The 71,267-nt window shown below is 39.0% G+C and overlaps 5 protein-coding genes across 8 annotated transcripts; 2 read left to right on the plus strand and 3 right to left on the minus strand.

Annotated features, from left to right (window-relative positions):
• Positions 1–27,754: 27,754 nt before the first annotated feature.
• On the minus strand, positions 27,755–32,015 carry LOC145583594 (uncharacterized). 3 transcript variants are annotated; one of them, XM_081640721.1, is made up of 3 exons: positions 31,822–32,015; positions 28,099–28,968; positions 27,755–27,995 (listed from the first exon to the last, which is right to left on the minus strand). In XM_081640721.1, the coding sequence occupies exons 2-3, from the start codon at positions 28,948–28,950 to the stop codon at positions 27,933–27,935; spliced, it is 915 nt and encodes a 304-aa protein (XP_081496847.1). In that variant the 5' UTR covers positions 28,951–28,968; positions 31,822–32,015; the 3' UTR covers positions 27,755–27,932. The 3 variants fall into 3 exon arrangements, with proteins under 3 accessions (XP_081496847.1, XP_081496846.1, XP_081496845.1); XM_081640720.1 differs by lacking the exon at positions 31,822–32,015 and adding an exon at positions 29,135–29,238 and having other exon boundaries at positions 28,099–29,020; XM_081640719.1 differs by lacking the exon at positions 31,822–32,015 and adding an exon at positions 29,256–29,816 and having other exon boundaries at positions 27,756–27,995.
• A 486-nt stretch (positions 32,016–32,501) lies between these two features.
• LOC145583630 (protein trichome birefringence-like 35) lies at positions 32,502–36,677 on the plus strand. 2 transcript variants are annotated; one of them, XM_081640723.1, is made up of 7 exons: positions 32,502–32,605; positions 32,706–32,876; positions 33,099–33,375; positions 33,493–33,664; positions 33,927–34,123; positions 34,214–34,366; positions 36,183–36,677. In XM_081640723.1, exons 2-7 carry the CDS (start codon positions 32,708–32,710, stop codon positions 36,511–36,513), a joined length of 1,299 nt encoding a protein of 432 aa, XP_081496849.1. In that variant the 5' UTR covers positions 32,502–32,605; positions 32,706–32,707; the 3' UTR covers positions 36,514–36,677. The 2 variants fall into 2 exon arrangements, with proteins under 2 accessions (XP_081496849.1, XP_081496848.1); XM_081640722.1 differs by having other exon boundaries at positions 32,559–32,605; positions 32,703–32,876.
• Positions 36,678–39,741: 3,064 nt separating this feature from the next.
• On the minus strand, positions 39,742–49,362 carry LOC145583657 (protein BREAST CANCER SUSCEPTIBILITY 2 homolog B-like). The gene is made up of 18 exons (XM_081640724.1): positions 49,031–49,362; positions 48,787–48,948; positions 47,232–48,281; positions 47,029–47,153; positions 46,792–46,940; positions 46,109–46,231; positions 45,769–46,018; positions 45,632–45,682; positions 45,438–45,513; positions 45,218–45,329; positions 45,034–45,105; positions 43,181–43,376; positions 42,926–43,108; positions 42,635–42,777; positions 42,501–42,563; positions 42,196–42,400; positions 40,930–41,097; positions 39,742–40,846 (listed from the first exon to the last, which is right to left on the minus strand). Exons 1-18 carry the CDS (start codon positions 49,176–49,178, stop codon positions 40,790–40,792), a joined length of 3,333 nt encoding a protein of 1,110 aa, XP_081496850.1. The 5' UTR covers positions 49,179–49,362; the 3' UTR covers positions 39,742–40,789.
• Positions 49,363–53,928: 4,566 nt separating this feature from the next.
• LOC145569181 (PKS-NRPS hybrid synthetase cheA-like) lies at positions 53,929–61,132 on the minus strand. The gene is made up of 6 exons (XM_081628539.1): positions 60,914–61,132; positions 60,528–60,806; positions 56,567–56,596; positions 54,650–56,324; positions 54,424–54,555; positions 53,929–54,347 (listed from the first exon to the last, which is right to left on the minus strand). Exons 1-6 carry the CDS (start codon positions 61,130–61,132, stop codon positions 53,929–53,931), a joined length of 2,754 nt encoding a protein of 917 aa, XP_081484665.1.
• Positions 61,133–68,203: 7,071 nt separating this feature from the next.
• On the plus strand, positions 68,204–68,989 carry LOC145569190 (uncharacterized). The gene has a single exon (XM_081628549.1). It carries the CDS (start codon positions 68,204–68,206, stop codon positions 68,987–68,989), a length of 786 nt encoding a protein of 261 aa, XP_081484675.1.
• Positions 68,990–71,267: the final 2,278 nt, after the last annotated feature.

A 71,267-nucleotide genomic window follows, 5' to 3' on the forward strand; every position in this document is an offset into this window, starting at 1 on the left:
GCTACTTCCCACATGCCTCAGCAGTTTTCTGTGCTCAATAAAATCATCCAGTTTCGCGTGGTGTTATTTCAGTCCTAATTGTGAAAGACATTTCTCAAATTTCCTACGTATAAAAATCCTATGTTTTTGACTCATTACGGATGGTATTTCCAATGAGAACCTTTTTATGCATATGCCACAATGTTAATCAAAATTACGCACATGAAATACTTAGAACTTTTCGAGTCTCATCCACTCATTCTAAATCATTGCCGAAACAAGTTCAGGAATTAAAATAGAAATCCTCCCCAGCAGAGTCGCCAAAAACTGTAGGGAATAATTTCAAGCCTTTAAAATCCCACTAGCTTGAACCCCACTGTGATCATACACTAAAGTACGGTGGCGTCCAAAAGGGAAGAAGATAGAGCAAAAGAGTCGCCAACAAGTTTTTAAGGAACTTGTAAACCATCACGAGGTGAAGGTTACACCCCTTAACGATCCAAGAGATCGTCAACTCCATAAGGTCATGAACCAAATAAGGGTTCGGGGATGATGATACAAATCCAACCTAAAAGAGATTGAACCTTCCCTAATAATAGGCCTCTACTTTATTCTGCTCGTATTCATGTGCGCTTTCTGATTAACATACAATCAATAGGTTCAACCCTAAACCTGTTTATCTATGTTGGTTGAATTTAATGCACAAATAAACTATTATTGGCGATCACTTGAATTATAATCACAATTAACCCTAACAAGATTATTAATTATCTTATTAAGCGTGATTGCAAGTACAAATTCCCTTTAAACATGCAATAAAGGTGATCAAGCAATAACAATATAAAATAATATGTATCAAGCAACATAGTAAATAATCAACATCATTAATAATAATAATATCAATCATAATCATAATCATATTAAAGCATAGCAAGATCCTAGGCATGATACTAACAAGATTAATAACAAACCCTAGCATGTCACTAAACAAAAAAAATCAAGTCTTTAGCCCTAACATGATACTAACATGAATAAATATTAAGAAGAGAATAAAAGGCATCATATTAATCATATTTGATATTAAAGTTACCCTAGACATGATACTAGGAACATCATAATGATATAAGCATGATTTCTACATCATAATATCAATTAATCAATAAAGTACTTACTTGGATGCCTCGTACCTCTTTCTAATTACAAAATACACACGTTAGTAACTTCAAGGAAAATAATAATCAAAACAATTAAATTAAATAATTGAAAGAAAGATTTGGGACCAAACCCTCAGAAATTAAAACCTTTCACGTCTAAGGCGAAGGCAACTTCGAATATGGCTAGGTGTTTCAAGATCTAATGAATGCGGAATTTTGTATTTGAGAAAAGACTAGTTTAGAAAAAGAGAGAGAGAGAATAATCAAGAAAATCTTGATGAGAGTTGGTGATTGATAGATGTAGATGATGAAGATAGTTGATGAAGACTTAAGAATAAGGAGAATTCGTGAATGAAAACGGAGTTTTTGATACGATATTTATAGAGAAAATCATCCAAAAAAGATAATTTATCAAAACAGAGTATGAAGACCACAAATCCACCTTGGCGCCAGACCTGGCTCATTGGCGCCAGGAACTGTGGCTAGCGCCAGACGCCAATGGCTGGCGTCTGGCGCCAAGGCCTGGGGTTGGACGCCAAACCGGCTTTAACACGTTTTCGAAACTATGATAATTTTACCGTACTAGAAGATAAAATAATATAACTTTCCGACGTGAAAGGTACTCATCACTGGGTTTGGTTTTGGGGAGACACAAATAGGTGTCTACAGGAGGCGAACTAAGAAAAGAAATTTGTACAAGCATTTTTTTTATTGCATGTGTTGAGGGTAAAAATACCTCGTATACATGGACTAATCCCATAGTGACACGTGGCCCAGTTATGGGGTGACACGTGTCACCACGGGAAGATGCCGCGCAATCCAGAGTTCTTAAGGTAACAGGCCAATCCCATAGTGACACGTGGCCCAGTCATAGGGTGACACGTGTCACCACGGGAAGATGCCATGTGTTTAGGCAATATGATCCCTCATAAAATCAGCACGCCAAAAAGCCCTAACAACTTCAGGGCCCAAATCCCAAGGGATGACGCTGAAAGCCGCAAAAACGGCGCCCCTAGAGGGGCACGTGGCATTCGCTGATTGTGCAGCTAATCACGTCACGTAAATCTAGGGTGTAAACCCTAGAGAGGGGCACGAGTCCCACCCCTATAAATACCCCAATCATTTATGATGGGGGAAGATTCAGATAATTGAAAACACAGAGCATTAAATAGCTCCAACTTCTCTCTACTCCCTCTCTCTAGCCCTTTTTCCGTTCTGATCACTGACTTGATCGTCGGAGGCGAATATTCCATTGATCGGAATATTCGTTGTTTTGCAGGTAGGACCGACTCATTGCCAGCAGAGCGTGACCAGTATCCCAGGAAATCCAAAAAATACCCGAAACATTTGGCGCCGTCTGTGGGGATACTCGTACGTTATGGCGATAGACGATCAGACACCTAATCCAGGCGAGGATGGACATGTAGAGGATTTAATCCCTACGATCCGTAATAGCGATCCTCTGATAGCCACATTTGAAGAAGCTGATGACCCTCCTGTTACCGCTGCCTCTCTTAAGGCCGCGCTTAACAAACTTAGAAAAGAAATTGAAAACGGAGCCTCTACCTCTAGGCAGCCGCCCAGGAGAGAGGAACAGAGGGCTCCAAGAAAGACACACAGTAAAACAATCCATGCAACGGACGCTGGAAACACCCCATTTCGAAGGCCGACTAGAAGGTCCCCGACAGTACCGCGGACTAATTTCTCTGACTTGCTGGCGAAAACGCAGTCGGCTGGGGGGAGAGGTAGACAGCCTCGAAGAGAGGAGCCTGATCCATCCAGACGATGGAAGGACGCAAGGGATTACCTCCGGCATAAGCAGCGGGAGCGTGCCGCCTACTCTGACACGGCCTCAACCCCGACAATGCCGGATGATTTTTCACATCATTCTCTTTTCCAGCATACCAACACGGCCATCTCCAGTGGAAGTCAGGCAGTTCGCACCCCAACTCCTATTCCAGTCTTCCATGCTCCAACTCCTGTTCCGGCCCAATCACTGCAATATCAACCTCAGGGGTTCAATGGCTTGATGCAGCCAAACCCCCAGGCATACAGACAATATGGGCCATATGGGCAGGTGTACGGACAAGCTCCCTATTTGACTGGACCGTCCGTGCAACCGCAACCCATTGATTGGCAGATGCGCCTACTTACTCTGGGAGATAAGCCGCCCCCGTTTTCGCAAGATATCCTAAATGCCCCTCAGCCACCAAAAGTGAAGAATGTGCTTGTGGGAGCCTATGATGGCACGGGCAATCCAGAAGAGCACATCACCTCGTACATGAACCTAATGTACTTGCAAAATGTAGATGATGCTACGTGGTGCAAATGTTTCTCGGCCACTCTGAAAGGTGTGGCACAGGACTGGTTCAACAGTCTGCCGGCCGGTTGTATCAATTGTTTTACCACTCTTAGTTTGCTGTTCGTGGGAAATTTTTCATACAACATACCACCTCGAAAGACTAGCCTTAACTTGGCGACAATCGTCCAAGAAAAAAATGAGGGCTTACGCTCGTACGTCCAGCGATTTAACCAAGAAAAAGCCCAAATTCATAATCTACCGGACAAAATGGCTTACTCTGAATTTCTCCGGGGATTAAGGCACAATGGTTTTAAATTTGACCTGGTAAGGAAAAAGATTCGGACATACGCAGGTGTTCTGCGGGAAGCCGAAGCTTATATTAAGGCGGCGGACTTTTGTTCGCTCACAAAAGCAGAAGCGTCGGCCAAGGGGGCTGAGAAGAAATCTTCTCAGCAAGACTCGGCCGGCCAAAAGAAAGAAGGAAAAAAGAGAAAGGAAGTCTGGGTGGCTGATGGCCAGCCACAGAAAGTCAAGAAGGTCAAGGCGTACGAGCCTCAGTTTGAATTCAACAAGGACTGTTATTCTATCTTGATGGAAATCAAGGATAAGTTTGAGTTTGAGAAGCTACAGCCGCTGAGAGGCCCGGCTCAGTATAGGAACAAGAACAAGTATTGTCATTACCACAAGGACATGGGACATGACACAAATGATTGTATCAACTTGAAGAGACTCCTGGACAAACTAGCCGAGAAGGGCATGCTGAATTCATATGTGATGAAGTCCAAATTCACCTACACACGGACAAACAACACGTCCGAGCAAAGACAGAAGAATGATAAGAACAAAGATAAAGATGATGGCAACAGCACTAATTCAGGCTTTGTGGCCGTGATATCAGGAGGATTTGCCTCAGGCGGTCCCACTATGAAAGGGATCAAGCAGGACGCCCAGAACTTGGGAAAGGTGATGCAGATGGATTCAGTGAAGGCTGAACCCTTCCCCGAAGTAATCATCAGTGAGGCCGATCGAGGGGAGGTCAAAGCCTTGCACAATGATCCCATGGTATTCATTATGAAGATGGCCAATTTGAAGGTCGGACGAATATTGATAGACACGGGTAGCGCGGCTGATATCATCAGCTTGGCCGCCTTGAAAAATCTAAGCTTCCCAGAGGATGCTCTCCAAGACATCACTCACCCGTTGGTTGGATTTGGGGGGAACGTCATCCACCCGGTGGGCCGGATAGATTTACCCGTCCGATTTGGGCAAAAAGGGGTAGGAAGAGATATGGTTGTCCGCTTCTTGGTGGTAAAAGAGCTTACTGGATATAATGTCATACTCGGCCGTCCTACGCTGAATGCAGCAAAAGCAGTCATTGTGCCTCACCTAATGCTGCTAAAGTTTGAGAGGACGGACGGGAAAATAGGTACAATCCAAGGAAGTCAGAAGATGGCAAAGGAATGTAATCAATTGGCAGTTAAGCCTACAGCGCGCGGACCAAAATCGTCCGAGCCAAAAGAAGAAGGAACCTCACTCCCAACACACCAGGTCGGCCAGAAGCGTAAGGCGGCCAAGATAGAGCAAGCATAGCAGCTAATGACTGTCGGTCGGCCAGAAGAGTTACGACCCCAGCCGGCCGGCAGTCACCAGGATATAGTGCTCGACCCCGATCAACCAAATCGGACAGTCAGTGTGGGCACTATAGCTCTGGGTGTGCTTGGGGATGAGTTAATTCAATTATTGAGAGAGTTCAAGGATGTATTTGCATTTGAGGTCGGCGAGATGCCAGGTGTAAGTCCAGATCTGGCTGTGCACAAATTAGCGGTAAATCCGGCCGTCAAACCTGTCCGCCAGAAGAAAAGAAATCATGGAGAGGAAAGGAATCAGGCGGCCGCAGCAGAAGTTAAGAAGCTTCTGGACGCCGGTTTCATTCGGCAATGCTTTTACCCAGAATGGGTGGCCAATGTGGTCCTTGTCAAGAAGCCGAATGGAACTTGGAGAATGTGCGTGGATTACACAGATCTAAACAAGGCATGCCCTAAGGATAGCTTTCCCCTGCCCAAAATCGACCAGCTGGTGGATTCGACGGCCGGGCATGCCTTGATGAGCTTTATGGACGCATACTCCGGATTCCATCAAATTCCGTTATGGGAAGAAGATCAGGAGAAAACGACGTTCGTGACTGAGCAGGGGTTGTACTATTACAAAGTCATGCCATTCGGCCTTAAGAATGCCCCAGCTACCTTTCATCGACTTGTAAACACAGTCTTCAGAGATCAGCTCGGCCGGAATATGGAGGCGTACATTGATGACATGATTGTCAAGTCAAAAGAGCCGACCGACCATTTGAAGGATCTACGAGAAACTTTTACCGAACTTAGGCGGCACAAGATGATGCTAAATCCAAAGAAATGTGTCTTTGGTGTTGAGTCCGGTAAATTTCTCGGATTTTTAATTGATCAACGTGGAATCGAGGCCAACCCTGAAAAAATCCAAGTTGTCTTGGACATGAAGTCACCAAGGACAGTTAAAGAAGTTCAAAGATTGACCGGCTGTTTGGCCGCACTTGGTAGATTTCTGTCAAGATCAGGGGATAAGTGCCGCTATTTCTTTCAAACCATAAAAAAGAAAGCCATGTTTGAGTGGACAGAGGAGGCCGAGGAAGCATTCGTACAGCTAAAAGGCCATTTACATACATTGCCTCGGCTTGTCAGTCCACTTAAGAGCGAGAAGTTGTTCATCTATCTTGCTATCTCAGAGCACTCCTTAAGTGTCGTCCTACTTGCTGAGCGGGACGGCCGCCAGACTCCTGTCTACTTTGTTAGCCACGTTCTACATAACGCTGAGCTAAGGTATCCCCCCATTGAAAAATTTGGCTTGGCATTGTACATGGCATCAAAAAAGCTGCGGCCATATTTCTTGGCACATTCAATTGTGGTCTACACAGACCAACCTTTGAAGAAACCATTTACAACGCTAGAGGCAAGCGGCCGCATGCTCAAATGGGCCTTGGAAATGAGAGGTTTTGATATTACATTTGAGCCAAGAAAAGCAATCAAGGGGCAAGCCTTTGCTGATTTTTTAGCTGAAATGACTCGGCCGGATCTTCAGACGGCCGGAGGTCAAATCTGGAAAGTGTTTGTGGATGGCAGTGCAACAGCCACTGGTTGCGGTGCAGGTGTTATATGCCAATCACCTGAAGGAGATAAGTTTGAGTACGCCCTGAGATTCCAGTTTCAAGCCTATAATAACGAGGCCGAGTACGAAGGCCATTTGGCCGGCCTCAGAATGTGTAAGGCGGCAGGAGCGACAAAAATTGACGTATGCTCGGACTCTCTACTTGTAGTCGGCCAGGTGAATGGAGACTTTGAAGCGAGGGAGCCGGCCATGGTAAAATACTTGAAGATTGTAAAAGAGGAGACTGAGGCCCTAGACCATTTTACCCTACAGCAGGTCCCTCGTTCGTCTAATCATCAGGCGGACGCCCTCTCTAAGTTAGCATCCTCAGCATCATGTGATACTCCCAGGTCAGTGTTTTGGGAAGTAAAAGAGAAGAGGAGCATTGATGTTGAGCCAGTACATGCAATTGATAGAAGCTCCACTTGGATGGACGGGATCATATCTTACCTTAAGGACGGATTACTCCCGGCCGATCCTAAAGAGAGCTGGTTGATGAAAAAGAGAGCGGCTTGGTTTGAAGTTAAGCAAGGAGAGTTGTTCAAAAAGGCATTTGTAAAGCCATACCTGAAATGCATTACTCCTGAGAGAGGGTATGATGTCTTGGATGATATTCACCAGGGGCAGTGTGGTTCTCACATTGGAGGACGAGCTTTGGCTGAAAAGACTGCCCGCCTGGGTTACTACTGGCCGAGCTTAAAATCGGACGCAATGGAAATGGTGAAGAAATGTGACAAATGCCAGAGGTTCGCAACATTAATTCACCGACCCGCCAACAACCTTTCGGCCATCAGTAGTCCGTTCCCCTTTGCCAAATGGGGGATGGACATCTTAGGACCATACACACCAGCGTCCGGCCAGAGGCGGTATGTGTTTGTAGCATTAGACTACTTCACAAAATGGGTAGAGGCTGAGGCCGTCCGAGGCATCAAGTGGACAGATGTTACAGCTTTCATATGGAAGAGTATCATTACACGCTTTGGCGTTCCTCAGTCTATGGTGTTTGACAACGGACCTCAGTTCGAAACGCCTCAACTCAAAAAATGGTTGGAAGACCAAGGCATAGCTCATTGCTTTGCTTCAGTCGGTCGCCCACAAGCAAATGGTCAGGTAGAGGCATACGACAAATTGATCTCCAATGGAATTAAGCGCAAGCTAGAAAAAGCAGGCGGCTTGTGGGCTGACGAATTGGTTAATGTGCTGTGGTCCATACGAACCACGGCCAAAAGTTCCACAGGAGAAACTCCCTTCTTCTTAGTCTATGGTGCTGAGGCGGTCCTTCCAATTGAAATGTATGAGCCCACTCTTAGGGTGATGCTATATGATGAAGCGGCCAATTGGGAAGCCATGAAGACCGCCCTAGACTTCCTTCCTGAAGCTAGGGGCAATGCGGCGCTTAGACACGAAATCTATCGTCTTCGGATGACAAGGGCATACAATCGCCGAGTGTCAAAGCGGCCGATAAAATTGGGAGATCTGGTCCTAAGGAAGATGGGGGCTGTGGGACGAGAAAATGAAGACGGCAAGCTGACCCCAAATTGGGAAGGGCCTTATCGAGTCAGGGAAGAGGTCAGAGATGGGACTTACCGTCTTGAAGCCATGAACGGCCGACTCATCCCGCGCACATGGAACACTGACAATCTGAAGAAATATTATGTTTAATTACTTAGCCAAAAAGCTGTGTATACAGCTAGGTCTTTTGACCGAGCAATGTAAGCCGTACGGCCACGACAATGTAATTTTGACAAATTAATGAAAAAGTCAAACATTGTTATAATTATTTTTCCATTTAATTTATGCTTATTTGTACAGTCATAACTTATACGGATAGGCCGCGTGAAAGTTGCAAGTAGGTTACTTGTAACATAGCAACGCGGTCGCTGAACAAAAATAAATTAAGTAAAATAAGAATGGGCAGCTTGATCCCAAAATTCACATGAATGCGTCCACCCTAAATTAATGCGGACGATAAGGGTAAGGTACCCCGTGAAACCCACATAGTGGGGCAAGGGCATACCAAGGCATTCCAGCATAGCCGAACATGAAAATTTTAAGTTGAGATCACACTTGGAATTTCCTGAGTGCGTCCGAGCGATAGTTTCAACGGACAAACTCAAACAAAGCCAATTGAACGACCAATATATGTGTTGATTCGGCGTACCACCTAGTCCAAGGGCAATCATTATTATGATTTGATTAACTTGGTAAAAGTCATACCACCTAAGGTATAAATTCTACCAAGCCAATCAAACCACCCAAAGTATGGACTAGGCGAACGCCGAATAAAGGGGCATACCCCCCAATTGTACGAGGATATAAAAACGTGAAAAGTACGCGTTAAAATGCAAAAAAACTTGTTAAGTATGAACTATGCAAAGTATGAAGAAAAATCATCAAACTCAATCAATAAAAGGGCCGCTCAAAAGGCGGTAAAATATCTTACATAAAACCGCTCAAAAAGGCGGTTGAAAAAGTCAAGAAAAATATACAAAAATAGAGCTTAAAAGCGGAGAAAGCTGAAAGTCAGGGGGCGGCTGGGGCAGAAGCTGAATCAAGGACTGGGATGGGATCCTGAGAAGCCGCAGGAGAGGCGTCCTCAGCTGGCACCTCTTTGCTCTCCGCTTCACCCTCATGGTCGGCCGCCACTTGATTTTCCTCATCCTCTGAGGTTGTGGGTGTGGCGACCAGCTCAGGAGAAGGCTGGCCAGCCTTCTTAGCTTCTTCCCTGAGGCAGACGAAGTTGAGGCGCTTAGTGAAGCGCTCTTGAAAATAGGCGGCTTCCCCATCTTCCACCATAAGCTCGAACGCTTCGAAGAAGAAACTCTTCAGCCTATCCTCAGCGTTCTGCTCAATGCGGACGACCTCGTCTGCGCTGGGGGCCCGAGGCGTCTTCAGCTGGAGAGTCAAGTCCTCGACAGACTTCTTCAAGGTCTCCACCTCGGCCCTCAGAGCGTCCGACTCGTCCAAGGCCTCCTTCAAGTGTTTTTAGGCCAAGGCCACATCACTCTGAAGCTTTTCGGAGGCCTCGAACCCTGCCCTCTAGCGTTCGCCGTCCAGCAAGGCTTGGTCCCTCTCTTGTCTCATGGCCTCCCTGGCCACGGACTCTTGCTGTAAGGCCTCGCCCAGCTTCACCAAATCTTCCGCCTGCCGCGTAGCCTTGTCGGACAGCGCGTTGATTTGGGTCTCAAAATAGCGGCGCTGGACGGCCACCTCCCCAGTAACGGCATCCTGGGTCTTTTGAATCTGGGCCCAGGCATGCTTCAGCCGCTCGTTCTCCTTATCCTTCCATTCCAGGAAGGCATTCAGCCGCAGGAAGAGCTGCGTACAGGGTAAATGTGTTAGCAAAATGAGCGAAAAATTGGCTAAGTGCAGTTGAGGGAAAAATTTACCTCAGCGCTGCAATTGATCATGGGGCCGAGGAAGCCCTCATGAATTCCCCGCAGCTTGTCTCGCTGCTCAGTAGGGACGGCCCGGGCCATGGCCTCCCGCATCGCCTTCCTGTCCGCTCCAGTAAGGGACTGGCCGGGCAGCTTCATTTGTAGCTCCTCTGCAATGTCTGTAGGCGGACGCAAAGAGTTAAAAAAAAAAAAAAAAAAAAGAAAAAGAAAAAAGAGAAGGAACAAAATAAGATCCAAAGTTATTGGCACTGACCGTCAGAGAAGCTTGGAGGAGTAGGGAGGTTGAAAGACGGGGGCGGCATAGGCTCATTACTCTCCTCCCCCGTCCGGCCAGACTGATCGCCGGCGGACTGATTGGCATCAAGCCAATCAGATTCATTGACTCTTTGGACGGGCGGAGTCACTTCTGGCCCGGTCGGTTTTGCCGGGGTCGACTTACCCCTATCGCCCGATTTCTCGGACCTAACATGATCCGGCATGGCGGCCGGATCTATGGACTTGGAGGCCCCGCTATCGCTCAGCCGAGGTTGTTCTCCTTTGGACTCTTTTGAGACAGTCCGCGACGTCGTCTTGGCCGCAGAAGTGGAAGTGGTCTTGGATGCGACCGTCTTCCTTTGCTTGGAGGCCTTGCCGTCCTAATTCGTCTTGGACGCAGGAGACGACTGCTTCCGTTTGGATCTGGGGGTTGGGGTGGCCAGCTGTAGAGACTAAAGTTAGAAAAAGAAAGCAAGATAATATAATAGGCCGAGCCTAGTTAGGAAGAAGATCTCTTCCGTAATGTCTACACGGACGTAAGGAAGAAAGATGGGTTTACTTACTCCTTTATTTTGCTCGTACAGTCTCTGGCAAGCCTTGTACCGAGCCAAGTCAATCTCGGACATGTTGACCTCCCCTTTTTGCTCTTTGTCCAGCATCTTGTACGCCTCAGCTGAAAGAGGAAGAAAAAGAGTTAGAAAATTTTTCAAGATCAAATAATATGTGTAAGTGTAAGAATATGTGTCCGTGCGTCCACCTTGGGGTAGGTTCCTATATAGGCCATAGGCAGACATGAAGGTGGGATCCCGCAGCCAGCTGGATAAAGGGACCCAGTTACTTGGAACGCGCTCAGTTTTGCCGTTCCTTTTCACCCGCTTGACTTTGAAATATTCAAGCTGGTGCTCCTGGCTGGGGTGGACGGGTGGCTTATCGGGCTTGAGATCCCCACGTCCAAGTTGAATTGGCTCAGCATTGAACCGATTCATCCGCAAGTTAAATTCAACGTCCTTAGTTTTGATGCGGTAGAATCGGCTTCCAGTCACGCCACTTGGAGACGCGGTCCATCACCACCATGTAATCTCTAGTGGTGCTCAAGATGAGCCAGCCGTCCATATCCGCGTCCAGCCTAGTCAGTGAGTGCATCTCACAGAAAACTGCAAAGTCTAGCTCGAAGCCTTTGCAGATGCACGTCATCAGGTACCCAAAAATGTTCAACCAACTGTTTGGCATCAGCTGGAAGAGAGCAATATCATACTCGTCCAAGATCGTGCGGACGAAAGGATGGAGGGGGAAGCGCAGTCCAACGTCTAAGGCCGCCCTGTAGACGCTGAAGGATCTTTGGCGCGGCCTCTCTTCTTCCCAGGCGGCCAAAGCGCGGGACTTCCTTGGAGGTTGGATCTCAAATCCTTCCCCAAGAAGGAGGAATGCCTTGTATTCCTCAAAGTTGTGGTTCAGGTATCCCAAGGCCGTGCTACCCACCATGCAGGCGTACGGATCCTTGAAGTTGTCAATATTGGCAACCTCCTCCTCTTCGCCCTCTGCGGCCGCCGCTCCACCTTCAGCCGCATTTTCAGCTTCGCCCTCCTCTCGTTGAGGAGCGCTCCCAAACTCAGAGGACAGCACTCTATCAAGGTGAGCTGCCTCCGCCGAGCTGCGGCTCATAGAACTATGGCCGCCCCGGGGGGAGATTGTGTCTTCAAGTGGCCGTTTGCCCTTATCTTTGGCACCGGCCGCCTGACTCCCAGTAGGAGGGGCACTACGAGGGGGCAGGTCGGACGATTCGTTAAGAGAAATCCCCGTTCTTGGTCTGTCCGACCCGCCATATCGGAGATAGAGTTCGGAGGGAGTAGGGACGGACGCATCAGCATCCGCTCGAGAAGAGGAAGGAGACCCCTCGCAGAGTAGCAACTCGGCCCCATCCATGTCCGAGCTGGCATATTGGGGGAACCTCAACCCCGAAGTTTGCCCGGACGTTCCCCCCATTAAAGGAGCGCCTTTAGTTCTTTGACGCTCCTCAAATGAGGAAGTTACCTCCACGGCCGAGCAGTGAGTGCCCGTGGAAGCAGTCGTAGGAGTGGTAGAAGGGGTCTCAGCATTAACTCTGTTTAGGTCATAAGGCGGCCTAGGGTTTACCAGACTTCCGTCTGGATTTCTGGCCGCGTGACGGTCGTGCGTTTGCATCGTCCGTGCCATGTTCGACTGCAGGGACAGAGAAGAATGGGTGGATGAGAGTTGGTACACACTAGAAATGGACCCACTCCATGAAGGAGACAACTCGTCTCCGTCCACTCTAGACTCCTCAGTCCCAGGCGAACGACCGGCCTCATGAGGAGAAACGGACGAAGTCGAGTGTTGAGCCAGCTTTTAAATAAACAAAGAAATAAAAAGACAAGGAAAAGAAAAACAGGCGGCCTACCTCTGTACGTGTTGAAAACTTGGAAAAAGTTGAAGATTGATCGGAAAACTCAACCAATGTCACCGGAAAACTCAAATGCGCGGCGGAGCTCTTGAAGATTCAAAGGAAAAAAAAAACACTTTCTCTCTCTAGAAGCTCTGACTTCTCTCTAGAAAATGTAAAGTTCCAAAGTGCCAAAATGAAGTCAAACCCCTTGTATATATAGGAAAAATTTATGGGGTTGAGATAGTAAATTCAACTTTCCCGCCCAACTTAGCTGAACGGTTACAATTTGAAAAAAGTGACCTAGAATTTGGAAGGATAAGGAGTAACTTCGTTAAACTAGACGGAAAGGACGACCTAATAAACGGCGCATCCAAGGGAAATTTGGCAGAACTAAAGCTCTTTCCGACATGGCAAGACGGTCGCAAAAATCGACGGCCCAATTTCGTCCGCGCCGCTTGAATAGACAGGCGTCCGCCCTAAAAATGTCAGGTGGACAGAAAGTTGACAAAACTCTAATGCATCTGTACGCGCCAAGGCTATTAAAGGTCAGAGGAGCCGGCCTATAAGCGTACGAGCCATCCCCTCTGAGGGGCAAATGTTGAGGGTAAAAATACCTCGTATACGTGGACTAATCCCATAGTGACACGTGGTCCAGTTATGGGGTGACACGTGTCACCACGGGAAGATGCCACACAATCCAGAGTTCTTAAGGTAACAGGCCAATCCCATAGTGACACGTGGCCCAGTCATAGGGTGACACGTGTCACCACGGGAAGATGCTATGTGTTTAGGCAATATGATCCCTCATAAAATCAGCACGCCAAAAAGCCCTAACAACGTCAGGGCCCAAATCCCGAGGGATGACGCTGAAAGCCGCAAAAACGGCGCCCCTAGAGGGGCACGTGGCATTCGCTGATTGCGCAGCCAATCACGTTACGTAAATCTAGGGTATAAACCCTAGAGAGGGGCACGAGTCCCACCCCTATAAATACCCCAATCATTTATGATGGGGGAAGATTCAGATAATTGAAAACACAAAGCATTAAATAGCTCCAACTTCTCTCTACTCCCTCTCTCTAGCCCTTTTTCCGTTCTGATCACTGACTTGATCGTCGGAGGCGAATATTTCGTTGATCGGAATATTCGTTGTTTTGCAGGTAGGACCGACTCATTGCCAGCAGAGCGTGACCAGTATCCCAGGATATCCAAAAAATACCCGAAACAGCATGAACGATAACTCTAGAAGTGATAAAGTTTCAGATGTGATGCGTTTCAGCTTCTGGGTACCAGCTTACTGTTCGTTGTAGCTAACCTGTAGGCCCCTTTGCCGATGACTTCCACGATCTGGTATGGGCCTTCCCAGGTTGCCCCCAACTTACCTGCGTTAAGCTCTTGGGTGTTTTGAAAAACTTTCCTTAGAATCCAATCTCCCACTTTGAACATCCTAGCTTTGACATTTTTGTTGAAGCTTCTAGCTACCATTTGCTGATAGGTGGCCATCCTTATGTATGCAAGGTCTCTTCTTTCTTCCACGGTATCTAGATCATGTGATAGCTCTTCGCTGTTGCGCTCTAGTGTCATCAAGCCATATCTAACTGTTGGAGTGGTGACTTCTGTAGGTAGTACAGCTTCACATCCATAGACCAATGAGAAAGGTGTTTGACCTGTGGCGGTTCTTGGTGTGGTTCTGTTTGGCCCAAAGGATTCTTGGCAGCTCTTCTTCCCATTTGCCTTTCTTGTCCTTCAGCTTCTTTTTTAAAGACCCGATGATAACCTTATTGCTGGATTCGGCTTGCCCGTTTGCTTGAGGATACCTAGGCGTCGAGGTGACTAACGTGATATTCCATTTTTCGCAGAAGTTTTTGGTTGGGGCACTTATGAATTGGGATCCGTTGTCACACACTATTTCAGATGGTACTCCGAACCTGCAGATTATGTTAGTCCAGATAAAGTTGATAACTTCTTTGTCTCTGACCTGTTGGAACGCATCTGCTTCAATCCACTTAGAAAAATAATCTGTTAGAGCCAACATGTAGACCTTTTGACCTAGGGCAGCAGGTAATTTACCTACTATGTCCATCCCCCATCTCATGAAAGGCCAAGGTGTCAAAGTGGGATGCAGAGGCATGGAGGGTTTATGAGTAATACCTGAGTGTCGTTGACAACTATCACATTTTCGTACATACCTGTGAGCGTCCTCTCGCAGAGTTGGCCAGTAGTACCCATAGGTGAGTATCCTGTTGACTAAGGTCCTTCCGGCTGAATGGGCTCCACACTCTCCATCGTGGAAACCTTTGAGGATATGCTCATAGCCATCTTCCTTTATGCAGCGTTGCAAGATACCCCTGGTGGATTTTTTGGATAGGACACCTTGGATAATCGTGTATCTTCTGGCTTTAAACCTGAGTGCTCTTGCTTCTGCTTTGTTTTCTGGCAGTGTGTCATGTTCCAGGTAATCAAATATGGGTTGCATCCAGCTGGTTGGGTTGGTCATAGGTGCAATGAAGTCAGGTTCTTCAGGTTCGATCTTAACAGGTTGGCTCGGAGTAGGGGTGGATATTTCTGGGTTGTCTAGATTTGGTTTTACAGGTTCTGGAATGCCAGGTTTAGGTGGTTGGTTGGCTGTGTCAACGGCAGGAGCTAACAGGTGGATCAAAGGGATGGAGGAGAATTTGGATTTTCTTAAGGCTGATCCTAGGTTGGCTAGAGGGTCTGCTTGTGTGTTTTTGTCCCTATGTACTTGCTTTATGGTGAAGGTTAAGAATTTGGTTGCTAGGGATTTGGCGAAGTCTAGGTATAGAACCATCTTGGAGTCTTTGGCTGTGAATTCACCGTTCATCTGACTTGCTACTAGGAGGGAGTCACAGAATACCTGCAGGTTAGTAACACCTAAGTCCTTTGCGAGGTTCATACCTGCAATCAAAGCTTCATATTCTGCTTCATTGTTAGTAACTTTGAAATCACAACAAATAGCCTGTACCATCATGTCCCCCTGTGGCGACTTCAGCACTACACCGAGACATGCACCCCGAAAGTTAGATGAACCATCAACATAAAGTATCCAGGTACTTGGGTTAAGGACTTGGTTGATCTGTTCAAATTCTAAGGCTGCTTGTTGTTCAAGATCAGGGCTGAAGTCAGCCACAAAGTCGACTAGCGCTTGCGATTTTATAGTTGTTCTTGGTTCGTATGTGATACCAAATCCGCTAAGCACGATTGCCCATTTGCTCATTCGACCTGTTAACTCTGGTCTGCGCAAAACAGCCTTCACAGGGTAGTTAGTTTTCACCACTATTGGGTAAGTTTCAAAATAGTGGCGAAGTTTCCTGCTAGCTACAATCAGTGCTAATACCAGTTTTTCAAGAGAGGAGTTCCTGGTTTCAGCACTGAGGAGAGTTTTACTTACGTAATAAACAGGTAACTGCTGATTTTCAGCTTCCCTTTCTAAGACAACACTAATAGCTTGGGTGCTGACTGCGAGGTAAAGCTGCAAAGACTCTCCATCAGCAGGTTTAGATAACAAAGGTGGCGTCATTAAATAGTGTTTGAGGTTCTGTAGGGCCTTTTCGTGATCATCAGACCAATTAAAACCTTTATTTTTCTTTAGGACGTTGTAAAACAGGTGACATTTATCTAATGACCTCGAAATAAACCTATTTAATGTAGCTACTCTACTTGTTAATTTTTACACCTCTTTCAGGTTTCTAGGTGATTGAATATCAATTACAGCGCATACCTGGACTGGGCTAGCTTCGTGATATGTCCATTTTATATAGTGTTTTACCCCCGTCCCTTGGTCGTTATTAGTAGTGTTTTTGGCTCTTTCGGGCCAATTTTATTACTAATTTGTGTTTTCTAGTGTTTTCGTAGTTTTAGTTGTATTTTACAGGAAATTGCACTCTTGGAGCATTTTCCCGGGCTTTATGGATCAACTACGGAAGCTAGAAGGACACGACCACTTTTGGAGCCCAGGATCGGTGAGAGCCGGTGAATAAGGGCTCGGTAATCGGGATCCCGAGGCATTTGGACCAAGTATTCAAGACCCGAGGAGGAAATCCGGATTGGGCCGAGAAATCTAGCCCAATCGAAGTCCAAGCCTCAAAGGGGAGCAAGGACCCGATCGGGCAACCTCTAGCCCGATCGGGCGCGGCAAGACCATAGTGCTGTGCATGCTAAGGCGCGCCCGATCGTGCGAGCATCTAGCACGATCGGGCGATGCTGCTTGGGAGGAACGCGAAGAAAAAGGCGCGCCCGATCGGGCGGCCCTTCGCGCGTTTTTAAGAGACCTGATTAGTTTAGTTTTAATTCTTGTTTTAGAAAACGTTTAAGTACGATTTTGTACGGAATTTTAGATTACTTTCTTTCTTAGACTTTCTCTCTCTACTTAGTATTTTTCTCTCCCTTAAATTCTCTCTCAACTTTTGTTCTTAATTTTTCCTTTAATTCCAGATTTCTTTTTGGTAACAATTTCTTCCCTTTTAATTTCAGTTATTCTATTTGCTTTCTTGATTATGCTTTTATTTATTTATTTGATTAGTTTAGTCATGAAAATTTGTGAGTAGTTTAATTTCTAGGGTTTATGGGGATCTAATAAATGATATGAAGGGGTAATTTTGTGATTGTTAATTATCAATGCTTGGTTGATTTCCTATTGATTGTTTTAATGCTATGCAATTAGGTTTGGCCAGATTTAATTGTATGAGTCTAGCAATATTAATTCGAGATTCGACAGATGAGAATTGATATTTAGGCTTAGTTTCAATAGGCGGGTTAATTTATAAATGGTTAAGTCGAGATTCGACATATGAGATTTAATACCGGTAAATTAACTCTGTGATTATAATAAGTAGCGAAAGCCCTTTATAATCTGATTAACCAATGCTTGATGATTGCTTATTATGATTTGCCGTGGAATATTGTTTATTAGTGAACCTATGCCCTAGGCCTTTAATATTTGATTTTCTCCCCACTTTATTCCTTTCGACTTTATTCTCCGTAGTTTAGATTTTATTCATAAAAATATTGGTTACTTAGATAATTTAGATTATAATAATTAATTAGGAGTAAAAAGACCTGTTTCCCTGTGGAGTTCGACCCTACTTCCCTATCTACTTTAGTTAGAGGATTTAGGTAATTATTTTTTATTAGGGGATATGACTTTACCCTGTCACTTCGATTCCTCGTTAAGTGACTATGTAGCCCAGAAACTTACCTGCAGCTACTCCGAAAGAACATTTGGACGGGTTCAGCTTCATTTTATATTTCCGAAGGATGCTGAAAGCTTCTTCAAAATGGTTCATATGATCAGCTGCTTTCTTGGACTTAACCAGCATATCATCGATGTAGACTTCCATGGTGTCCCCCAGTTGGTCCTTGAACATTTTGTTAACTAGCCTCTGATAGGTTGAACCTGTATTCTTCAAACCGAACGACATTACTTTGTAGCAATAGATTCCTTTATCTGTCATGAAAGCCGTCTTTTCTTGGTCGTTCGGGTGCATGAAAATCTAGTTGTAACCGGAATATGCATCCATGAAGGTGATGAGCTCATGGCTAGTTGTTGCATCTACCATGGAATCTATATGAGGGAGAGGGAACGGGTCTTTGGGGCACGCTTTATTCAGATCTGTGAAGTCGATGCAGACTCTCCAGGTTCCATTCTTTTTGCTGACGACGACCACGTTAGCTAGCCAATCTGGATATTTAACTTCCCTTATCTTCCGGGTATCTAGGAGCTTCTGAACTTCTTCATTGATGATCTGATTACGTTCTGGGGCGAATTTCCTCCTTTTCTGCTTTACCGGCCTTACGCTGGGATCCACATTCAGCTTATGGGTGATGATTTCGGGGCTGATTCCCTTCATATCTTGATGTGACAATGCGAAGCAATCTGAATTTTCTCTGAGGCATTTGATGATAGCTTCATTCTGCTCTACCGTCAATGCAGCTCCGACTTTAACCTTTTGTTCTGGCTTTGACTCATCCAGCACAACTTCATCTAATTGTAACTCATCTGGACGCTTGGGTGCTGGATTTTGCTGTAATTGCTAGATGGCAGGGCTATGAGGTTTCAGGGCGAGCTGGTAGCATTCTCGCGCTTGCTTTCTGTCTCCTTCGACTACTGCTATTTCCCACGGGCTTGGAAACTTGAGCAGCTGGTGATAGGTAGATGGGATGACTTTCATTTTATGGATCCAAGGGGTTCCCACTATCACATTATAAGCGGTTTTGCAATCTATCACGTAGAACTTGTGCATCATATTAATTCCTTTGAGCAGTGTTGGCAGCTGGATTTCTCCCAGGGAATTCATAGGTTCGCCATTGAACCCAACCAGAACTGTGGACCTCTTGATGATATCTAACTCTTTGAAGCCGGCTTGATCTAGGGCGTCTTTGAAAATTATGTTAGTCGAACTTCTATTATCTACCAATACTCTCTTCATTTTGCAGTGACCCACATGGAGGGAGATTACCAAGCAATCATGATGCTCGGGCTCATTGAACCTACTTTCATCGAATACGACTGCCATATCGTCCAACTTCTTTTCTTCACTGCTTGGATAAGTTTGGGGGATGCTGGACGCTGAGGTGCCAACTCTTTCTATACGCTTTGCATTGGAGTAGGTTAGACCGCTGATGCTAGATCCTCCTGATATTGCTTGAATCACAACACCTGGGGTGGGTGAAGCTGGTGGACCTGGCAAGGTTTCCCGTTTGATTTCAGGTCCTTTTCCTTTCTTTCCGAGGAGGGCTTTTAGATAGCTTTTCTTGAGCAGCCAGGCTACTTCTCTCTTAAGACTGTTACACTCGTCAGTCCTATGCCCATGATCTCCATGGTACTCGCACCACCTTGATTTATCTTTCTGGTGCTCAGGCTTGTCGCTCTTCCTAGGCCACCTCACTGGTTACCCAATATCCTTGAGAGCGTTCACCACTCCCACTATATCAGTATCGAAACCATATGAGCTGGTATCTAGGTGGTATTCTATTGCTAGCCAGCTGGAGCCTTCACCTGCTCCTGGTTCAGATATGTTGCTGACATTGTTGCGCCTTGGTTGCCAGCTACCTTGCCGGGTTCCGGAGTTTTGATTGCCGAAGGGCTGGTTCCCCGAATACCCTGATGGTCTCCTTTCAACCCAGTTTCTGGCATGCTCATCCTCTTCTACACGGACTTCAGCCATTGCTTTGGTTCTAACTTCTTCAAACGAGGAGCATGGATATCTTGTCAGCTCATAATATAACCTGGATCTATAATTGAGACCTTTGCAAAAAGCTTCAATAGCAGTTGAGTGGTCACAGTTCTTTATGCTGACCATTTCTCGATTGAACCTATCCTAGTATTGCCGGGTTGTCTCATTCTGCTTCTGAACGATTCGATACAGGTCACTGCTTTGCTTATCCAGCTCTCGGCTGGTAGCGAATTGCTGGTAGAATTTGTTCACCAAGCTGGAGAAGCTGGCGATGGTACCTGGCTTCAGATTGATAAGCCATTGGAGTGCAGGCCCTGATAGAGTAGCGCCAAAGGACTTGCACATGGTGGGTTCAATTAGTTCCCACGGGATTGACAACTGCCACATCTTTTGCTTGTACTAGGCCACATGATCTTGAGGATCAGTGGTTCCATCGTACATCTTTGGGAAGGAGGGGATGCTCAGCTTTGTGGGAATACACACTTTAGCAATCTCCTCCACGAAGGGGGATTCAGCGAATCCATCGCGAGATTCATAAGCTACAGGTTTAGGAGCACCTGGTAGCCGGGTCAGGAGTTTCATCATTTTCCGGTTTTGAGCTTTAATAACGGCAACTTCCCTGGCCATAGGATTGGGATCCCCACCAGATTGTTCCTCATTACTATGAGATCCTTCTCTCTCGTCTTCTCCTTCAGATTCATCGGTGGATACCAGGGTGAATTGGGGTATATCATCGATTTTTACCCTCTTCTTCTTGTTGCTCCTGATAGATTCGAGTTCCTTTGACAGCTTCTCCAGGGATGCTTCAGATTCAGCTTTGAGCCTCGCTAAGGTTGCTTGAGACTCTTCTTCGAGCTTCTGACTTCGCTCTATGGAGGCTTTCTGCTCTTCTCACAATTGCTCGATTAATGCATTTGCATTTGGATCTGCATCTTCTCCCATGATGAAGGATAAACCAAATTATCTAACTGTATCCCCACAGACGGCGCCAAACTATTTTGGTCAAAAAACTGATTACCAGGTTCGACCTGGGTTACGATAGCCACAGCTAGATTAAAATGATGAAAATTGCTGAATTGAGATCTACGAAAGGGAAAAAGGGAAAAGGGGGAGAAGACACAAGAGGTGATGACGCAGAAAACCCCAAGAACAAGGGTAAAAACTGCGGGTGGCTATGAGTCCACCAATCTACTAAGTGTTTAGGTTGAACAGGTTATAATGTAGGCTACAGATTATTAATTGAACGATAATAATGCGATAATTCTATGATTGTGCTTAGTAGTAAGGCTCTTATATTTTTGTGATGCCCTTTACAATGATTATGCCTACCCTTATATACTAGGAAAGCATTCAAAAGACCTTTAACGACTCTTCCCCTCAATCCCTAGGAATCCGGAGTTGAGGGCCAAAGCTGCTCCTATTTTCTCTCCACGTCTCCAGGTCTGTTACTTCCACGTTTGAATTGGTCTTCCTCAACGACTAGACTGCTGGGAGTGGTTCCGATTTCCACGGATGGGATTTTGTATCTTTTTCCACTCGAAGATTCCTGGGAATATTCCTTGAGAATATGCTCAGTTGCTTGGTTTCCTAGTGTTAGCTTTGCAGCTATCTTCAACCTGTATGTCACTAATCTGCGACCTGTAACATGTCTACCTGTAGAACATGGGAATTTTGGGGTGAACATTCTAGCACAACAGGTATGTAGGAGTTTCTCTGTCAACAAGCTGTTCAATGTTCACTTAATTTTAAAAGATATAATGTGCTTATGGATAATAATACTAGTTTGTTTATCTATCATTGTAATAATTTTTTTTATTTAATTGTTTTACGATAGGTCAATCTAAGCGGTCATGTTTTTGTGTTTTTTTTTTTTTTAAACAGTCATGTTCTTATGTATTAGTGTATTACTCTATAATTTATTTTCCTTTTGCCCAATGCATATAAATATGCAATTGTACAATAAAAAAAAATGAAAATTTGAAAAAAAAAAAAAAAAAAAAAAAAGTTAGCTAAGGACCTATATTGGACCTGGACCCTACCCTGCTAGACCCTGACTCACTGGGTCCGGGTAAAGGTCTTAAAATTTTAAACCCTGAGGGTGGTCCGGATAGGGTATGGGTATGGTACGATAAGGGTCTTAAAATTTTAGATCATCAGCCCTAAAGGTTTGGGTAGGGTAGGGTATGGGTATAGGTCCGAGTGTCACTAGACCCTATCCATTGTCATCCCTAGTTGGAGGATGGGAATGAGCAACAATGGGTAAGCTTCTTTAGGCATGAATTAATAAATACTAAGGTGATCACGGAGGGTTCGTTGATAAATAATTTAATATATCAAAGCCTCAAAGGTCGAGATAAATTTAGCTATAATTGTCTTGCAAACATGTCGTGTTCTAGCTAGAAAATTTTGAGGCTTTGGAAGATTTAAAATTTGATACTTGTACCATTTAGGGGGCGTTTGGTTCGCGGATTATAGGTATGAGGTATGGGTTTAGAATGACCAAAACCCATACCACATGTTTGGTTGTCAAAAATATGAATTTTAAACCCATACCTCAAACCCATGAAGTATGGGGTTTAGAAACCTTGGGGGAGAGGTGGGTTTGGCTCATTCCATTCCATTAGGTTCAAATACATGAAATTAAGGGGATGATATTCCATTCCAGAATTGAACCAAACACATGGTATTAAGTATCAAGTTCCAACCCGATACCACCTTAACCCTATTCCTGATTCTAAACCTATACCACTTTGCGAACCAAACGCCCCCTTAGGTATATTTCTTTCTTAATAAGATAAAATATAATGTATTGTAGATACATCGTTCTTTTCATTAATAAGCCCCCTCTCATAACTTTGTTTGTAGCGTAGCCTGACTAGCTATTATTCGAAGACTTGACACTTACACTTTGTTTGGATAGGAAGAAATGAAAGGAAAAGAAGAGAAGAGAAATGGAGGGGGACAAAATCTCTTGTTGGGTAAAAGATTGGGGGAAGGAAGGGGAAGGAGAGAGAGGGATCCATTTTCCCTCTCTCTATAATAACCATAATCTCTTCACAATTGGAGAGATTTGGAGGGAAAATGAAGCTCACCTCCCCCTCCCTTTCTTTTCCCTTCCCTTCCTCCATTTTCCCTCCCCTTCTTTTCCTTCCTTCTTTGTTATCCAAACAAAGCGTTACACTTTGTTTGGATAGGAAGAAATGGAAAGAAAAGAAGAGAAGAGAAATGGAGGGGGACAAAATCTCTTGTTTGGGTAAAAGATTGGGGGAAGGAAGGGGAAGGAGAGGGAGAGATCCATTTTCCCTCTCTCTTTAATAACCATAATCTCTCCAAAATTGGAGAGATTTGGAGGGAAAATGGAGCTCACCTCCCCCTCCCTTTCTTTTCCCTTCCCTTCCTCCATTTTCCCTCCCCTTCTTTTCCTTCCTTCTTTGCTATCCAAACAAAGCGTTAAACTGTGTTTGGATAAATAAAGGAGAAGGAAATGAAAGGGAGGGAGGAGAAGAGGAGAGGAGTTGAGGGAAAGTGAGGGGAATGAAGAATGGTGAGTTTTCCTTTCAAATATTTCCCTCGTTGGAGGGATAAATTTCTTGCAATTTAATCCCTTCATTTTTCTCCCTTCCAATTCCCTTCCTTCCTCATTTGTTATCCAAATGAAAAATATCTCATCTCTGTATTTCCCTTCCCTTTCTTTTCCTCCATTTCCTTAAATCCAAACACACCGTTAAAATAGGCTTCTTACTTAAAAATGATTGTCATGCATACTTTTTGGAATTGAAGCATGGCTTGCATGAGCTTACCACGTGAATTGTACAAATTAATTAATGTTTTTGAAAATTTGAAGCATAGATACCATGATACCACATAAACTCTTCAGATTAGATTTTACAAATTATTAAAGTTGACGGCTATTGTTGAAATAACATGCTATAGTTAAAACAAATGATGTAGAAATAATAATTCGAGCAACCTATTTGATTAGTTTGTAACTAGTAACTACGTGCAGTAGTAATTTAAAGCTAATTTCGGCCAAATCGGCCAGGCCAGAACCTATACATGCTATTTCCAAATGTTGTGATAGTCATATTAGTCAAGCAGCTTTAGATGAGAGGGCAAGGAATCAAGTTAAGAATGTCATGTATAATGGAAAGTTTAGACATGTATGTCCTCTGACATGATTTCATTAGACGCTACTCTCTAGTAGAATTGTCTCGGTGGACTTTGTAATCCGATCCGATAAAAAAAATAATATCGTAAATTCATTATATTAACGAAGGCTTAATTAACTACTATTGAGCTAGTGGATAATTAAGTTGTTGTAACGACTATCCAACCTAGTTGAATGGATTTCTCAATATAATAATTCGAAGGGAAACCAAGTTATATGATAGCAATAAAAGCACGTAGAGCACAAAACTTCAACCCATTTCTACAAGTGACATGGTACTTATTGGGGAATGAATATAATCATATAACTAATATATAAAGCTAAACTTTAAGCCAGGTCACGAGGCAGCGACACTTGGCGTTCTAACTTTTCGCCAAGTGTCGTGCCACATTGGATATATTTAAATAGACATTATAAGATAAAAAAAGTTAGTTTAGAATTCTATTTGGATATAATTTTAAGATAAAATTATTAGTTTAGAGTTTTATTTTCGATAAAATACCAATGTTTCAGATGTACAAATTGAATTATAATTTTATTTACAAAAATTATTAGATTATTATTTTAAAAAATCATATCATAAAACTAATATATAAAGCTAAAATATAACTAATATATAAAGCTAAACTTTTAGCCAGGTCACGAGGCATCGACATTTGGCGTTTTAACTTTTCGCCAAGTGTCGCGCCACATTGGATAAATTAAATAGACTTCATAAGATTAAAAAGTTAATTTAAAATTCTATTGGGATATAATTTTAGGATAAAATTGTTAGTTTAGTGTTTTATTTTCTATAAAATACCAATATTTCAGAGGTACAAATTGAATTAAAATGTTGTTATAAAATTTTCGATAAAATATAGCAAATCGTCGTAAAAGCACCTCAATTCCTAACTAATTTTGTATCAATGATATATTTAAAAATTTGACATGTAGATTAAAAATTTATCTTTAATAAACAAATCGGGCATCGCATGGGCACAAAACTAGTAATATATAAGATAAAACATTATTAAGTGGAGACTTATTTGATCCGTCTTCATGAATACTACTATAAGAGTATAAAATTTTAATTGTTTTTTAATTACTGATATACATAATCAGATTTCTTAATATTTGTTCCATTCTTTTTTAGATACGAGTAAAATATTGTTACGAGTAAAATATTGTTACGAGTATCATGTTTGTCAATGCATAAATTTAGCGATTAAAATTTCTAATTATTTATACTTATAATTGTAAAAAGTTGATATATGAACATATAAATTGAGATTATTCTTACAAGATTTCAAAAGTACAAATCACAAAAACTTTGATTATGACGTCAAAAAATCAAATCGTGACAACTATAGTAAAAAAGAACAGAGAAATTACTAAAAAAAACTAGTACAGTAGCAATTGCATTTAATTTAGAAAGCAACTTATCTACATGGAGTTCAATTCACCTGAACGGCTGAACTTATCTACAATAATTTATTTATTTTTTTAGAAAGCAACTTATCTACAATAAATTGAATAAAGTGAAAGTAATATGAATAGAACAATGCCAACGAATACAATTGCATTTAATTTAGGAAAAATACACTTTAATAGTTTAGCTGTAGGCGATTTACTTCCAATAATCCCAACTAAAGTTTATTATCTAATAATCCTAATTAGAATAGGTTTTTGCCTCCAATAGTCCTAATGATCGCTAATCTGCTGAAAGGGTTTTTTTTTTTTTTTTTTTTTTTTTTTTGGTTTTAATCGCCACGTGATTGGCCCAAAAAAAAAAGAAAAAAAAATCCAAAATTTCCCCAGCCACCTTCCCACCATCGCCAAACCCTAACCCCTTCCCTAACCTTGGCGGAAAAGTTCTCAGCCACCCCGTTAACTAACAAAAACCTGACGCTTTGCCCATTAGCACCCCACCTGACCCATCGTCGATCCCCAAAACCACCTACCCAGCCCAGCTCGACCCAAAAACCACTAATCCATCTCCGAAATTAGGCGCCCTCTCCTTTCCCCCGCCGCAAAAATCACCGCTCCTCCCTTTCTCCACCCTCGAAATCGGTTGTTTCAACGGTGGGGGAAGGGAGGAGGGGCGGTTTTGGCGACAGAGGAAAAGAGAAGGCCTAGTATCGAGGCTCGTATTGGTGGTTTTTGGGATCGGGGTAGGCTGTGTGGGTGTTTTGGGAGTCAAGGGTGGGTCAAGTACTCAGGTGGAGTGGTAAAGAGTCAGTCGACTTATTATTAGAGATTAAGGAGGTGGCCGGCCCTTTTCCAGCGAGGTAAGGGGAGGGGCTAGGGTTTAGCGGTGGTAGAAGATGGCTAGCTAATTTTTTTTTTTTGGGGCCAATCACGTTTTAACACATGTCATGGTTACCTAGTATAACAGGTCATTGACTAGGTGTTGATTGGTTGAGAGTTGAGACCATTGGAGGCAAACACCTAACATAGTTGGGATTATTAGATAATAAACTTTAATTGAGATTATTAAAAGTAAATCGTCAATAATTTAAGGATTTTTTGACTTTTGCTACCTGGGAAACACCTCAATTTCAATTTTACTACCTATGAAAACATTTATTTTATTTTACTACCTAACTTTTGCACTTTTTTTAATTTTTGCTACCAAGGCTAACTTCTGTTACTGTAGACGTTTAGGGGACCCACTCCAACGGCTCTTTCCTATGCTCCATGTATTTAGTTGAAATTTGTCAACCTTATTGCTCCAAACTTCAAATTTTACACAGCGATTCTTGAGGGGAGAAAATTACTGAGGTGTGAAGCCAAAAATTTTTTGTTTAGATTAAATTGGTGAGGGCTGCTGATCAATAGTGGTGGTTGTCGTCAGAAGAACAAGGTAAGTAGCTTTAATTTTTCCAGTTAAGTAGTTAGAATTGCGATTTAGGGGAAATTCGAATTGCGATTTTTTCGAATAATTTGTGTGAATTGATTGATTTTGGTAGTGTTTGTGAGTGATACTGAACCCTAATTTGACTTTGTATTGTTTGTTAATTGCTTTAATGTTTGTTGGAGTTAATTAGGGTTCTTGTTTGTTTAATTTAGGGGTTTTTAATTGGGAGATTAGTGATTAAAATTGATGTTTTAAATTGATGTGGGACTGTAATTAGGGTATAATTATTGATAAACTTGGTGTAATTGTAGGCAACGCGACGTAATCAACCAACTCCTTTTGGACAAGAAACTGATGAAGGGTGAGATCAACACACTGCAAGCAGAACTTGAAGATTTAAAAGTGCAAAGCTTTAAGCTGTGACAGAAGGGAGTACAACAAGGAAGGGCAACAAGTCTCTCTTGGTGGATGCACAGCTGCAGTAGCTATTGTCATGTGTCTGTTGTTTTTGTTTGTTGTTGTTGTAGTTGTATTCAAATGAGTTTAGGGTAGTGAAGTATTAGAGTGACAATGTACTAGTATGTTTGAAGGAATGTATGAACTTAAGTTATAAATGTGATGTCATGGATTTGATATATTTTCAATGACTATGAATGAATTAAAGCTGATATGCTTTTGTTTATCAAAAAATTTGGTCATCATTGCACAATTAGCATAAGATTAGCATAACATAATAGTTTGCAAAAGGCTTGTTATCATTGCAGTATATGCAGAAAACAAGCATTTACATAAGTTGCTGAAAAAGTGTGCACAGTTCCACAAAAGTGTAACAACCAAATAAGCATGGTTTCTTGGCTGCTACAGAATATAGTACAATTGAAAGCCAAATTGTTTTGGAGAATCCTAAAAATAAAAAAATAAAAAAAAAACAACAAGTATGACTCTAAGTCATCTTTTTCTTCCCCTTTCCTTTCTTTGTTGTCTTCTGCTGTGGTAGGGTTGTTGTTGTTGATGCCTGTGAAGCTTGGGTAAGACTGGCTGCCTAATCCTGAGAGGTTGTCTGCAAGTTCTATGGAGGTTGTTTCTTGGGATTCTTGGTGGCAATACTGTGAGGCCCAGGAGTTGCACCAACCTGTGACACACCAAAAAAAAAAAAAATCAGAAAAGGAAAAAAAAGGTAAGAATAAGAACAGAACACCAGATTACTTAGGGTGGATTGTCATAGCATTACACACCTTACTTGCAGCCCTTTTCTCTTTCTTCCTTCTTTGTTCAATGTTCCACTCATCACTGAGAATTGGCTTGCCAGGTCGAGCTTTAGGAGTCTGCACAGCTGGATTCTTACATGTCTTGGAGTAATGACCAGGCTGGCCACAGTTGCTGCAACTTTTCTGATGTTTTTGGGACTTTGCTGGCTTCTCAGTCTCTCCCTCACCTCTCTCCAGCTTCCTTTTCTTGGACTTTGGCCTTCCAAGCATCACTCTTATTGCTGGAGGTAGAGGTTCCTTAAATCCATGCTTCTCCCAATGCTTAGGGCCTGGCATGGGGTTGACTGGTTCCTCATATGCATACACATATGTTTGCCTTGTGTAATACAGATCCACATAGTCTTCAGGATCAACTCTCTTGTCCAATAAGCAAGCAAAACCATGTACACATGGTATCCCAGTTAGTTGCCAATGGTAACATGTGCAACTCCTCCTACCTAAGTCCACAAGCACTGTATCACCATTTAGCTCAACCTCATATGAGTCTCCCCTTGAGACTTGCACTATACAATGCCTTGCAACCCTCTCAATCCTCTCAAAAGTTTTAGTGACATAGGGCATCAGTTTCCCCTCAATTTGCTTCACAGCCTCCCATTTGTCATTGTGTCTTTTCATGACATATCTTCTTAACCACTCCATTTGAGTGAGTATTGGCTTGTCCCTAGCCTCTCTAATGATAGCATTGAATGTCTCACATACATTATTTAGTAGCATATTTGATTTGCACACAGTTGGGAATGCATGTCTAGACCAATGCTTTGCAGGAATGTTATCTAAGTAGACATAGGCATCCTCAGAAAGAAACCTTATTGATTCCATGGCTATCTCAAAATCAATCTAGCAAAACAAATACACAAAACCACAAGGATTTAATGACTCACTGAACTAACTGACTCACTGAACTAATTGTTTGATGACTCACTGAACTAACTATTCACAACTTCAAACAGATGCAAACAGTACAGGAAATACATTAGCATACACAAAGCAAAAAAACCATAACCTACAGTACACACACAAAACAGACACAAAGTATCAGCATTCAAAAAAAACAAAGCATATACAAAGCATTAGTAGCCAAAAAATACCAAAGCATTCACAAAAAATACAGGTAGTATACTCACAGCTGTAGTAGCTCTTGCAGCATTCCAGAATAGCTCCTTGAAGGTGGAGCCTGTGAACTAAAGTTTGAAGTTGGCCCAGATGTGCCTCACACAATACCTCTTCTCAGCCAAAGGCACTTCCAACTCAAATGCTTCAAGTAGGCCCTGTTTATTTACAACTAACATCAAACTCATTAAATTAGACAAACTTAGACAAAAAAAAATAAATAAAAAAAATTAAGGCACATGACAGAAATGACCTTTTGCCTGTCAGACATGAAAGTCCAACCACCATCTTCAGCCACATCACCAAGGTCTTTTTTCAAGCACCCCAAGAACCAACACCAAGTCTCCTTATTCTCCACCTCAACTGTTGCCCAAGCCAATGGGTAGATGTTGTTATTTCCATCTTTGCCCACTGCCACAAGAATTTGACCTGGATATGCTCCCTTGAGATGGCATCCATCAACTCCTATGAGTGGTCTGCAGCCTTTAATGAAGCCACTTCTCAGTGGCTGAAGACAGATGTACATTCTCATAAATAATGACCTCTCAGGGCGGCTGTGATCACCATCAACAACTACACACACCCCTGAGCCAGGGCTGTACTTGATGACAGCTTTTCCATGGTCATACACCCTGGCATATTGCTCTGCAGCTAAGCCATATATCTTCAGCTTTGCTCTAGCCTTGGCAAGCCACCCCTTTGAATAACTTATGCTAATTCCTAAGTCACTTAGAACCCTTGCCTGTACACTTTTGATTCTCCAATCTGGATTGTGCCTCCACTCTTCAAGTACCTATCACAAATGTACTCAGCATTCACCTTGGAGTTCATCTTACTCCTCATGCAATTGTGCTTCACAACCAACTCCTTGATTTGCCAGGCAGTGCTATTAGGTAACCTCCTTGCAAGCACCTTAAATGGACACTTCTTCACATTTACCCCACACTTGCACTCTGGCAGATTGCTCCTCTTTGCATTCCACTTGCAATTACACCTCCTCTTACAATAAGTAGTTATTCTGTCACCACCATTGTGCAAAAGTAAAACTCATACCTATTCTCTATTGCATGAGTCCTTAAAGCTCTCCTCAAAACAGTGCTGTTAGTGAATTGCAGCTTGTTCACAAGCACAATAGCCTTTTTGAAATCAGTGTCTGCATGAAACCATGGGCTTTGATCTTCATCATCATCTGAACCATTCAAACTTCTAAGCTCATCTGACTCAGAGCCCTCATCCTTCAGTTCAGGTTCTGCACCACCTATGTCCTTTACTAGTTGCTTTAGTTTTTCCTCCCTTTGCAAATCTGACTCCTTTTTCTCTTCTTCCCTATATGTGACAACCTCCAAAATCCTATTAACCTCACCTAAAATTGCTTGAGAACCTGCCCTGTCAGCCTCATCCACATCACTGTCTCCCTCCTCTTCACCAACCTGCCAATCTATGTCAAGATCAGACTCCTCTGAGCTGGAGGAACCAGAACCTGATGCATCATCTTCATCATCCAACCTCAAAGACCTCCTTGCTTTACTTCCCTTCCCTTTACCTAAACCAGTCTTACCCTTCCTTGCCCTTGGATCTTTCACACTCAAACCAGAAATGCCAGCTGCTTCTGTCAGCTTACCCTCCCCCTTATCAAGAGATCTACAAAACCTAGGGCTTCTCCTCACCAACCCCTCTTTCAGTGTCTCTTTTATTTCAGGTATCACAGTTAGTCTAGGGCTCCTTCTTAGTACAAGTGCATTTGTGTTTGAGTTATCTTGAGTTTGAGGTGAACTGGGCTGTGGAATTGCAGTTTGTTGTCTTTGTCTAGGCCTTTTTTGGGTTGGGTTTGATGTAGTAGCAGTGTGGGTTGAAGTGGATTTGGACTTGGGGTTTTTTGATGTGGATTGCAGCTGGTTTAAAGTGGGATTTACTTTGGGGTTCTTATCTTCAACAACAGTGCTTTGTGGGTCCTGACTAGGGGAAGTGTCATCTGATACTGTGCAAAAAACCTCCAAATATCCATCCCTATGCTTAGCTTCTACTAGACCTTGAACATCCTCAACTGTTTCTATCTTTCTTTTACCAGTCATCCATGTCTTCCCCTTCTCTTTGTACCACAGAACATATATGTTAGGAACTTCCCAGCCCATGTCAACTATCCCCTGAGCACACAAATACCTTAAGTACCCAACAGTTACCCACCTCATAGGAACTTCCCTTCTCCAATAAGTGAACCTAGTTTTATACACAAACCCCCCAAATATTCTAAGCTTAATATCAACAACATCACCAACAAAATCATCCTCATCTGCCATGTGTTAAATCTACAGTATATAACCAATAAACAAATACACTAATAAAAAACTAATTGCAGCACTGTATAAACTAATCAAGCATCACATAAAGTAATACAATTAATCTAAAAAGCAGGCATGCATCAATTAAATTAGTCAATTAAATAGTCAAATTGCATACTTTATTCAAAACCACACTAAATTAGGGTTTACTGCAAATTTCCCCAAATATACCTCAATTTACATAAGTAATTGCACAATTACCACCATTTTTGGACCACTTAAAGTAAATAGGGCTTTGTACCTTATAAAATGCCAAGTCAGAAGAATCTTCCAACAATGGTGATGACGAATCACTCCAGCTAATCGTCCTTCCCCTGCTTCGCTGTCCCAGTAATACCCTTCCACGCAACCTTGCTCAAGCTCCAAAATTCAGATAAGATATGAAAAAGAAAAGTCACAAAGCTGACATATGAGAGAGAAAGAATCGAAGTAAAAAAAAAAAAAAAAAAAAAAAAAAAAAAAACGCTTCAATGGAGTAACTATGGAGCATTGAATCGCTTCAATTGAGTGAGAGTTGAGTGAGAAAGAAAGTAAATGAAATGGCAGAGGGTAGGTTCGAGGAGAGAGAAGAAAGAAAAGGGAGGTTAGTTAGGTGAGTGGGGCCCACTTAACGTCTACAGTAACAGAGTCGTTAAATGGTAGCAAAAATTAAAAAAAGTGCAAAAGTTAGGTAATAAAATAAAATAAATGTTTTCATAGGTAGTAAAATTAAAATTGAGGTGTTTCCCAGGTAGCAAAAATCAAAAAATCCATAATTTAATTTATTAAAGTGTATTTTTTTTCTTTAATTTAATCAAATACTCGTACTTTGTATAATTTATCAATATAATAGTATTGCTTAAAAGCCTTAAACCCATTAAAGTAAAATTTTAGTAAAGTAAACCAAAATATACTAATTTATTGAAGAACATTTCTCAGTAAAGTCAGTACTATGATTCAAATTCAACCCTTAATTAATCAAATAATGAACAAATAAGATACAGTCTTCGTCTAATTCTTCGAGTTTCCATTACCAGTCACTGTCGGTAAACGTCAATTTAGTGGTATATTTAATTTTCAGGACAAAATCCAACATTCGAATCTCTACTTCTTCCCTCTTACTTTCTCTCTCTTACATTTCAGCAGCTATGGTGCAGGGCTGGAAATGGAGCAGGAGAAGGTCTCACTTACCTCTTATTTCTCTTATCTTTATGCTTTTAATTACTGTTACTGTTCTTTTCAACGAGTTCAGAATTCACGAGTATCAACCCCAAGATCATAACCCTCATCTTCAAAATACCCAGAATTCATCTCCAGGTTTGTTGTGTATAATCACTAATTTTCTTCAATTTCTTGCTTTTTTAGTGGTGAATTGTTGTGGGTTTATTGAAATTCTGTGTTTTGAGTAATGGGTTTGTTGAATTTGTTAAAATGGTGGCTGAATTTTGGTGGGTTTCTTGCGTTTTGTAGTGTTGGATAACTTGGGTTTGTGTTTATGTTTTGCCCTAAAGGTGATTTTTTCTGAATTGGGTGTTGCAGTTGTCTTGGATAGATTCACTACATGCAGCTCTACTGTAGAGTACAATGGAGGAGAAGTGGGGTGGGGTAGAAGTGACCGGCATTCGCCGGTTTCGGGTGGTATCAAGGAGTGTGATGTGTTTACAGGAAAATGGGTGTTTGATAATGGATCATATCCTCTATACAATGAGTCCCATTGTCCTTACATGTCTGATCAGTTAGCTTGTCATAAGCATGGAAGGCCTGATTTGGGGTACCAATATTGGAGGTGGCAGCCAAATGACTGCAACTTGAAAAGGTAACTGTTATGAATGATTGATGAGACATTGAAATTTTGCTGTTTTTTAGCTGAGGTTTGTGAATTATGGTTGTTTTTCACTGATTTGATGATGGTTTGGTTTGGTGTTGTTAACAGATGGAGTGTTACTGAAATTTGGGAAAAGCTGAGAGGGAAGAGATTAATGTTTGTGGGAGATTCACTTAATAGAGGGCAATGGATCTCTATGGTGTGCTTGCTACAGTCAGTGATTCCAGCTAACAAGAGGTCTATGTCCCCAAATGCTCATCTTACTGTCTTTCGAGCAGAGGTAATTTATAGTAGTTCTCTATTTGAATGTTCCTTTCATGTGTGTTGGACTTGTCAGCAATGTTACTCGGACTTGGGTACTTTAATGTTGTACATGTACAGTAGCAAGTTTATTAATTTTGTGTAAAATTCTCATTCAAAATGTAGTGTAAGTGTCCGTATCTGTGTTGGACCGTTGAGGATCTTTTGCAATAGCTAATTAACATCCCATTTATAATATATGGAACTTTGAGTTCTTGATTTGAACGCCCTCTGTTATGCAGGAGTATAATGCTACAATTGAATTTCTATGGGCTCCTTTACTTGTTGATTCAAATTCCGATGATCCTGTGAATCATAGGTTAGGTGATCGAATAATCCGTCCAGATTCAGCTTCAAGGCATCTTTCCAAATGGGAGAATGCTGATATACTTGTATTCAATACGTACTTATGGTGGAGACAAGGACCGGTAAAGCTGTTGTGAGTATGATCCTTTTTTAATCTTTGGCACAGATTTAAATTGTGGCCAAGAACTAATATTTAACTGCAATGCATTTTATTAATCATCAGGTGGAGCAGTGAAGATAATGGAGTTTGTGAAGAGTTGGATGGTGTACGAGCCATGGAGTTGGCCATGAAAACCTGGGCTAAGTGGGTGGATTCTAATGTCAATCCTCTCGAGAAGCGAGTGTTTTTTGTTACCATGTCACCTACACATATGTGGTGAGTGCCTAACCACCTTAATCATTTTATTGAACCTTGCTAATTAGTTTCAAATTGACCTGAGCATCCGACATTGGTTTCCTTTGCTTACAATTTTTGTCATTACAGAGTTACAGAAAAATCTGAAGGTTTTTTTTTTTTTTTTTTCAGATGTTCACCTTTCAAAAGATAACTTACAGAGTTACAGTTTAGAGCAATAAATTAGCCTGGACTATTAATAGGATTACAGCTCTATTACATATTATATTCTCCTAACCGGAATACAATGCCATATCCTAGTCCTAGATACATATGTGAATGGATCTGTATCCCTTATATTATCTCATATCACCTCGTATTGCTTTATAATGATATGCTGTGATAGAAGAATAGTCACCCATGGGAAATGCTGAACAAATGTCTTTTATTGTGTTTGGATGGTATGATGGTTCCTTGTGAATAAAGAGAATTTCTCTCTGGCACCACACGACTAATGTGTTAATCTATTGTTAGAGTAGCTTATGTATCTATATTTATAAACTATATGAAGCTTCTGAGTTTTGAAGCCAGCACCTCTACGGCACATGTAAGAAATTGATTCATGATATTGGTTTCATAAAAGGTTGTTTGATAAATTCTTAAATCTAAGACTTAATGTTTTATTTTTTTTTAATTTATTCAATATGAGCTCCGTTTTAAATGGTTGTCATAAGCAGTAGACAATAGGAATTTTTCTCCAGGAGTTGAAGGCTACTCCTTTCATCTGTTTGTTTTACCTTTTATGCTTGGTGGAAACTAAATGAAGTTATTGATTGGTACAATGGTGCCTAATACTGTTAAATACATTTTAACAAAGCATTTCAAGATAACTAACTTCTGGCACTTCTAGTCTTCCACACACCCTAGATAATTTCTCTGTTTTACTGTGTTAATATACTGCTTTAATGTTGTGTGTGTCAATCTTATGTAGTCGTCTTATAGTAACTGTACTTGACATCTTTATCAAAAAAAAAAAAAAAAAAAAAAACTATGTACTTAATATCAGTAATGAAAGAAACAATGGCATAAAACCATTAGAAAATCAATCAACAAACTCATTCTACAACTGTTGACTGATAGTAGGAACAAGACTGTCCAATATTGATTAGTACATTTGAGTATATACAACTATGATAATCTCCCTCTTAACAAAAAGTTATTTATAGTATGCACTGCATTGGAAACACCATAGCTTCCTGAAGCTGTGAAGTGCTGTTAGTAAAGCCGTCTTATTTCAATAGATTTTGTTAAATAAATTAAAATGTGCTAATGAGTGCACAGAAGCTGTTATTTCAATATATTTCTTCATTGCAATTTTCAAACATCATTTTATTGTCCATGCTCTGCTTTTGCTGCTGTATTTTTCATTCACAGTGTATGAATTTGAATGGTGGTATTGATGAGGAAACATTATTAATATCAGTCATATTGTCTTTGAAAGCTCATTTTTGTAGTCATCCTAACTTAATGAGGAAAGATACTATCTGTAGTTACATATCTGTCCTAGTTTATTGCAAAATCCCTTCATTGGCCAAGACTACCAATCTCTCTCATACTTCCTTATATGTACCACTAGCCATGTATATCTTTCCATCTTCTGTCCAAGGTCTTGAGAGAAGTCAGAAATGTCACATCTATTGATCAACACTCATTTGAAATTTACCGCGCTACAGGTCTTTATAGTATGCTTTAGTGGACTCATCATTTGCAATTTTTATAAAGCTAGTATTGCCAATTACTTCTGGCTAGGTCTCTTTTCCTCTCTTAACTGACCTCATCTTGCTTTGTCCCCATTCAGGAGCCAAGAGTGGAATCCAGAAAGTCAAGGAAACTGCTACAATGAGAGTAACCCCATTATTCAGGAGAATTACTGGGGAACTGGTTCCGACTTGCAAACAATGAGTATCGTGGAGGATATCCTAAGTCGATTGGGATCAAAGGTCACAGTTCTCAACATCACTCAGCTATCTGAATATCGAAAAGATGGTCATCCTTCTATTTATCGCAAGTTTTGGGAAACGCTTAGTCCTGAACAGTTGTCAAATCCTGAGTCATATTCTGATTGTATACATTGGTGCTTGCCTGGTGTACCTGATGTATGGAATGAGCTGCTCTTCCATTTTTTGTAAGAAGGATACACAAAATTGTAATTAGCATATTCCATTAACACTACTGTTTACTATAATTAAGTCAAAAGTTTCACCTAAAGTTCATAGATATTCTCGAATATATGTGAATTAGAAGGTTGATACACTTGGTTAAACATCTGCTGTCAATACTACATAATTGTCTCAAATTTTGCCTATGAGTCGTTACTTATCACATTACTTGATCATCAGCTCTCAAATCAATCATTGATTGCAGTTACAAATTGTTATACTGGTTCCGATTCTAAAACTCTAGCAATTGCACCAATCTGATGCACGAGTGGATATATAATTCGGAACAGGCACATACCAAACTTAAGTTGACAATTAGTCTTAATTGTTGTAATATTGAGTAGTTTATGATTAATCTTAACCTGGAATTCCTAAGTAACAATTTCCACCATATCTGTTGTGTATCTAATCCTTAAAAGAGTTTCATTTACACTTTCATGTTTTTATCAATCATTTCTTGAATTCTTCTTCTATATCTATTGCTATTTTTTGCTGTCTTCTGAATCCTAACTAAGCTAGTTATAGCCAGGCAGCGAAAGTGAGAGTGTTAAGTCGATGCCTCCACCGCCAGTGCATCCATCACTTCCATTAAACTGAGAGTGTTCTTCAGAAGCAACACCACCACTCGAGTTTTGAGTCACCACCCCACTGTTCAAGCCTAGAGTCACACCATCCTAGTACAAAATTGTAAGTAGAAAAATTCATGAGTCAAATACTCAAAATAAACATAAACTCTCTCAAATTTCAAGTAATCAAGAAAAATAAAATTAGTCTTAGAATGATACCTTCTTACTGATAGTGCCATCCTCCTCAACATGCCACCCTGCTTCATCACATAGCGCCTTCAAAAGATCATTATTATCAGCATGCTTAGGCAGCTTGTAACCACCATGAGCTCGAAGCCCTTCAAATATTTTCCTAGTGATAAGGCGACGTTTCTTCTCCCTTTCCTTGTTATTCAGACGTTCCCTTTCACTAGGAAACCGTAGGGAGCTAACAACACCCTTCTTCTTAGTGTTTCGACGTACAATCCAAGGCCCTTGAGTAGTCTTAATACACCCTCTTGCTTTGTTACTTTTCTTCATAACTCTCATACCTTCCATTTAGTGTTTTCTTTTCAGATAAAAGTTGAATTTGCAAGTACTCTGAAAATTCTTGTTCCTTGTTGTCCTATTTATACATATAATGATGAAACAAGCTTTAACAAACTTATGTGAGAGTTTGATCAACGGTTGATGATAGTGTTACGATTAACGGACATGATTAAGTGAAGTTATATGTGTGAGTGTACTAGTAGTGTACTAAAGCTTACCATTGAGTAACAGAGAATGTTTGTTAATAAAAGTTGAGAGAGAAGAATATAAGTAGTACAAAAAATGCAGGGATTAACAAACATGCAAAAGCACAGGGTGTAATATTATGGCGGCTTGTTTTATTTTCTTAGCAAATGAGCATGTTGTATGAGCTTCAAACAGGTTCTTTCAGATTTTTTGGTAAGAAAAAGGTCTGGAAACGTATGATTTTCTGATGAAACTTTATGCTTTTGGGATAAAAAACTACATAATTTTGATATTGCATATACTTTTTTTATTTAACAAAGTACTTCGTATATACTATTAGTTTGTTATGGTAATTTGGTCCGACTCAATAGATGGTTTTTGTACATATTTATGTACAGGCGACTTAAGCATGTTAGTCTTGAAAATAAGGATTTTAAAAATGACTAATCGAGTAAAAATAAAAATAAAAAATGACTAATCGAGAAAATATAAAAATAAAAATACTCGTCACTTATTTAGACAATAAAACCTGAACCTGGTACAACAAGAGAACAAGTTCTTGTACTCTTAGAAGTATGCAAAGAATTCCAATTGTAGAATTTGGTTAATGTAAAGACTAGAATCCTTTCTCAAAGATAACCCTAAGAATGTGTTCTTTTGTGAGAAATAATTAACAAGCAAATGACAATGTTTTGTAAACATAATACTGAAGGTAAATCAATATGGTGTACATTAAAAACAACTTCAAAAAGTTACTAAGAATGATCGATAATAGATAACCAAATTAGGTCTTGTTTAGTTCATCTTATTTTTACTTATTTCAGAAAAAATAAGTTCAGATCAAATCAAATCAGAAAAAATAAGTTAAATCAGATCAGAAAAAATAAGTTCATATCAGATCATCGTTTTATATGCAGTTTTTTATCGTTAAATACCTTTAAGGATTTTTTTGAAATAACCACCCCTCAAATCACCCTATTTTGAAATAACCACTGTTCAAGCCTAGGTTCTCAATTTTGGGTGAAATTCATTGTCGCATACAACAATTAAACAATTGAGTCAATAATTGAACATATAATTAGTAACAATTACTCGAACAACAACAAATAGATTGTTGCTCATTAATTAGGGCTTCCTTTGTTTATTTTGTTGATTTGCAAAAGAATTTAAGAGAATTTAGAGATTTTTCAATGATTTTTGAATTTTTTTAATGACCGTTGTTGGTGAAAATGAATTGAGGAAAAAAGAATCGAGACTCTGAGTATATAAACTGAAAAAAAAAAATAGCCAGTAGGTGGGCCCAATTGTCGGAAAATTGATCAGACTCAGGCAATGGGTGGTGAATTCTAACTTTATTTTTTTATGGGGTGGTTATTTTAAATATTCGAAAAAAGAGGTGGTTATTTTAAAAAAAAATCCTATCTTTAATTTCGTAAAGAAAAAAATTATGAAAATCATATATTAATAAAATACACATTATTACGACTCTCACAAGACTTCACTTGATACATTTTTACCGTATAGATTATTTAAGATCGAAGTTTGGTCAAATCTGACATTCAGATCATATCAGCTCAGATCAGATAAACAAAAATAAGTAAACCAAACAGGCCCTTACTCCCTTTATTTCAAAGTAATGGACATTTGGCTTTTCACAGTCATAGTACATTTAATCAACCTAATGAGAAAAGGGAAAAGTGGATTGCAACTTTGTAAGAAAAAAATTACGGAGTACAATTAGACACAAAAGCTAAAGTCTAGAAAGAAGTGGATTTTATATTCTTAATAGAAAAGTGCAAGCGTAAAATTAACAATTGTGACCATCATATTTAAGCGGAGGCTTCATCATTTATCAAAACGTGACTCCTAATTCTATGCGAAGTTAGAGGTGACTAGCGGACCAATTCTGGAGAACAAAGGCAACTCACAGTTGTTAACCAGCTTAACTTTAGCCTTAACTATTCTTGTCTCAAAGGGAAAGTGTTATAAGGAGCTATACTTTCATCCCTGTTTGAATGAACAGTTTGACTTATCCTTAAGAGGTAAAAAATAAAAAAATAAAAAAATAAAAAAAAAAAAAAACAGTGATAAACCTCCAATAATTCATTGCTGATAGTAATATGGAGTACAAAATGATAACTTCCATGAACTCTACACTCAGTTGATCCATCTCTTCATTTCCAAAATTACAAGGTTTTCTTCGTATGTACCTATTTTCTCTGTGTTGGGGGAGGGGCGGTTCCAAATAATACGCTGCATTTACACAATTAAAGATATTATTTAATTAAATAACTCATCAGCCCCTTTGCTGTACAAATTTGGCAATGTCCTGCAAGCATGACTCTGGCCGATTCTAGCAGACCCAACCTCCATCTAAATTGCTTGAAGTTGTATCAGGTAATTCAGGGGCAGTGTTGTGTTACATACTAGGTTGATTACAGCCATCAAGTTGCCAAGCTTAAAAAGGATGCTCTTAGCACCTTACATGTTTGTTGGACTAGCCTGGTTATCCCAGCAACTGTCTGTCATTCGCCTATGTTGATGGACAGAAACAAAGACCATCCTGCACTCCTGCAGGTTGTAAGTCGTGCTTTGTAGCTGAGAGACAGCTTGGAGAAGTGTCATCACTTGCGGGATTCCAAATAGTGTGATACACCCTCTTTTACTGACCAGCTAAAAATTTGAGCTCCTAAGATACACGCTTCATCTATTTCATATGTTGCATGGATGCTCCATAGATGTCAGAGCATGGTATAAGAAGATTCAATATTAGAACTTGCTAGGGCTCATACAGGAACCTGGTTTCAGCTCCTGCTAATAATCAATGCAAAAAGTTCCCTACTTGTGAGCATCTGTGTTGACAACTAGACCAATTGGACCTAACCCAAAATTCTCAGATGAATATGAAATATGAAAATGGATAAAGGCAACATCTCAACTTACACAACAGTCAGGTTTTAGACGTCCTAGCCTTTAGGACCACCAACTATATGCAAAATCTTCTCCCTGAGCTTCTCGATTGTCTGTGTTACGTACACCATAGTTTAGGATTGTGAGCATCAAAGAAAAAACAAAGAAATAAAAGTTATATGAAGCTGATGCTTACCGAGCTTGCACTCTGCTGCCATTTCTTAACAAGACCAAAGGCATCTTTGAGATGGGAACAGCAAGGATGATTGTATTTAAGGTAATATGTCGAATTTTCAGTAGCTTCCGCTACCCACATATGATTTGCATGATCCTTAGTTCTCTTCACAAGATTGCAGAAGCCAATCTGTTATCAAAAATTATGAAAACAAAAAACAAACTTGAGCTGCAAAATAAGCAAATTAGATCCTACTCTTCCAGAAACAGTTCAAAATAAGAACACTTATCTCAATTTTATTTATAAATAAATAAATAAACGATGCAGTAAGAGTATACAAAGTTCAATATAAAAGAACATGAAAGTACTCTATATGGTAAAATAAATAAAAATTAATAAAATAAAATAAAAAAGAAAGAAAAAGAAGCAGGGTATAATGAAAAGAACATTGACTGGGAGCATAATTGCACATCTGCTCCCATGTATAATCTAACAACGTGCAAATAAATATTGTAGAAACTTTTTGGAATTTATCATCAATGCATGCCAATTTGAATAAGTAATGAGCCAAAATGAACTAATAATAAATTTATGCAACATCATAATCCATCACTTTACAGTAATGCAAGATAAGCAGAACATACTTTTTTTATTGTATGCTAATGATCAATTTACTAAGTTAGCTGACTAAACCCTCCTGCCCCATTCCCTCCTGGGCACAGTTGCAAAATATCTAATATGCCACATCCACACCATACTCCAGTGAGAAAGAGAAGAAAGCCAGATTGTTCTACACTAATTATATGTAATGAAAGCAAACCATTACATTAAATCTCAATTATAAAATACATCGAAAGCAATGACACTCTTCTTTAACCTCAGTTTCTATTGAGACAAACAGCTTCAAAAGGTTAGAAATGAATAAAACCGAAAAAGCTAAAACTTATCTCTAAAACTTATGTAGATTCTTTTTAGCAAAAAAGTGTTGAATATCATTATTCATTAACTCAGGGATTAGGTAAACATGGAGCACAATGATAATAAGAAAACAAAAATAATCAATATGATCAGCCCTGAGCTTGATCAGTGAAGAAGATCTTCATTTCAACCAATCATACCACCAACTACCCCTTCTTAGCTAAACTAGTCCTCATTAAATGCAAAAGTGCAGTTCAAATATTCATAATTCCTAGAAAATATCACTGCAACGTGCAAACAACTTCTCTAGCTATTGGCTTTTTTTTTTTAAAAAAAAAAAAAAGAAAGAAAACAAAACTGGTTGCTTACTATGCTGCCAACAAGGTTATAATTGATTGGACATAAAGAAGAATCATCATCACACGGGGAGCAGAAGCTAATAGCCAGCAAGGAGAATGTTGATACTTCTGCTTCGCACAAGGATCCATCAGTAACAAACACCCACTGTTTCTTTTGCTTACCAGATATATACTCAAGGCCCACATGTAATACCAGCACGGCTGTATCAAATTCACTGTGCAGCCAATATAATGGAAGTAAGCAAAACACATATTTCCACAACTCTCTAAAGCTTTAAGCATAATAACTCAAAAATGCTACCATGTTACAATCACCTGGACAAAGGAACCTCCCCCATTCTTGACAATGATACTGGCTTGCGAGGATTAAAGAAGGGCCTACAGAAAAAATATAGTCAGATTAGATAAGTCTTATATACAGTTTGGCAATCCAGGCAGCAGATACTTACCCAAATGATTCCTTCTCTTTAGTAGTCAAAGGCTTCCATTTGGTGCTAGAACCTCTAGCTTGTAAATATAGCGTGCTTGGATCAGAATGCGATGGTATGAGGCCTGAAATAGCATAAGCCTGCCCCTCTACAAGCTCTAGCTTCTGACAAGTACAAATACCATTTCAAATTGAGAATAGATACTCAGACAAGTTCAATTAGTCAACAAGTCAAGATGGTGTAAGAGGGAAGAAGTTACATCTAAGTTTGGAAGCATGCAACGAAAGAAGATTTCTCTTATTCTGTACCAACCTGCTGTTCAGTAGGATTCCAAATTGTAATTAATCCCTCCCTTTGAACTTCACCTTTGTATTGCCCTCTCCTTTTTAGTCCAACAACCCTTACTCGCATAAATGGGGTGACATCTCTAGCACTTAATCCCGCGTCTTCAAGTGCTTTCTCAATCAACCTCTGCAAGTCACCCTGTCTTGTCTCCTGCAATTAAGAAAGTATATTAGCTTTATATAAAATCTGAAATCTCATCAAAGCATTAGAGCAGGAACACACATCAATGGTTGCTCGATATTTGGAGAATGATGCTAGCTGCTCAGAACTCATTTCTGCCATCAATAGTTCTGGTTCAGCAGCACTCTCAAGCATCTTCATGATCTTTGCTCCTTCATTGTCATAGTCATCCTCTATACAAGAACCAACCAAACCTCTCTGAAAGTCTGATGTAAGTCCTTCTATAATGTTCGAGCGCCTGTACAGCAAAAAAAGCGTGGAAAAATTTAGTGTGAAACGTCTCCTAAATTTTTCAGCATACATTTGGGCAAGTGATATTCAGAGCCAATGTACATTGAATCTTTTGGTTCCATTAGAAATGGAGAAAGGGATCAAACAGAAAACAGCTAACCTTTCTGCAAGACTTGCTTGATAAAACAAAGATTGCAGATTTTATTATTATACAGTACATGCAAGGAAGACAATAGAAGTATGTCACTGCCTCAAATAATTCTTCAAGAAAGGGAAAATCGGGTGGCTCGGGAAAGAGAGGATACCAAATATTTGAAGGCCGGGAATTATATTTAAAAGCACACATCTTATTTCACCTTCTACTTAAGTGATTTTGTGCGTGTGTGTGTGTGGGGGGGGGGGGGGGGGGGGGATGCAAGCTTAATTGCAGTTCATCAACAATACTTATGAAATAATGTCCCTACTAGTCTGAGCTTCTTACACTATGTTTGGATAACAATAGTGAAGGGAAAGGAAGGGGGAAGGAAAAAGAGGGAAGGGAAAGGGAGGGGAGGGGAGGGGAGAAGGTGGCCTTTAATTTTCCTTCCAAATCTCTCCAACAATGTAGGGATTTAGTAGGAAAATGGGTCCTTCCCACTCCCTCCCCTTCCCTCCTTATACTCTATCCAAACAAAGGATGATGTATCCCTCCTTTTCTTTTCTCTTCCTTTCCCTCCATTTCTCTCTATCCAAACATTGCCTTAGGGATCAGGTTGCAATCTTCTTCAACCATGCCAAGTGCCACTGGTGAGACAGCAGCCAGGTGGTTGCTGCAGTTATTATGCAAACTTACATCACCAATTGAAATAACTTGAGCTTTATTGAATGAGTCAACCAAACTCATCTTTACGGTGTGTTTGAATAGAGATAGGGGAAGGAAAAGGGAGGGAGGAAGAGGAGGGGAGAAAGGGAGGGGAAGGAAGAATGGTAAGTTTTCCTTCCAGATCTCTCCATTGTTGGAGGGATCAATTTCCTACAATTTAATCCCTCCATTTCTCTCCCCTCCAATTCCCTTCTTCCTCATTTGTTATCCAAATGAAAGATACCTCATCTCTCCCTTTCCCTTCCCTTCCCTTCCCTTCCCTTCCCTTCCCTTCCTTTCCTTCAATCCAAACACACCGTTAATGTCAAATAACACTCATAACATCATATTGGTTTGAATGGAAAGAACTTAATCTTTTGGCAGTCTTGTTCACTTTACAAGACAGTTTTGCAGCAATTGTTCATATGAACCTTATACCATAAGCTTACATGAGAAATATTTTAAAGAAAACTCGAGAAGAATTTTCCACTTGAATATATTAATTAAAGACAAAGTTCAACAGTACATGTGATCAGGCTTTTTTCAGAGCTAAGCATATGTCAGCACAGCTACTCCACCATGATTTAATAGTACTAATTGGATCTAAATAAAATTGTTCACCAGAAATGCCAAATAAATGGCAACACAACTATTCCACCGATATTACAAAAAAATCGTCGATTTAGAAGGTAAACAATTAACCATTCACCAGCAAAGACAAGGAAAATAGTGATGGTATTCCACCATGATCTAAAAACATGATAATTGGTTCAAAAAGGGAAACAATCACACATCTAACCAACAATAGCAGGGCAAACCTCACCTCCGGTTGTAAAGCTGAGTTAGTGAAGCCTCCAACTTTTCTGACCTCACAATATAGCCTCCACTCTTTAACCTGTAGAAGACACAATTGGTTTACGTTTTCTTTTATTTTTTTTGACAATTGTTTACATTATATCATCAAAAGTAGAACATTGTTGAAATGTGCAGCAGCATCGGAAGTCTACCTTTCCCTATAAAGGACAGGGTATATCCTGGTAACTCCAACTAGGGTCCTAGGGATTAGACCTCCATTATCCTTGATGCATCTGAATGCCAATGGTGCACATATTCCTCTACCTTCAAATTCAAAAGACCAGGTAAAGACAGCCAAGACAATGAGACTATCATCAAGTCACAATCAAAATGTTAAGAAAGAAGAGAAGTATATTAGTTAATGATACTCACATAATCCTAAACGCTCGTGCCAGCTAGCTCTGTACGTTCCATTAATGTGCAGCATTAAACTAATTGATGGTGATGCCTAAGAAAAAAGAAAAGGTCTGAGGAAACCCATAAGATAACCCAAATGGACGTATACAATTGGTTATACTACTCAGCTACTTTGAAGTCTTCAAGAAAGCCAAAAAGGCAAAGCAAACCTTGAGTGGAGAAACAGGTCCGCTCCAGCCATTTAAACCAGCTCCACATATCTACAGGAAAAATAATCATTAAGAAACTGTTTTCTCAAGCAGTATACTTAGAAAGACATGGAGTGCATTAAATAGAAATGCTATACCCGTAGTTTCTGTCCCACAAATAACTTCCCCGCATCAAATTGCTTTGACAACGCAAGATCTAACTGGGCACATACCGAGTACCACCCATCAGTAAGTTCTATTCTAGAATTGCTACTCTTATCTGCCATACTTGTACTTGGATCCTCAATCCCAGAGACACATAACACCAGCATGGAAGAAGGTGATGCATCTCCTTCTAGAATTCTTTTGATTGCAGAACGCTGACCATGGTTAACTTCACGTTCATATCTGCAAAAATGCAATAAAAATTGTCAAATCACTTCAAGCTCTTATTTCAATGAAAAGACAAATAAATAACATAACATAATTATCATTTACCTATACTTTAATTCCTCAAGCACATTAGAAATAGTTAAAAATTGCTTCATTAATTTAGATGAATAACACCTCTCATAGCTTGCAAGTTTCCACACAATCCACTTGAAGTGATTTGTGACCCACCTACAAGATAAACAAAAAAAAAAAAGAAAAAAAAAATTAACTTCAAGTAATAAAAGTTATAAGAAGCAAAACAACCTTCACAATTCTATCCAACTATGTTGAAGAATCAAAAAGATTAAAACTGAATTTCAATTCTCAACTGCTCCATATTACTAGGAATGAAATAAATATGCATGTTTAAATTGTGGTCTATCTCATAGTGTTCCCACTCTTGCTAGGCAATTCTACAAGTGGGTGAGAGTGGCCCAAGTCAGGTGTACTAGATTATTGTTCTGCAGGTATCCAGCCAAATTAATCTAGCTTTGAGTTAACTTTCGCAAAAACTGCTTATAATGTACCACATGGGTCTTTTTCAGTGTCTGGTATATAATCAGGTAAACAGAGCACATATCAAAACTAGCTTAAGCTCAATTGCACAAAGCAGTTCATAAAATTTTAAATGCATTCTGCCATCTTAGTCAGAAGGTAAAATTTCTAAGACTAAAAAATATCCACTTCTTCCTAATACGACTAGTCTGAGTCTTGGTAGGGGAGAAAAGGGGAATATTAGAATAATTTACTCTTTTGATGCATGTTGCGCAGAAGCTCCAGACTGAACCAACAGATGGTAGAAATTTTCAACACCAATCTGCTGGGATCCATCAAAAAATGTGTATTTCTCTGCAGTTTGAGGGGTTATCTGCCGCACTTCCTCTGGAATATGGTCCAGCTACATTCATTAAGGTTCAGTGGAAATTTCAGGAACAATAGATCAAAGTGCTAAAAGTAAAAAGACCGATTATTATTCCATTACATACCAATTCTGGATGAGTTGGAGGCTTTTCAAAAAATTCCTTGACATACAATCTTGAGTTTTGAAAGGGGTAACGGGTACAAACTCTTTTTCGACAATGTGAAGCCTCGGATTCCCTGCTGGGCAATCCTAAATCACAAAGAACTTGTTAAGTTGGAATGGGTACTGAAACTTTGTCAAATCCATTATATGATTTCATGAACTCACCATCAGGGATGGAAGAAAGGTTGCTATTAAGAGGAGTGATGAACTTTGAATTTCTTGGCATTTTAAATGGAGAAACAGAACTTCTTTTCCCAAGTCTTTTCAGCTCAGTGGTTGTTCCTTTTTTAGTTGCAGATACTTTAGAGTTAAAGCCTATAGTGTTTGATATATCAGATAGTGGCACCCCGGATGGCTTTGAGAATTTATGGAATCCTGGACCAGCACCATTGGCCGTAGTGGGTTGCAGTGCTGGATCAGGTACAATGGACTTCCCTTGCAAACTCTTTGTCGGACACAATGAGGATAGTTTACCATTTGATATGCAGTTACTTTCCTCAGCATCGAATTTCCTCATCAAATTGGTCCCTGAGATCAAGTTCTCTGATTTGGCTTCTAATAATGGCTTAATAGTAGAAGATGACTTCATTGGAGATACAAAGATTTTTGGATTTGGTTCAGATTTATGAGAGTTATCAGTCTTATTTTCCTTGTTAAAGAAGCTCCCATCAGAATCTCCAGCCTTGATAAACGAAAACATGGAACCACCTGCATCTTCCTCATTTGAAGGACTGTCCATCTCTGGGTCGCCAAGAAGGTTTCTCGCTCGCTGCAAGGCATCCCTAGAAACTGATATAAATCTGCCACCAGCAGTATTGAACTTAATTGCGGGCGGTTTGCAGGTAGAATCAGATATATTTGGTCGAATAATTTTAGCAAAATCCTCATCTCCAAACTCAGCTCCAGATGAATCACTCTTCAAATGAAACGGAGACTTTGAGAAGTACATATCCTTATTGGCTCCCATACTGCTGATCCCAAACTTCCTCTTATTTGATAATGAATGTTTTTCAGATGTAGACGTGTCCACACCACGAAATTTCTTCTTTGCAGGCTCAGACCCTTGGGTAGAGAAATCATCATTACTTTCTTCGACACCCAACAATGCTCTAGCTCTAAGAAGCCCACTAGAAGATACATTAACTTTCTTTCCAGAGCCCGTTTGAAACATAGAATTAGGAGTACTGAACCCGCTTCCTTTAAAATATGGTTGTCCTGAAAAAGCAATTGAATAAAAACTTTTATTAACCATAAGATGCACAATTCTAGTTTTCCAATCCCCAAGGTGCTCACATTCCAATTTATCGAGTTATAACCAACCAATTCCTTCAAAATGCATTAATGCATAGTACTTAGTTTAGAATGTACATTCCCATCAACTTATTCAATATGAATCCAAGATACACAGCCAAAAGATAGCGATAATAACAAATAACAAATTGGTAATCAGCAAGAGTTCAGCGCTGTCTCGAATACCTCAAAATGAATTATAGCTGATAATTGATTTAGAATCAGCTACAAATATATCAAAAGCACAGTAAGTACTAAACCGGCAAAACCTATGACTAATCAAATTCCCCAAATTTCAATCACATCAAACTTCAGCTGAGCATACATAATTGAATAAAAACCTAATACAATTACAATCAAAATATCAAACATCAACCTGAGAAATAAATCAAAATCAACAAAACAAAACAATAAGTGCTGAAACCCTAACCTGTATCAAAATTATCGACAAAATCATCTCCAAGAACAGAAGAAGCTTTCGCCATCGACGATTTCTTCAAAACAACAGAGCTCCCGGATCCAGTTCGAAACATCGGAACATCATCATCAACAACATTTCGTTTATCACAATCCTCCAAAATCTTCGAACATCCTGCACAACTTCACCATCATTTATCAAAATCAAATCAATTGTTTCAGAAAACCTCCATTAGAGGAGAGAGAAAGAGGAATACCTTGAAGCAGAACATCGTGGAAGGAAGGAAGAGAAGGCGGAGGAGTAGAGCAATGGTGGTTGGTTTGCTGTTGGGATGGTTGCTGTGACGGAGACACTTCCCACCGGAAATTGTCTCCGGCGTCGGAAAATATCTGCCAAGTTGACATTACACGGCGTCGACGGCGAGAATTCGTCGATTTTCCGGCGAGATTTGGGGGTTTAGGGCTTTATTACGCTTTTTGGTAATTGAAATATGAAATGTGTAGTAAGCAGTGTATGTTAGCGGAAACTTTTTTCACAAGGCGGGAACTTTGAAGTTTTTTTGGTTTGTTTGTTTGACAAGTGAGGCGGTGAAACAACAAACCACTAAGGATTTGCCGATTGGACTAATGAGCCCTCCCTCCGCATTTAATATAACTAGAGATGGCAATGGATGGGTCGGGTGATGCTTCATCCGACTCCCACCAATGATCCATCCGTCACCCGATTTATTCATCACTTAATTTTCCTTCATCCATATCCGATCTATTAATTATTATGCATGGATGAATCGGGTTGATCGACTGATAATTTGGGTGAAATATATATAAATACAACTTTTCACTTTCATAATTAAAATCAAGATTTGAAAAATAAAAAAGGTGATCAATTCATTAATGCTTTGATATATCCTTCTACTACTTGTTCCATATTACTAAATTAAAAACACATGTCAATTCCTAACATTACAAATAGACATTAAACTATTAAAAAAATATATTTATTTCTATTTTTTTATACATTAATTTAACAGGTGGATGGATGGATTGGGTGATGGGTTGGACGTATTGTCATATGAATCTGACCCGATTCGTCACCCCATCCATCCATCATCCATCTGTCACCCGCTTAAGTTCGGGTTTTCATCCATATATTTGGATCGGGTGACTGGGTTATTCATCGGGTTTGGATGATATTGCCACCCCTAAATATAATTAGAGGAGTGCAATTAGGCGCATAGCTACTATTTGTCTGGGTTGCATATCAAAGGGTTAACTGGTAAATTCACTTAATTTTTGTGATTTTTTATTTGCTACGGTGGTATTTTTAATGTAATACTATACTAATAATGGTATTTTTAATGTACTATTATACCTACTTTTTATACTATTAGAGTATAAATTGTTTAGTAGTATTATATATAGCCATTATAAGTAACAGTGGTGCAATATTTGCACCACTAGAGGAAAAAAAAAAAATTAAGCGCTCTTTTGTCTTGTAGCTGCTATTTACTTGTCATGTAAATAGCAGTTATGCGTCAATACTTAACCTAATTAGAGTGTATCCGTGCTGACGGCCTGACGTACGGTAAATACGTAGCATGTGGAAGTTATAAAAAACAATAGGAAAAGTGGAATTTTTTTTTAAAAAAAAAAAAAATTGAACGGGGAGTAAGAGCAACTCCAACAGTGTAAAATTAGGACTAGCTTGCAATTTATGAAACTAATAAATAATTAGCTTAACCATTGGAATTGCATTACCAAATTAGCTGGGCAAAGCTATTCGCTTAGCTAAGCTAATTAGCTTAGCAAATTGTGGGAATTAAAAAAAATTAAATAAATAAAAAAATTTATTGAAAATTAGCTTAACCATTGTGGGATTAATTAGCTACAAGGTAGATTAGCTTTGCAATCCTAGGTGGCATGGTAAGTTAATTTCACAATTAGCTTACCATTGGAGTTGCTCTAATAATAACATAAAAGTGGAAGTTATTTAATTGGATGTTGTAAACCAAAGAAAAAAATGCATGAGGATTTGAGGATGAGGTTTTTGGAGAGCCGTGGGTAAATAAGTGTGCAATTATATAAAAAATTATAATTATATGCATTTACAACAAGTAAGGTAGCTATTGCGTGCAATGCAGCCATATTCGGAAGTTCCTTTATTTTGATCTTAAATCACAAATTTAGTTGTTGATATGTAAACAACTATGTTTAGGGGTATAAATGTCCAAGCAACTAACATTAATGAGAGCAAATAAGTAAATAAACATTTTAGGATATAATTGTCCAAATACCATTTAAGTATTTATTTAAAAAAAAAAAAAAAAAAATTGTACATATTAATAAGGGTAACATGTAAATACACATTTTTAAAAGGGTATAATTGGCATTGCACTATTCATAAGAGTAATATTATAATTCCTCCTTGTTTTATAGTTGCAACTAGGGGTACTAATTGAGCAAGTCGATCACGAGCAAAGGGTTGCTCAACTCGTGCTAGTTAATTTTCGGGTCGAGTCGATCACGAGTTGCTCGTTTAAAAGTTTAAGTCTCTTGAATTTCAAATATTTTATTATCTTTATTGACTCGAATGAACAATACAAGAGGGGGGGTGAATTGTATTGTAGAGGAATTAGGGTAATTTTTGCGGAATTTATAAAGGAACTCGAATAAAAACTAAAAGTGCAAAGAGAGATTTTACATAGAAAACTTCTTAACCCTAATCAAGAAGAAAAACCACTACCACAAGGGATTTTAAACTCAACTCTTAATAGTAATAGGGAAAACAACCTATTACAAATTAAGACTCTAAACTCAAGTTCCTCAATGAACTTAAGTTCCCTTCAATTGATCCCTCAATCAGTCAAACTCTCTAACTCTCTCTTTAATTTTCTCCTTGCTTCACTCAAAGCAATAAAACACTCTTAGAGTTTCCCCAAACTCTAACCCAATACAACTCAAGATTTAAACTCTAAATTGCTAAGTACAAAGACACTCAAGGACTCAAGTGGATTATGACTCTTTTTAAGACTAAAAGACTGTAATGCTCAAGTGTAATTTTCCAACTGAAAACCGAGGCTATTTATAGAAGATTTAGGCAGTTGAAATAATCGTGGCTATCATCACCACTCAACCACAACTCCCTTAAAACTAGGAAGTGTAAGGAGTGGAATATTGGGCAGCATGTAAATCGAAATACTAGGAAGTGGTTTTACTACTTCCTAAATTATTTCAACTTACTTTGACAAATTAAAACTCCCGTTAGAAGAGAATTTTTCCAAAACAGATTTTCCAAAGAATAAGATAAAATTAAAACAGAAAATCTTTTTCAAAAAGATATTTTAACATAAAAGATATATTCAAAATTAATTTAGTTAAAATATGGAAAATAAAACCTTTATCAAATAGAATTAAATCCACTTGAATCCTAAATTATCATCGTACTTAACATTAATACAAGAAGCCTAAGATAAAGATAAAATACATTAGACTCCTTGAAACTCTGAGAAGCTTCGACTCTGAAGCTTCAGTTCCTCACTAAAGGAACACGACTTGATTGACTTCTTTATCCTTCCATAGCTGAATTAGATCTTGTTCCATGCTCCCTTCTCACTCAAGAATTCCATAGCATAACCTGTCATAAATCAAAGCTAAAAACGAAATTTAAACTTATATAGGTTTGCTTAGGTTCCTTGAGTCATCATCAAAACATAAGGTCAACAATATTCCCCCTTTTTTATGAATGACAAACCTAAGCAAACTCAGTAAAATAAAGAAGTAACAATTAAGAGAAAATAGAACTAAAAAAAATTTTGAACTAGAAATACCAAATATCTACAACAAGGAACTGAGATAGGTTTGCTTTGTTCTATGCTTTGGACACAAACCATTATAATGGTGCTGTGTTTAGATATATATGTGCATTAATTTTGATGAAAGCCAAAAGGGGGAAAAGAAAGGCAAACTCAATTGTTGACAAGCTTCTCCATCCATCTTCATGCTAAGGTATATAATTCAATCTCAGTTCCTTGTTGTGCATCTCATGGGGCTCGTGCCTCTACTTGGAGTGTTAAGAAGGAGGGCTTTTCTGATGCTCGGTTGAGATCTTTTCGTCAACGGTTAGATGAGTTTGATTCGAACATGGTAAATTATAACACTTTCTACATATTTTCATTAAACAAAGGTTAATGCGACTTTATTAATGTTTTTACCTCATTCCTTGCAGGTGGTTTGGCTACCCTATGGTCCAGAGCCAGCCTCAGATGTTCCTAGGACTGTATTTACTGGATGGCTTCGTTATCGAGATGTCATTGAGCCGTACATGCCCGATCGTGTCTTACGGCAGTTTGGTTATGTACAGACAATTCCTATGCCTATTAACCGTCCAGATTTCGCGTACAGGCCTGCAGATTCAAAATTGTATGAAGTTAAGTGGAATCTCTCGAGTGTTGAGAATGCTTGGACCTTGTATCCTAGAGGTTTTCGGTTGATTCTTGCAGAGTTCCAGCGCGCTCAGTGTTCCTCTGATGTTGTGGATGGTTATTATGATTGGTTCAATTACGTGTCACATATATTTGTTGTTCTAGAAGTGGATGCGGTGTTTCCTGCAGTTCCAGATAGGACACTCCCACTTTATGTAAGTTAATATTATTTTACTTTAATTTTAATTTATCATATATCTCAAGTTTTGGTACTTATTAATATCTCATTTGCAGTGGATGGGACGGATTGCTCAGGCTATTGAGGGTTGCGTCGACTGCCAGCCACGTGTTGCTGATGTGCTGAAAGAATGGGATGAGTATGCTGGATGATTATGTTTTATTGATGCACTTTATATTTTGTACCGGACGACTTGCTACTATTTTATGTTTTAGATTTGTTATGTAATTGATGGACTTGACTATGTCACTATAACTTTTAGATACTTTTATGTGCTACTTTTTATTTGTTTATTTATTTTTTGTCTAAATTGGTAAGCAACTTCTACAAATAAGCATATAACATAAGCAATTTCTTAACGTTAAGCATATAAACTACATTAAAGATGGAAGAAATTGATTACAGTGAATTCCAATGTATCCTCCTCCTAAGATGATGAAGTAGATGCTGCTATTAGTTGATCCCAATGTGCCCTCCTTTCTTGATAAAGTTGCTCCTAACCAATCATACTTTGATCTCTATACATAAACCATGGATCAACAATAGGAGGTACTGGATAGTTTGGCAATAGATCAAGTCGAACATAATGGCGACCAATGTGTGCAATGGCAATCTCAATCCGAGGTCTATCATCAGTAGACGGGGCTCGTAATGGTAGAACTGTCATACACGGATATAACTCTCCTCGTGGGCCAACTCCATAAACCATAACTGCACAATTCCAAAAATTTGCAATTGGGTACAAATCATCAGGCAAGTCCATGTAATGGTTCGCGCCACAATGTCCACCGTTCCAGGTGATACGATCAATTGCTTGATCCAAGCCTCCGTGATACAAATGTATGTACTCTGGTCGATTGGCCTTAACCTCGTTCACAATTAAATACCGAGCTTGTATCCAATTGTCTTGCCCACCTAATAAATTAAACAACAAAATTTTAAGTAAAATCATTGGAATATAATGTGACACTTACTTTATGCAAAGGCTTACCTAAGAAAAAGTCTGCAACACATCGAAATCCACAATTTCCGTCACCCATTACATTGTTCCAATCCTCCACAAATGGTTTGATGATATCGGGAAGCCCATAAAGGTAAGGAAAATCTGAACTGTCTCTTCCTCCTGATGAATAACGAATTATTAATTTTGTAGTTAACATAAACATCAAAGTATAGCAAAATAAACAAAAAATTACAAAAACATAGAGTACCCTCACCTCGACCTCCACTACGACCACCATCACCGCGTCCCCCATTACGACCACGACGCCCACGAGTACCACGTGTATACTCCCATGCACTACGATTACGTCGTGTACTATTTGATTGTGGTCTCCCTCTAGTAGTTGTGTTCCTAGGCGGCTCATTAACATCAAATTGATCGGAATGGAGATGTTCATCTATTAGGCGAGATACAGAACGCATGATTGCCGGGTCACTTCTACTCACCTCACGCACAAGACTCTCAAAAAATCGATTGTCCTGTGACTGATGATCGGGGTCATCCAATGGAGTCGGAACACAACCATCCTCACCAATCACTAGTGTCCTATAAAAGGGGTGCACTTGGTCTAAGTAGAAGTATGTCCCCGAATCAATGGCACGACGTATATCACATGCACAAGGAATCTGATGAGTCGTCTTATAAACACATCCACACCGAACATTCACCTCATGACTTAACTCTCTCATTCTTTTCTTCTCATTCACCAACAACAACATACAATGGTGGGAGGTACGTCCATTAAGATGTTGTAATGGCATAACATCATATATCCGCCCATGACTGCGTCGACTGCGCTCAAGTGATTGCTTAATCTGTGTGACCTGATCTTCAATTGCCTTGTTTACCTTGGCCCATACAGAATCGAGAGAACCAATTGAAGTTTCCAACCACCCCTTCAAAGATGAATGTGCACTTTCCACTCTACAATTGGTGACATTGCCGAAGTGAAGCACACCATTAGTCCAAAATTTCACAAATTTCTCCTTATGATTGTTTAACCAAGTGTCCTTCACATAAGAAATCACAGCAGGAAATGCTACATAAGATTCCTCCATTTTCCGAACCGCTCTATTATAATCATCCAATGTGGTGGCATTGAGAATTGGATTCCACCTTGTCAACCTGAAATTTTTTCCTTGATCTTTATTATTCATTATTTTCTTAACTCTATGCTCTACATCTTTGTTAATATGACATGTGCATAGTAAATGAGCAGTGTCAGGAAATATTTCCCGAATAGGCGACATCAAACCCAACTCACAATCAGTTATAATAGCCGTAGGCGATACATCACTACCAACCAGCAACTTTAACTTATCTATCACCCATGCATAGCTCACAGCGCTCTCATCCTTCATAAAAGCATACCCAATCAAGAAATTCATGTTGCAAGGAGTAACACCAACGAGCTCCAAAAAAGGCATTTTGTATTTGTTTGTCTTGTAAGTTGAATCAATGCCAATGACCCACGGATACGTGCGTAAGAGCGCTAGAGACGTAGGATGTGCCATAAATACATGAGTCAAAACATTCGTATCCGGTTCAACCAAGCTCCAATGTGTATACTGCGACTCGATACCAAGTTCAAGGAAATATGTAACAGCAACTCGACCATCAGCATCTTCAAGTCTCAACCGATCCCTAAAGTTGTAAATATGTCTACGATTGGGATGATCATCAGGAAACTGATTCCGTACAGCCGCTAAGATATTTTGTGGCTTCACTTTTGCATCGGTCAGGTCACAAACAAGTTGCTTCGCACCCGGACTAAGCTTGCTCATTTGTCGATTGCCTTCTTCATAGACAATTAGCTCATGGTTGTGTTTTCCATATGCATCAGGACCCAAGACAATCTGCCATCCTTCATCATCAGAAACTTTATAACCCTTGATCAAAAACTTGCAACCGCAATGTTGAGTTTTTGTGTTTGGTCGTTGAGCAACACTAAGATCTCTATTTTCCCCCTATCTCTTGCACCACGATTGCATCTCAAATACAACCATCCGTTATGGTTGTAAGAAATCACAAGTTGAAATTTGAGTGTTAGTGCAATGTCTTTCGCCCATTGTGACAACTCTCGATATGTTGGAAATAATTGATCGGTCTGAAAATGTGGGTAATAATTTACCCCATCACCGCCAAAATCTTCAATTGGATCCTATAAGAAAGAAAAATACTAAATTAATTAAAATTAAATTTAACTACAAATTAAATTACATTCAATTGAAAACAAATATATATATATATATATATATATATATATATATATATATATATATATATATATATATATATATATATATATATATATATATATTTTGCAAATTTAAACTACTAATTTTTTTTTATTAAGCCATAAATTTACTAATTAAATTAAGTGTATTTTGTTATTTTTAATAATTATCAAAAATTAATAAATATAAATTACACGGATTGCTTAAAAAAAAAATTAAAGGTTCCCGGTCGCATGCTATATGCGACTATACCATGGCGTAGTCGCATATACCATGCGACTATACCATGGTGTAGTCGCATGCTATGTCGCATATACCATGCGACTATACCGTGGTATAGTCGCATATAGCATGCGACCGGGCACATCGGAAATTGAAAAAAAAAAGTCCGACATATACCTGACTCGACGGCGTCGACGGTTCATCGTCCTCGCCAAGTGCCTCCGATATGAACGATGACCGTCGTCGACTCATTTTATATCTCGTGGGTGGTCAAGGTAAAGTCGTGGTGTATGATGGTCAAGGTGGAGTCGTGGTGGTGGACCAGTCAAGGTGGAGTCGTGGTGGTGGACCAGTCAAGGTGAGTGATAGTATGGGTGGTGGAGCTAATGGTGAAGGTGGAGCAAAGGCAAAGTTAGTAATGGTTGGATTGTTAGGTAATTTTTAAAATTGTAAGGGGCATGAAAGTCATTTAATACTATAACTTGAGTAATTTCATTGTGGCAAATAGCAATTCACTATTAACCCTAAACCTGTTTATCTATGTTGGTTGAATTTTAATGCACAAACAAACTATTATCGGCGATCACTTGAAATTAAAATCAAATTAACCCTAAACAAGATTATTAATTATCTTATATAAGCGTGATTACAAATACCAAATTCCCTTTAAGCATGCATAAAAGGTGTGATCAAACAATAAATAATAAAACATCAAGCAACATAATATTAAATCATGATAATAACAATCATATTAATCATCATAATAATCATGATAATAAAATTATAACAATCAAAATAATAATAATAATGATCATCACAATAACAATTATAATAAATATTATAATCATAAAATCATAATCATAGCAATCATAATTAATAATAATTATAATAATCATAATAATAATTATAATAATATTCATGTTAAAGCATAATAAAAATAGCAAGATCTTAGGCATGATACTAACAAAGTAACAAGATTAATAACAAACCCTAGCATATCACTAAGCAGTAAAAATCAAATCTTTAGCCCTAACATGATACTAACAATCATAAATATTAGGAAGAAAATAGGAAGCATCGTAACAATCATATTTAATATTAAAGTTACCCTAGACATGATACTAGTAATCATAATAACAATATAAACATGATTTCTACATCATAACATCAATAAAAATCATTAAAGTACTTACTTTGATGCTTCGTACCTCTTTCTAATAACAAAATACACACGTTAGTAACTTCAAGAAAAATAATAAACAACAATTAAATTAAATAATTGATATAGAGATTTGGGACCAAACCCTCAGAAATTAAACCTTTCACGTCTAGGGCGAAGGCAACTTCGAATATGGCTAGGTGTTTCTAGATCTAGTGAATGCCGAGTTTTGTATGTGAAAATCAAGTTTAAAGAGAAAGAGAAAGAGATGAAACAATCAAGAAAACTTGATGAGAATTGGTGAATGATTAAGAGAGAATTAGAGAATTAATGATTGCGAATGAAACTGATTGTAGGTGAATGAAAACGGAGTTTTTAATACGCTATTTATAGAGAAAATCAGCCAAAAAGATAAAATATCAAACAGAGCACTTGGCGCACGTAAAACAGAGCTGGCGCCAGCACCAGCTAAATGGCGCCAGGCGCCAATGGCTAGCACCAGGCGCTAAGCCTGGTTCCAGGCGCCAATGCCTGGAGACAGGCGCCATGCCTGTTTTTGACGTGTTTTCGAAAATCAGATAAGTTTTGCCGTTCAGGAGGATAAAATCGTATATTTTCCTCGAAAATGCTTTTTGATTTTAATTAAAACTCTGAAAAGTCAACGAAAGTCAATTTATCAATGCTAATTGAATTAGGAATGAAAAGAACTTTCTAGAAGAATCTAGAAGACTAAAACCATTCCTAATTGCATTAGGAATGATAAATCATATTAGGCCCTCCCCTAGATCATTGGGCCGTATATAAGGCTCAAACCGGGCCCAGTTTAGTAAATTGGCCATAACTTCCTCAATATTCATCGGAATTGGGCTTATAATATATAGTTGGAAAGCTCTTGTCAAGCCCCATCCAACTACACTACTATTGGACCCATATCATGGACCAAACAAACTGGATTGGCTGTTTTCTCTTAAAATAAGTTTTCAAAAACAAAGAGAAGAGAAAAGAAATTAAAACTATCCGCAACACTAAACTTTCTATACTTTCGCTTCATTCGATTATGATTTGATGTGAAAGGTACTCATCACCGGGTTTGGTTTTTGGGGAGACACAAATGGGTGTCTACAATAGCCAAGGAACACAGCTTCATCACTTCTTTCATTACCATTATTATGAACAAAGCACCTGCATCCAAAAGCTCTAAAGTGAGAAATATTGGGTTTTCTGTCTTTAAACAGTTCATATGGAGTTTTATTGATGATTGGTCTCATCATAACTCGATTTATAATATAGCATGCAGTATTGATAGCTTCAGCCTAGAAGTTCCTTGTTAGTCCACTAACTATGAGCATTGTTCTTGCCATGTCTTCTAGGGTCTTGTTCCTCCTTTCCACAACTCCATTTTGTTGAGGAGTTCTTGGGGCTGAGAAGTTATGATCCATGCCATTCTCTTTGCAGAACTCATCAAATCTTAAATTTTCGAACTCAGTTCCATGATCTGACCGAATGTGGATAATTTGATTTCCACTAGTTTTCTGCACTTTCTTGGCGAATGACACAAATTCATCAAAGGTTTCATCCTTGCTAGACAGAAAAATCACCCAGGTAAATCTAGAAAAATAATCAATAATAACTAGAACATATTTCTTTCCACTTTTACTTTGAACACGCATGGGACCACACAAATCCATGTGAATGAGTTCCAATGGCTTTGTGGTGCTCACCATGTTTTTGCTTTTAAAAGATGACTTGACTTGCTTGCCTCTCACACATGCATCACAGATATTTTGTATGAGGAACTTGACTGAGGGAAGCCCTATGACCAAGTTCCTTCCTTTAAGTTTATCCATGAGTGAGAAACTAGCATGTCCAAAACGCTTATGCCATAGTAAAGGGTCATCATTAGTGGCACTAAGGCATGTAAGGTTGTTCCTTGGGACAGAATTGAGATCCACAATATATGTGTTCCCTTTTCTAGTTCCTTCAAGAACAACCCTTCCTGTTTAGTCATTAATGATGTTGCATGAATCAAAAGTAAAACTTACAGAGTTTCCTTTGTCACAAAATTGTGATATGCTCAGCAAATTGTGCATCAAACCTTCGACCAAAAGTACATTCTCAATTGAATGGGAACTTGACCTTCCTACTTTTCCTTTTGCAATAACTTATCCTTTCTTGTTGTCTCCAAAGGTTACAGTTCCTCCAGAATAGGTCTCAAGTGAGAGGAATTTTGATTTGTCTCTTGTCATATGCTTTGAACAACCGCTGTCGAGGTACCACGTGTTGTTCCCCCTCACTAGGACCTGCAAAAGAACTCATTGATTAGTTTCAGGAACCCAGTTTACCTTGGGTTCCTTGGATGTTGAAGCAATATCAGATTTTCTAACCCAAACTTGCTTAACATTCTTACTAACTGATTGTTCCTTCTTATAAAAAGTATCCACTAAGTGACCTGTTTTCCCACAAAAGGAACAAACTTTATAGCTAGGTAAATCAACATATTTCTTTTTATCTTTATGCTTAGATCGAATGTATCCTAGTCCTTCAGTTCTTTTGGTTTGAGCATTCTTAATCCATTTAGGTATACCAAGCTGACCAGTGCTTCTTTCTTTTCTGATTGCAAGTTCCTTTTCTAAATTTGCCTTTTCAACTCTTAACTCATCAAGATTGTGTTTTAATTTTTCAAAATCTTCATTAAACTTAGGCAATGATTCAGAAGAGGAACTTGACGATTTAAAGTCAGTACCGGCAAGCTTCTATTGAGTCAGTTCTACATTAACATAATATTTTCATACTTGAGTTTTTCATTCATTTCTTTTAGAAGAAGATTCTTGTCAAAAAGATCAAAGAATCTGCCTTGAACATCAGTACGCTGGTTCTCAATCCAGGTACTGTGTTCCTTGCAGACTTTAAGAGCTTTTTCACATTCATTAAGCTTTTTAATATCAATTATCCAGTCATCTTCCATTTCTAAAATGAAATCAATAAGTACTTCTTTAGGAAGAAATCTAAGGTGATTGGGATCAGCACATACCTCTTTAGCCAGTTCATCATTGTAGGCCTTTTCATCACGTTTGGCCATTAGACACAAATTGGCTGTTTCTTCTTCAGGTTGTTCCTCCTCATCATCACTCTCAGAATCTCCCCAAGCAGCAATCATAGCCTTCCTAATGTCTGCTTTGTTGTAAGGAGTTTTGTTGCTCTTCTTCTGTTCCTTAGCCTTCCCTTTTCCTTTCTCTGTTTCCCACAAAGGGCATTCACGAATGAAATGATCTAGGGACCTACATTTGTGACATCCAGAATCAGCTTTTGAGTTAGAGGACTTTTTGGTGAAGTTCCTTGTTCTATTACTTCGATTTAACATTCTTTTGAACCTTCTCACCAACATAGCCGCCTCTTCTTCATCCACCTCAGATTCTTCTTGATCACCAGCTTTGAGAGCTAAGCCTGATCCTTTGTTCCCTTCACTATTGCTTGTTCCTAAGTGCAACTCATGAGTCATGAGGGAACCAGCAAGTTGCTCAATGTTGAATTTCGTGAAGTCCTTAGTTTCTTGTAGGGAAGTCACCTTGGCTCTCCATCTTTCATCTTGAGGGAGGCTCCTTAGAACTTTCCTGACCTGCTCGTCAATAGGTTATTGCTTTCCAAGAGAAATAAGCTCATTAATAATGTTAGTAAACCTTATTAACATTTCCTGGATTGTTTCTTTAGATTGCATTTCAAAACGTTCATATTTGGACATAAGCAGATCAATTTTAGAGCGTTTCACTTCGTTAGTTCCTTTATGTGTTACTTGCAGTAAATCCCAAATTTCTTTAGCATTTTTACAGCCCATAACACGATTGTGTTCATGGGGACCAAGATTACAATGAAGTAATTTAACAGCAAGTGCATTAATTTCCATTTTTTCAAAATCTTCCTTATCAAATTTAGACATGGATTTAGGCACTACCTCATTTTCACCAACGGTTTTGGTGATTTCGAAATCACCAACTTCAATAACTCTCCAAACTTGGTAGTTGTTGGCTTTGATAAAAATTTCCATCCTTTTCTTCCAATAGGTATAGAACTTCCCATTGAACATAGGAGGACGCTGCGTAGAGTAACCTTCTTCCAGTTTCTCGTGATTGTTCATGTTGCTTCCAAGAACTTAACTCGTCAGGGTTTCCTGATTTCTTCGAGGAACAGGCTCTGATACCAATTGTTGACTCGAATGAACAATACAAGAGGGGGGTGAATTGTATTGTAGAGGAACTAGGGTAATTTTTGCGGAATTTATAAAGGAACTCGAATAAAAACTAAAAGTGCAAAGAGAGATTTTACGTGGAAAACTTCTTGGCCCTAATCAAGAAGAAAAACCACGACCACAAGGGATTTTAAACTCAACTCTTAATAGTAATAGGGCAAACAACCTATTACAAATTAAGACTCTAAACTCAAGTTCCTCAACGAACTTAAGCTCCCTTCAACTGATCCCTCAATCAGTCGAACTCTCTAACTCTCTCTTTTCTCCTTGCTTCACTTAAAGCAATAAAACACTCTTAGAGTTTCCCCAAACTCTAACCCAATACAACTCAAGATTGAAACTCTAAATTGCTAAGTACAAAGACACTCAAGGACTCAAGTGGACTATGACTCTTTTTAAGACTAAAAGACTGTAATGCTCAAGTGTAATTTTCCAACTGAAAACCGAGGCTATTTATAGAAGATTTAGGCAGTTGAAATAATCGTTGCCATCATCACCACTCAACCACAACTCCCTTAAAACTAGGAAGTGTAAGGAGTGGAATATTGGGCAGCAAGTAAATCGAAATACTAGGAAGTGGTTTTACTACTTCCTAAATTATCTCAACTTACTTTGACAAATTAAAACTCCCGTTAGAAGAGAATTTTTCCAAAACAGATTTTCCAAAGAATAAGATAAAATTAAAACAGAAAATCTTTTTCAAAAAGATATTTTGACATAAAAGATATATTCAAAATTAATTTAGTTAAAATATGGAAAATAAAATCTTTATCAAATAGAATTAAATCCACTTGAATCCTAAATTACCATCGTACTTAACATTAATACAAGAAGCCTAAGATAAAGATAAAATACATTAGACTCCTTGAAACTCTGAGAAGCTTCGACTCTGAAGCTTCAGTTCCTCACTAAAGGAACACGACTTGATTGACTTCTTTATCCTTCCATAGCTGAATTAGATCTTGTTCCATGCTCCCTTCTCACTCAAGAATTCCATAGCATATCCTGTCATAAATCAAAGCTAAAAACGAAATTTAAACTTATATAGGTTTGCTTAGGTTCCTTGAGTCATCATCAAACCATAAGGTCAACAATCTTTGTATAAATTTTTCCTACATAATTTTATTATTTTAAATTTATTAAGTGTTAAGGTTTATTTTGTTTTTAAATACAAAAGAATAGAAAATTATTGAATTCTTGTTCACTTATCAAGTTTCGAGCGAGCTTCGAGTCGAGTTTTGACCAAGCGTTGATCGAGTCGAGTTCGAGCTATTCGCGAGTTGCTTTTCTCAATTCACGATATTTAAAAAAAGTTTACCTCACATGATATAATACACTAAGGTCAAGAGGTCGTTAGAAATTTAATCAAGTGAGTCATGAGTATTAAATAAAGGTATCAATGCAGTTTTCAACGTTAAAACCTTTCTTTTGATAATGTGTATTGTGACATTTTCATTTTAGGAAAGTATTGCAAGTACCTTTTATAAGGTATGAAAATAACATGTTAAAATTATAATTTTTAAATTCAAAAATGTTTGGTAAAATTATATTTTTAAAATTTTCTCAATGGTAAATTATAAAAATTCTTATTATCTTTGATAAACTCTAATTAGCTACATACATTAATCAAATGGTGACATTCATGATGATTATTATATGTAATTACAAGGCTAACTCTAGTTAACTAAAGGCTTAACTTAATGACTAATTTAACCCTATTTTATTCCCAAATCTAGCTTTCCCTCTAAAAGGTATTTCTCTTTTTTCAACCTAATCGATTTCCCCCTTTATATAAACCCTAATTTTCAATATTTCCCCCAATATTCTCTCTTCTCTATTCCTGTTTCTCTAATTTGCAATGAAAATTCGCACGCATCTTCCTTTATGAAACCTATCACCATGGATGATAAGATAGCTTGGGTTAAGCATGTGTGTTGCAATATAATTGTGTTCGCCCATGTAGTTGCGTTGAAGATATCAAAGACCACACAAAACATATTTGACTTCAATTCACACTAACAATGGTATATATATTCAAAAGATAGAACTTTGATTTCAAATGAACAATCGCCGAGCAAATTTCACCTCAAAAACTAGCGCGAAACGTCGCACAATGTACCCACAATTTTCACCAAAATTCCCTCTAAATTTGTCTTTGAGATTGACAATACACCTTCAAACAAATACCTAAATTAAAGCCCAGAAAAAACTAGCCCTAATTTATTTACATAACAATTCAAACGAAATTCTCAGTTTCTCCTTGAAATTCAAAGGTAGAAGATGAAGAAGGTAAATGGTTTAAATCCTTCATTAGTGTTAATGAGACATAGTTAGTTGAAAGCAATCAGTGACAGTAGTTTAGGAATTTTAGCTTATCAACTTTTGTATAAATTTTGTAAACCATGGTTAACCATTAACTATAATGCATTCATGCATCATTTATGTCACCATTTGATTAACACAAAGTCTTATATGTGGCTAGCCACACGGTGTGGCCAGCCATCATGAAGGTTACTTCATTAGTGTTATAGGGGTTACTCGTTCAGTTTTATAGGGGTTATTTCGTCAATGTTATAGAGGTTACTTAGGGGTTATTTGGTCAAGATTACAAGGGTTACCGGTTCAATGTTTTAGGGGTTAATTTGTTCTTTTACAAGTGGCCACATGGTGTTGCCAACCGCATACAAGATGCACTGTTTGATTAATGGAGCTAATTAGAGTTTACCAATAATAATAATAATAATAATAATAATAATAATAATAATAATAATAATAATAATAATAATAATAATAATAATAAAAACAATAATAATAATAATAATAATAATAATAATAATAATAATAATAATAATAATAATAATAATAATAATAATAATAATAATAATAATAATAACTAGTGAGTAGTTCAGGCATTGCCCCGAGTTACCACTGTTGTAGACGTGCAATCAATAAATTTTTTTAATGATTTTTCATAAATGTAATTGTTATTATCAAACCAAAATTAAGTTATTTTTTGAGTTTTTTTTAATTGAACCTTGTGGTTTGCACTTATATAAATTTTTTTTACGTATTAATAACATTCTTGATAATTGGAAAAAACTTGCTACTAATAATCTTACAACTTAATTATTTTATTAATAATAATAATAATAAAAATCCCTTTATAATAGCGAAAATATCAATTGAATAACCGAAGAGGATGGATGTTTGCATGGGTGGTAACTATATCTTACTCTTGGAACCCTCACCAGACACAAAGAGTTGCCAATCAATCCAGAAAACATCAATTGAATAACCGAGGAGGATGGATGTTTGCAGGGGTGGTAACTATATCTTACTCCTAAAACCCTCACTGGTACCTTATTTTCATTTAGTATTGACATGAATACACATTAAACACATACACAAATAGTTGCCAATCCTATTTTATTGTTTTGAGGTTCATTGCCTCTATATCTAATTGAATTTTTAATTAGAGTTATATTTCATAAAATATATTATATATGCTATCAACTCTATTCACAAGTTATAAAATATTGTTTACTTTTCGTAGTTTACGCGCATTTGGAAAATTACATGTTGTTTGGGTTTTAACAACACTACAATTTGCAACGGGTACAATTTTGAAAATTGTGAAGTAAACCACATTACAAAAAAATTTGTTTCCGAAAAAAAACCGTGAGTTGTTTGTAATTAGCTCACTCTTTTCATTTTTTTACATAGTGATAAAAATATTTTAGAAAGAAAAACTAGAGAGAAGTGAGTGCTTTTGAGCACATTTGACCTAATATGAGTTTCCATGTCCTAATAAATGATACACTCTTGGAGTATTTATAACCATTTGGGGATTAGTGTTTCCTTTTGCTAAACCTAAATACGATATGGTTGGAATATTATTCAGGTCATTCCAAGTATACAATAATGATTAATTTCTAGATTTTGGCCATTAAGATAGTTTAAGAGGACAAAAACCTAAAGATATTGGGCCTTTTGTATTTGAGCATATTATGCAAAAAAGGTGTGAAACATGTCACTATTTTATTCACTTACTAGATGAAAGCCCGTGCATTGGACGATTTTTCTATACATAAATTTCGTAAAAGGATAATTATTAACTAAATCATATAATATTTTGATTAATTACATTTAAGTGAAAATATGTTCTTTTTTACTAAATTTAAATTATTTTACCATAAATTATTATGAACTATTAACCAAACCTCCAAGAAGAATAGTCCCTCGCGTAGGGTTTCGAAGTTCGATAGTGAGAGTCCCTGCAATTTCCCTAGTTTTCTTAAGCAATCTTGATCGATTTTCGTCCCGTTTTTCCTTGTGTGTATGCTTTGTGTTTCTGATTCGCTATGGATGAACAACTGGTGAAGGATTGGGAACGATTAAAACTGACAGATGATGAGAGTGGATCGAGTAATGATGCGGGGGTCGATGGGGCAGAGGCTAAGATTGCTTTGTCTCTAGTAGGAAAGCTTTTGACAAAGAAGCCTTTCAATTTTGAAGCCATGAAAAGGGTGCCTAAAAACCTATGGCGTATTGATGGTAATGTGGTTGTTCGCATAATTGACACCAATTTATTTGTTTTTCAATTCTTTAACATTGATGATAAGAACAAAGTGATGGAGGGGAGACCTTGGGCTTTTGACAATCAACTTTTGCTATTGAATGAACCTAAGGCGGATGAGCAGCCTTCGGAGGTCGAATTTAATTCGTGCCCTTTATGGATACGTTTCATTGATGTACCTTTTGGGAAGCGTAATGTGCAATTTGCTAGGGAGGTAGGTGACTATATTGGGGAATGCTTGGAGGTGGATGATTTCGACCCTCTTAGGTGGGAGGAGTTTTTGTGGGTAAAAGTCATGATTGATATTACGAAACCTCTTCGTCGGGGGTTAAAGGATGCTGTTGATGATCGTACTACTAAATGGGTAGAATTTAAGTATGAGAGGCTTGGTGACTTTTGCTATTATTGTGGTCGGATTGGTCACAACGACAAATATTGTGATGTGAAAGAATATAGGGAAGAAGACTCACCCATTGTGTTTCAATATGGGTCGTTCCTGGTTGCTTCTCCTCTTCAAAGATCTCGGGCTGCAATGTTGGAGAGGGAGAAGGAGAAAAAATGGCTTGATAATATGGTGTTAAGGGGAAGAACACAGAGAACTGACTACAATGACCTTAAAGCAATTAGATTGGGACCACCAGGGGCTACTAGGAAACTACTATTTTCATCTCCACAAAACCATGCTATGACTACTCCGAAGGAGAGGGCAATCACTTTGAAGGCGGTGGCTGTGGAAGGAAGCTCTGAGATGGTGCTGCGACCGGTCTCTATTCATGAGGAGAGGATGACAACTCCATGTGTGAAGCCTATCCAAGAGGAAGGGGTGTCGGCTATTGTTTGTGCAATTGCTCGAACCTCAAATGAAGGTGTGAAAGGGGTGGTCGAGAAGGTGGAGCAAGGGGGGCAGAACAAGAAAGCTTTCAGGAAGAAGTTTTGCAACCAATGAAGTTACTGACATGGACACTTCAGAAGATTCTGGTGGGGTGGTTGTGTCACGCAAGAGAAGGGCAGAATTTTTTGGCAGTGAGGAGCTTGCTACTAGTACTTATGGAGAGAAAAAAATGAAGGTTGGTGATTCCGTTTGTTTTTCACAAATTTCAGCAAATAAAGTAGAGGGTCTTGGGGATGCCCAAGCCCTCAAAAAATAATGAAAATATATTAAGCTAGAACTGCCACGGGCTTGGCAACTCGTGGACAGGTAGAGCTCTCCAAGACTTGTGTTGGAGAGATAGGCCAAATATTGTTTTTGTTATGGAGTCTATGATTGATGATAAAAGGCTTAATAAAATTTAAAAAAATGTGGATATGTGAATGGTGTTTGTATTAGTAGTATGGGTAATTCGTGGGGCTTGGGTTTGTGCTGGAATAATGTGAATGTGACTGTGGTTTCTTATTCTATGCATCATTTTACTGTTGATGTTCTTGATGAGAATGGTAATGCGATATGGAGAGCAATTGGAATTTATGGTTGGCCGGAACAAGTTAATAAACATTTGACCTGGTCACTTATGCATGATCTCAGAGCGGATTGCAATATACCATGTATCATGTTCGGTGACTTCAATGAAATTTTTAGTTTTTCGGAGAAAGAAAGTGGGACAATAAGGAGTGAGAGGCTTATTGATGTTTTTCGAAATGCGATTGATAGGTGTTCTCTTCGGGACCTTGGTTTTAAGGGGAGTATCTATACTTGGGAGAGAGGCAACTCAATGGCGACTTTCGTAAGAGAGAGATTGGATAGATTTTTAGCAGATGAGGAGTGGTGTCTCTTACATCCGAATTTTGAAGTCAATAATCTGCCGATTTACAAGTCAAACTTGGATTATGCTCCCATACTTTTGTCTACTGTGAAGAAAGGGGCGGACTCTTATAGTGGGAATGCTGCCAAATTTGAATCCCTTTGGCTCTCAAATGAAAATTGTGAGAAGGTGGTGAAGGATGGTTGGTGCGAGAGGGAGGGGTTAAATATTATGACTAGATTGGCAGTGTGTAGTGAGGCGTTAGTATCGTGGGCAGCTCTTACCTTCGGATTTGTGAAAAAGAAAATCAAAATCGTTGAGAAAAAAATTCGAGAATTAAAGAAGGGTACGATGGATGGTGGGAAGCTTGAGAGGTGAAATGCATTATTAGTATAGCTCGAATCGTTGCATAAATTGGAGGAATCATATTGGCATACCAGAGCACGGGCGAACGAACTTTGATATGGTGTTAAAAACAAAAAATATTTCTGGGTTGTGGGATGATGATGGGAAGTGGCTTGAGCAACGAGTTGATCTGGAGCGTTTAATCTCTGCCTATTTTGAGAATCTCTTTGCCACTAGCTCTCCGACTGGGTTCCAAGATGCTCTTGATGGGATAGAAAATGTGATCACAGGGGAGATGAATACTATTCAGGATTATGAGCCAACAGGAGAAGAGATCAAAGCCGCCCTTTTTCAGATGCACCCAAATAAGGCCCCGAGGCCGGGCGGTATGCATGCTTTATTTTTTCAAAAATTTTGGCATATTATTGGTCAAGATATTATTGTTTTTGTGAAGAGTTGGTGGAGAGGTGATGTGAATTTGAAGGATGTGAATAAAACTTGTGTAGTAATTAATCCGAAAAATTCGTCTCCGACAAAAATTTCGGAATTCAGGCCTATTAGCTATTGTAATGTGATATATAATATTGTTTCGAAAACAATGGCTAATAAATTGAAGGGGTTCCTCGACAAGGTGATATCTCCTAATCAGAGTGCGTTTATTCCTGGACGCCTCATCTCTGATAATGCGCTTGTTGCTTTTGAGATTTTTCATTCTATGAAGCGTGGAGGGGAAGGGAAAGAAGGTAGAATTGCCATGAAATTGGATATGAGCAAGGCCTACGATCGTGTGGAATGGGTGTTTCTTGAGAATGTTATGGATAGGATGGGGTTCTCGAGTGCTTGGATTGGTCGAATTATGAGTTGTCTGCAGAGTGTAAATTTTGCTTTCAAAATTAACGGGAAAATTTCAGGTTCGGTGAATCCTACTAGGGGACTTCGATAGGGTGATCTTATATCTCCATATCTCTTCTTACTGTTGATGTGTCTTATTTATATATATTTTATCCCCGTCCCTTGGTCATAATTAGTAGTGTTTTTGGCTCTTTAGAGCCACTTTGATTACTAATTGGTGTTTTCTAGTGTTTTCGTAGTTTTGGTTGACTTTTGTAGGGAATTGCATTTATGGAGCATTTTCCCGGGATTTTGTGAAGCGACTACGAGCATTGGAGGAGCACGATCACCCTTTGTAGCCCAAGATCAGTTAGAGTCATCAAGCCGGTGATTAAGGGCTCAACTTATGTGAAGACGAGGCATTGGACCAAGCGATTCAAAGCCCCAAGGAGGATATTTGGTTTGGGCCGGAGTTACGAGCTCAAACGAGGAGTCTAAGGTAGCCTAAATGGCCTTGCCTGGCCAAGAGAGCCTCCGCCCAAAGGGGCGCCCGACCGAGCAGGGCGGAGTACTTAAAGTATGAGCTAGCGCCCGATCTCGCGCCCGGGGAAGAGAAGACTCGAAGAAAAAGGCGGGCCGGGCGGTGTGGCGCCCAACCGGGCGCGTGTCTCTATTAAAAGTTTAAGCGTCGGATTAGTTTGTTTTAGCTTAGGATTTCTTGCTTAATATAAATACGATTTTGTTAAGCAAGTTTAGTACTCTTTTTCACACTCTCTACTTTCTATTATCTCTCTCTACTTAGATTATTTTCTCTCTCTAGATTTCTCTCAACTTTACTCTTGTTCTTGACTCAACTTTGTAATTCCATCAATTTTGGTAACGATTTCTTCTTTATTAATTTCAGCAATTTTATTCCTTTATTCTTTTATGACTTGTTTAATTACTTTATTTAGTTTATATTTAATTATGTTTGAGTAGATTCCTTTATAGGGTTTGTGGGGATCTAATAAATAATATGAAGGGGTAATTTATTATTGTTGATTGCCAATACTTAATTAATTTCCTATTAATTGATTTAATGCTATGCAATTAGATTAGACCTGGTTTAATTGTATGAGTTTAGCAATATTGATTCGAGATTCGAGAGATGAGAATTGATGTTTAGGCTTAGTTCAATAGCCAGACTAATTTATAAATGGTTAGGTCGAGATTCGAGAGATGAGATTTAATACCGGTAAATTAACTCTGTGATTGTAATACGTAGCGAAAGCCCTTTATGATCTGATTAATTGATGCATTGATGATTGATTGTTATGTTTTACCCTGAAATATTTTTTATTGGTGAACCTATGCCCTAGGCCTTTTATTATTTGATTCCTCGTATTTTATTCTCCCTACTCATATTCTTCGTAGTATAGCCTTTTATTCACAACAATTTGTTACTTGATAATTTAGATTACTTTTAATTAATTAGAAATAA

The sequence above is a fragment of the Chenopodium album genome, chromosome 2 (genome assembly GCF_948465745.1).
Source record: "Chenopodium album chromosome 2, dcCheAlbu1.1, whole genome shotgun sequence".
Classification (NCBI taxonomy): domain Eukaryota; kingdom Viridiplantae; phylum Streptophyta; class Magnoliopsida; order Caryophyllales; family Amaranthaceae; genus Chenopodium; species Chenopodium album.

Bases quoted from the DNA above. Each gene is read 5' to 3' on its own strand.
- LOC145583594 (XM_081640721.1), bottom strand. From the start codon at position 28,950: ATGGAATCAATAAGGTTTCTTTCTGAGGATGCCTATGTCTACTTAGAT. The intron at 27,996-28,098 runs GTGTGTAATGCT...GGTGTGTCACAG, and splicing joins AGAAAAGGGCTGCAAGTAAG to GTTGGTGCAACTCCTGGGCC.
- LOC145583630 (XM_081640723.1), top strand. From the start codon at position 32,708: ATGGTGCAGGGCTGGAAATGGAGCAGGAGAAGGTCTCACTTACCTCTT. The intron at 33,376-33,492 runs GTAACTGTTATG...TGTTGTTAACAG, and splicing joins AATGACTGCAACTTGAAAAG to ATGGAGTGTTACTGAAATTT. The intron at 33,665-33,926 runs GTAATTTATAGT...TCTGTTATGCAG, and splicing joins TTACTGTCTTTCGAGCAGAG to GAGTATAATGCTACAATTGA.
- LOC145583657 (XM_081640724.1), bottom strand. From the start codon at position 49,178: ATGTCAACTTGGCAGATATTTTCCGACGCCGGAGACAATTTCCGGTGG. The intron at 42,778-42,925 runs GTTGGTACAGAA...TGTACTTGTCAG, and splicing joins GGAATCCTACTGAACAGCAG to AAGCTAGAGCTTGTAGAGGG. The intron at 40,847-40,929 runs GTAAGCATCAGC...TACGTAACACAG, and splicing joins GGCAGCAGAGTGCAAGCTCG to ACAATCGAGAAGCTCAGGGA.
- LOC145569181 (XM_081628539.1), bottom strand. From the start codon at position 61,132: ATGGCCAAACGTGATGAAAAGGCCTACAATGATGAACTGGCTAAAGAG. The intron at 60,807-60,913 runs GTTCAAGGCAGA...CTGACTCAATAG, and splicing joins TTGAGAACCAGCGTACTGAT to AAGCTTGCCGGTACTGACTT. The intron at 54,348-54,423 runs GTAAGCCTTTGC...TTAATTTATTAG, and splicing joins TGTTGCAGACTTTTTCTTAG to GTGGGCAAGACAATTGGATA.
- LOC145569190 (XM_081628549.1), top strand. From the start codon at position 68,204: ATGGGTAATTCGTGGGGCTTGGGTTTGTGCTGGAATAATGTGAATGTG.